This window comes from Oncorhynchus tshawytscha, linkage group LG28, assembly GCF_018296145.1.
Source record: "Oncorhynchus tshawytscha isolate Ot180627B linkage group LG28, Otsh_v2.0, whole genome shotgun sequence".
Lineage (NCBI taxonomy): Eukaryota > Metazoa > Chordata > Actinopteri > Salmoniformes > Salmonidae > Oncorhynchus > Oncorhynchus tshawytscha.
This window is the reverse complement of record NC_056456.1, coordinates 16,373,775-16,445,416: the sequence shown is the minus strand read 5'-3', so window position 1 is coordinate 16,445,416 and position 71,642 is coordinate 16,373,775. Positions and strand designations below refer to the sequence as shown.

At 42.8% G+C, this 71,642-nt stretch overlaps 3 protein-coding genes, 1 long non-coding RNA gene and 1 pseudogene across 5 annotated transcripts; 1 reads left to right on the top strand and 4 right to left on the bottom strand.

Annotated features, from left to right (window-relative positions):
• Positions 1-14,545: 14,545 nt before the first annotated feature.
• LOC112226829 lies at positions 14,546-17,100 on the bottom strand. Its single transcript, XR_002949787.2, has 2 exons — positions 16,751-17,100; positions 14,546-14,968 (listed from the first exon to the last, which is right to left on the bottom strand). It is a non-coding gene; the product is annotated as an uncharacterized LOC112226829 (long non-coding RNA).
• An 11-nt stretch (positions 17,101-17,111) lies between these two features.
• LOC112226828 (ranBP-type and C3HC4-type zinc finger-containing protein 1) lies at positions 17,112-21,572 on the top strand. The gene is made up of 9 exons (XM_024391422.2): positions 17,112-17,567; positions 18,005-18,179; positions 18,314-18,409; positions 18,518-18,659; positions 18,743-18,833; positions 18,936-19,221; positions 19,303-19,421; positions 19,605-19,715; positions 19,817-21,572. The coding sequence occupies exons 1-9, from the start codon at positions 17,310-17,312 to the stop codon at positions 19,859-19,861; spliced, it is 1,323 nt and encodes a 440-aa protein (XP_024247190.1). The 5' UTR covers positions 17,112-17,309; the 3' UTR covers positions 19,862-21,572.
• A 2,569-nt stretch (positions 21,573-24,141) lies between these two features.
• LOC112227365 lies at positions 24,142-27,533 on the bottom strand (annotated as a pseudogene).
• Positions 27,534-27,871: 338 nt separating this feature from the next.
• On the bottom strand, positions 27,872-29,531 carry exosc4 (exosome component 4). The gene is made up of 3 exons (XM_024391421.2): positions 29,299-29,531; positions 28,632-28,838; positions 27,872-28,378 (listed from the first exon to the last, which is right to left on the bottom strand). Exons 1-3 carry the CDS (start codon positions 29,467-29,469, stop codon positions 28,019-28,021), a joined length of 738 nt encoding a protein of 245 aa, XP_024247189.1. The 5' UTR covers positions 29,470-29,531; the 3' UTR covers positions 27,872-28,018.
• Positions 29,532-32,484: 2,953 nt separating this feature from the next.
• LOC112227364 (cAMP-dependent protein kinase catalytic subunit beta-like) lies at positions 32,485-46,058 on the bottom strand. Of its 2 annotated transcripts, XM_042307772.1 has the most exons (11): positions 45,582-46,058; positions 41,205-41,213; positions 40,395-40,456; positions 39,994-40,122; positions 38,132-38,230; positions 37,789-37,871; positions 36,888-37,014; positions 35,542-35,637; positions 35,235-35,357; positions 34,806-34,970; positions 32,485-34,077 (listed from the first exon to the last, which is right to left on the bottom strand). In XM_042307772.1, the coding sequence occupies exons 1-11, from the start codon at positions 45,625-45,627 to the stop codon at positions 33,952-33,954; spliced, it is 1,065 nt and encodes a 354-aa protein (XP_042163706.1). In that variant the 5' UTR covers positions 45,628-46,058; the 3' UTR covers positions 32,485-33,951. The 2 variants fall into 2 exon arrangements, with proteins under 2 accessions (XP_042163706.1, XP_042163707.1); XM_042307773.1 differs by lacking the exon at positions 41,205-41,213 and having other exon boundaries at positions 45,582-46,044.
• Positions 46,059-71,642: the final 25,584 nt, after the last annotated feature.

Below are 71,642 nucleotides of genomic sequence, written 5' to 3'. Positions count from 1 at the left end.
GGTCTCCAGGGGTGTTTTGACTGTACTGTGTGGGAGGTATTTGGTCTCCAGGGGTGTGTTGACTGTACTGTGGGAGGTATTTGGTCTCCAAGGGTGTCAAATCAAATCAAATTTTATTTGTCACATACACATGGTTAGCAGATGTTAATGCGAGTGTAGCGAAATGCTTGTGCTTCTAGTTCCGACAATGCAGTAATAACCAACAAGTAATCTAACTAACAATTCCAAAACTACTGTCTTACACACGGTGTAAGGGGATAAAGAATATGTACATAAGGATCTATGAATGAGTCATGGTACAGAGCAGCATAGGCAAGATACAGTAGCTGATATCGAGTACAGTATATACATATGAGATGAGTATGTAAACAAAGTGGCATAGTTAAAGTGGCTAGTGATACATGTATTACATAAGGATGCAGTCGATGATATAGAGTACAGTATATATGTATGCATATGAGATGAATAATGTAGGGTATGTAAACATTATATAAGGTAGCATTGTTTAAGGTGGCTAGTGATATATTTACATCATTTCCCATCAATTCCCATTATTAAAGTGGCTGGTGTTGAGTCAGTGTCAGTGTCAGTGTGTTGGCAGCAGCCACTCAATGTTAGTGGTGGCTGTTTAACAGTCTGATGGCCTTGAGATAGAAGCTGTTTTTCAGTCTCTCGGCCCCAGCTTTGATGCACCTGTACTGACCTCGCCTTCTGGATGATAGCGGGGTGAACAGGCAGTGGCTCGGGTGGTTGATGTCCTTGATGATCTTTATGGCCTTCCTGTAACATCGGGTGGTGTAGGTGTCCTGGAGGGCAGGTAGTTTGCCCCCGGTGATGCGTTGTGCAGACCTCACTACCCTCTGGAGAGCCTTACGGTTGAGGGCGGAGCAGTTGCCGTACCAGGCGGTGATACAGCCCGCCAGGATGCTCTCGATTGTGCATCTGTAGAAGTTTGTGAGTGCTTTTGGTGACAAGCCGAATTTCTTCAGCCTCCTGAGGTTGAAGAGGCGCTGCTGCGCCTTCTTCACGATGCTGTCTGTGTGAGTGGACCAATTCAGTTTGTCTGTGATGTGTATGCCGAGGAACTTAAAACTTGCTACCCTCTCCACTACTGTTCCATCGATGTGGATAGGGGGTGTTCCCTCTGCTGTTTCCTGAAGTCCACAATCATCTCCTTAGTTTTGTTGACGTTGAGTGTGAGGTTATTTTCCTGACACCACACTCCGAGGGCCCTCACCTCCTCCCTGTAGGCTGTCTCGTCGTTGTTGGTAATCAAGCCTACCACTGTTGTGTCGTCCGCAAACTTGATGATTGAGTTGGAGGCGTGCGTGGCCACGCAGTCGTGGGTGAACAGGGAGTACAGGAGAGGGCTCAGAACGCACCCTTGTGGGGCCCCAGTGTTGAGGATCAGCGGGGAGGAGATGTTGTTGCCTACCCTCACCACCTGGGGGCAGCCCGTCAGGAAGTCCAGTACCCAGTTGCACAGGGTGGGGTCGAGACCCAGGGTCTCGAGCTTGATGACGAGCTTGGAGGGTACTATGGTGTTGAATGCCGAGCTGTAGTCGATGAACAGCATTCTCACATAGGTATTCCTCTTGTCCAGATGGGTTAGGGCAGTGTGGTTGAGATTGCATCGTCTGTGGACCTATTTGGGCGGTAAGCAAATTGGAGTGGGTCTAGGGTGTCAGGTAGGGTGGAGGTGATATGATCCTTGACTAGTCTCTCAAAGCACTTCATGATGACGGATGTGAGTGCTACGGTGCGGTAGTCGTTTAGCTCAGTTACCTTAGCTTTCTTGGGACCAGGAACAATGGTGGCCCTCTTGAAGCATGTGGGAACAGCAGACTGGTATAGGGATTGATTGAATATGTCCGTAAACACACCGGCCAGCTGGTCTGCGCATGCTCTGAGGGCGCGGCTGGGGATGCCGTCTGGGCCTGCAGCCTTGCGAGGGTTAACACGTTTAAATGTCTTACTCACCTCGGCTGCAGTGAAGGAGAGACCGCATGTTTTCATTGCAGGCCGTGTCAGTGGCACTGTATTGTCCTCAAAGCGGGCAAAAAGTTATTTAGTCTGCCTGGGAGCAAGACATCCTGGTCCGTGACTGGGCTGGATTTCTTCCTGTAGTCCGTGATTGACTGTAGACCCTGCCACATGCCTCTTGTGTCTGAGCCGTTGAATTGAGATTCTACTTTGTCTCTGTACTGACGCTTAGCTTGTTTAATAGCCTTGCGGAGGGAATTGCTGCATTGTTTGTATTCAGTCATGTCACCAGACACCTTGCCCTGATTAAAAGCAGTGGTTCGCGCTTTCAGTTTCACACGAATGCTGCCATCAATCCACGGTTTCTGGTTAGGGAATGTTTTAATCGTTGCAATGGGAACGACATCTTCAACGCACGTCCTAATGAACTCGCACACCGAATCAGCGTATTCGTCAACGTTGTTGTCTGACGCAATACGAAACATCTCCCAGTCCACGTGATGGAAGCAGTCTTGGAGTGTGGAGTCAGCTTGGTCAGACCAGCGTTGAACAGACCTCAGCGTGGGAGCTTCTTGTTTTAGTTTCTGTCTGTAGGCAGGGATCAACAAAATGGAGTCGTGGTCAGCTTTTCCGAAAGGGGGGCGGGGCAGGGCCTTATATGCGTCGCGGAAGTTAGAGTAACAATGATCCAAGGTCTTTCCACCCCTGGTTGCGCAATCGATATGCTGATAAAATTTAGGGAGTCTTGTTTTCAGATTAGCCTTGTTAAAATCCCCTGCTACAATGAATGCAGCCTCCAGATAAATCGTTTCCAGTTTGCAGAGAGTTAAATAAAGTTTGTTCAGAGCCATCGATGTGTCTGCTTGGGGGGATATATACGGCTGTGATTATAATCGAAGAGAATTCTCTTGGTAGATAATGCGGTCTACATTTGATTGTGAGGAATTCTAAATCAGGTGAACAGAAGGATTTGAGTTCCTGTATGTTTCTTTCATCACACCATGTCACGTTAGTCATAAGGCATACGCCCCCGCCCCTCTTCTTACCAGAAAGATGTTTGTTTCTGTCGGCGCGATGCGTGGAGAAACCCGTTGGCTGCACCACCTCGGATAGCGTCTCTCCAGTGAGCCATGTTTCCGTGAAGCATAGAACGTTACAGTCTCTGATGTCCCTCTGGAATGCTACCCTTGCTCGGATTTCATCAACTTTGTTGTCAAGAGACTGGACATTGGCAAGAAGAATGCTAGGGAGTGGTGCACGGTGTGCCCATCTCCGGAGTCTGACCAGAAGACTGCCTCGTTTCCCTCTTTTTCGGAGTCGTTTTTTTGGGTCGCTGCATGGAATCCACTCCGTTGTCCTGTTTGTAAGGCAGAACACAGGATCCGCGTCGCGAAAAACATATTCTTGGTCGTACTGATGGTGAGTTGACGCTGATCTTATATTCAGTAGTTCTTCTCGACTGTATGTAATGAAACCTAAGATGACCTGGGGTACTAATGTAAGAAATAACACGTAAAAAAACTAAAAACTGCATAGTTTCCTAGGAACGCGAAGCGAGGTGGCCATCTCTGTCGGCGCCGGAAGTTCTGTGTGTTGACTGTACTGTGTGGGAGGTATTTTGTCTCCAGGGGTGTGTTGACTGTACTGTGGGAGGTATTTGGTCTCCAGGGGTGTGTTGACTGTACTATGTGGGAGGTATTTGGTCTCCAAGGGTGTGTTGACTGTACTGTGTGGGAGGTATTTTGTCTCCAGGGCTGTTTTGACTGTACTATGTGGGAGGTATTTGAGGACAGCAGCTCTGATCTTGATGAACTCACAGATGTTGTTTCAGACTATATAAACTGTGTTGAGTCTGTGTTGAGTCAGTTGTGCCTACTAAAACCTGTAAAATTTTCCCTAACAATAATCTTCCCTAACAATGGGTATCAAAACATCTAAAATCACTACTTGATAGGAAGAAGGCAGTTTATGCTGAGGGTGATAGACAGGCTTTAAAAGATGTACAATGTGAGATCAAAAGACAGATACTAGAGGACAAGGAGGCACACAAGCAAAGGGTGGAGAGGAGCCTCTCCTCAGGAAACGCAAGGGTGGCCTGGCAAGGGATTAAATCCATGGCTAGTGCCCCCCACATAGGCAAGGGGAAAAACAGTGCTGACCTTGGGAGATATGAGGGCCAGAACATGGCTAATGAACTGAATGTATTCTTCTCAAGATTTGAATCAGACAACTTTGTGTCTGAGGTAAAACAACTGGAAGCATCATTAAAAATGTTTGAGAGAGTTGTTGTTTAACAGTCTGATGATGTTTTAAAGTTGTTCAGGGGATGTAACACACAAAAGCCCGGGACCAGACAAAATAAGTGGACATGTGTTAAAGCACTGTGCTGAACAATTGGCTGGTGTTTTTACAGTCGTTTGCCAATCATCACTCAACCAGCAACACATGCCAGTATTGTGGAAAAACTCAATAATTATACCAATTCCTAAAGCATCTAATCCCTCTGTGCTGAATGACAACCGCCCTGTCGCCTTGACATCCTTAGTAATGAAATGCCTTGAGAAACTTGTGAAAAGTCATATTCTCAGCATCACCCAGAAGCTCCTCGACCCATTTCAGTTTGCCTATCAGCCTAGCAGAGGAGTTGATGACGCCATTTGTTTTTTATGTATTATTACTTACATTGTTAGCCCAGAATATCTCAAGTGATATTACATACAGTCTGAAAGAGCTATTGGATATAAAAGTGATGTCAACTTACCATCATTACGACCAGGAATACGTCTTTCCCGTTCGGAAATCACACTGCACACTGCCCTATCCCATCTGGACAAGAGGAATACCAATGTAAGAATGTTGTTCATTGACTACAGCTCAGCATTTAACACCATAGTGCCCTCCAAACTCTTCATTAAGCTCGAGACCCTGGGTCTCAAACCCGCCCTGTGCAACTGGGTCCTGGACTTTCTGACGGGCCGCCCCCAGGTGTTGAAGGTAGGAAACAACATCCCCAGCTGATCCTCAACACTGGGGCCCCACAAGGATGCGTTCTCAGCCATCTCCTGTACTTCCTGTTCACACATGACTGTGTGGACATGCATGCTTGCAACTCAATCACTAAGTCTACGACACTACAGTGGTAGTTCTGATTACCAACAACAACGAGACAGCCTACAGGGAGGAGGTGAGGGCCCTCGGAGTGTGGTGTCAGGAGTATAACCTCTCACTCAACGTCAACAAAACAAAGGAGATGATCGTGGACTTCAGGAAACATCCAGAAGGCGAAGTCAGTACAGGTGCATCAAAGCTGGGACCGAGAGACTGAAAAACAGCTTCTATCTCAAGGCCATCAGACTGTTAAAAAGCCATCACTAACACAGAGAGGCTGCTGTCAACATAGACTCAAATCTCTGGCCACTTAAATAAATGGACTTAATAAAGGTATCACAAGTCACTTTAAATATCACCACTATAATAATGTTTACATAGAGGTATCACTGATAACAGCACTTTAAAATAATGTTTACGTATCCTACATTACTCATATGTATATGCTCTATTCTACACAATCTACTGCAACTTGCCTATGCCGCACGCCATCGCTCATCCATATATTTATATGTACATATTCTTATTGTCACGTTCGTCGTATGAGTGAGACCAAGGCGCAGCGTGAATAGAGTTCCACATATTTTTTATGAACTGAAACTCAACAAAAGAACCAATCAACCAAACGAACCGTGAAGCTACTAGTGTGCACACAGGCACCTGACTGTAGACAAGATCCCATAACAGAAAGTGGGAAAAAGGGCTGCCTAAATATGATCCCCAATCGAAGACAACGATAAACAGCTGTCTCTGATTGGGAACCATATCAGGCCAACATAGACGTACAAAACCCCTAGACATACAAAAACTTAGAGTACCCACCCTAGTCACACCCTGACCTAAACCAAAATATATAGAAAACAGAGATTTCTAAGGTCAGGGCGTGACACTTCATCCCTTTACATTTGTGTGTATACGGTTGTTGTTTTGAATTTGTTAGATTACTTGTTAGATATTACTGTATAGTCAGAACTAGAAGCACAAGCATTTCGCTACACTCGGATTAACATCTGCTAGCCATGTGTATATATATTTGACAAAACTGTTTTATTCTGTTTTTGTTGGGAGTTAAGTAACAGGCTTCTGTTCAAGATTTTAACTTGTGTTTGAGCTTTATCAAGCCAGGTATTGGGTTATTCTCTCAAGCAGAAACACTCAAGGAGAGATTTTCATTGTCTATCATATTCTTCCTCTTGTGTCACAGATGCAACCCAATCTATGAAGTTGGCTGACTGGTAAACCAATTTTTAGGGGGAGAGGTTGATAAAAATACCAAACTGGTTTTCTGTCAACTGTAGTACTTAGAGATTGTCCCTTCTTTGTAACAAGCACATTTTAGAAATGTATAGAGTTAATGTTCTTTTCCGTAGTGAAGGAAATTGAAATTGATGTGTTTAATTTAATTTCGGAAAACAATTGCAATTGCAAAAGCAATTGTCTATATAGTGGGTCCAATATTTAACATGATCTTTATAAGGATTATTTTCATAAATAAAATTCTAATTTCCCCATGACGAGATTTGCATAGTTCGGAGCTAATGGGTTTCCCATTGCTTTTCCAAAGGTCTTGTAAATTTAAAATGCTAACCTGCCGCCTCATTCTCACTCACTCTCATTTCACCTTTGTTCATTTTTCCTGCTACCTGTCATCACAAACATCATCAATCTTTATTCCCACCATCTTCTTTCCAGACACAAATAAATAATACAAAAAAGGCTTTTAAAATGCACGGGAATTAAGCAAGAAAGCAATATTGCAGTAGTGAATGGAGACCAACACAACCATTTCAGGTCTATAAATAAGTCAAACAGTATAAGGTCAGTTACTGCAGGAAATTTGAGACAGTGGCATCCTGCCCTAAGGGCACAGTCTGGTGGAAAAGTCCAGGTTTATGTATTTTTGTTTCTTTCTTTGCTGGATCTGTAGTGAAGTCATAGCCCAAAGGGCGCCAGATGGCAATAGAGATTGCATCATCTGTGGATCTGTTTGGGCAGTATGCAAATTAGAGTGGGTCTTGAGTTTCTGGGATAATGGTGTTGATGTGAGCCATTACCAGTCTTTCGAAGCACTTCATGGCTACGGATGTGAGTGCTACGGGTCTGTAGTCATTTAGGCAGGTTGCCTTCGTGTTTTTGGGCACAGGGACTATGGTGGTTTGCTTGAAACATGTTGGTATTAGTCTCAATCAGGGACATGAAATGTCAGTGAAGACACCTGCCAGTTGGTCAGCACATACCCGGAGCACACGTCCTGGTAATCCATCTGGCCCCGTGGCCTTGTGAATGTTGACCTGTTTAAAGGTCTTACTCACGTCAGCTATGGAGAGCGTGATCACACAGTCGTCCTGAACTGCTGATGCTCTCATGCATGCCTCAGTGTTGCTTGCCTCGAAGCGAGCATAGCTTGTCTGGTTGGCTCGTGTCACTGGGCAGCTCGCATCTGTGCTTCCCTTTGTAGTCTGTAATAGTTTGAAAGCCCTGCCACATAAGACGAGCGTCGGAGCCAGTGTAATACGATTCAATCTTAGCCCTGTATTGATGCTTTGCCTGTTTGATGGTTTGTCGAAGGGCATAGCAGGATTTCTTATAAGTTTCCAGGTTAGAGTCCCGCACCTTGAAGGCGGCAGCTCTACCCTTTAGCTCAGTGCGAATGTTGCCTGTAATCCATGGCTTCTGGTTGGTGTATGTATGTACAGTCACTGTGGAGATGACGTCCTCAATGCACTCATTGATAAAGCCAGTGACTGATGTGGTGTACTCCTCAATTCCATCGGAAGAATCCCGGAACATGTTCCAGTCTGTGATAGCAAAAAAATCCTATAGTTTAGCATCTGCTTCATCTGACCACTTTTTTATAGAGTGGGTCACTGGTGCTTCCTGCTTTAATTTGTGCTTGTAGGCAGGAATCAGGAGGATAGAATTGTGGTCAGATATCCGAAATGGAGGGCGAGGTGATCTCAATGAACAGGAATGATGAAGTACGCATCCTTCAGGTTGAGCATGGTGAACCATTGGCCGCTTGAGATTGCTTGCAACACCCATGTTGGCGAGAGCATCTTCAACTTGACCTCCTTTAAACATTTGTTGAGGCCTCACAGGTCCAGGATCGGCCAGAAGCTGCAATCCTTTTTCGGAACTATGAAATACGTAGAGTAGAACCTACTTAGCCATTCTACCTTCCTGATTATGTCCTTATTCAGCCGGAGCACCTCCTTCCTCACCTCATCTGCCACGAGGTGACCCAGATGCCCAATTAGGGTGGTGGTCAGCATCGGAAGTGGAATTTGTATCCCCCCAGGAGTGTGTCCAGTACCCAGGGAGAATCCACCTGCCTCTGCCAGTTTGTCCTTTGGGCCTGGGAGAGATGGCCAAAAATGACCGCCAGCACCGCAGGAGGACATCCTTCTAAGCCACGTGCTGCTGCTTGTAAGGGTGGTCACGATGCCTGTACTTGGGCTGTCAGGTGTAAAATGCTGGTTCCCATTTCCCTTCCCCTGCTGTCTTGGCAGGGGAGGAGGGGCACCAATATGTTGCTGGAGCGCCCTCGAGACATTCTGCCCTGTTTTCCAGTTCCTCTGAGGAGCGGCGGTAAGGCGCAAAGTTGCTGGGAACTCCTGCAAAGTCTCCCTGTCTTTGCGCAGTTTTGTAGTCTGCTGTATGATGTTGTCAACCCCTGGCCAAAAGGTGGAATCTGGTGTGAAGGGGAGCACCAAGAATATTTTCTGAACCGGCGGTGGCAGTTTAGACTGTGTCAGCCAGAGATGGTGGCGTGAAGTCCCCACTGAAGCCAAAGCCTTTGGCTTTGGTCTGGAGCATAGTGAGCAGCCTTGAGACCTCTGTAGCCCCTTTAAGAAGCTTTCCACCAGCCCCTGGGAGGCAAGTGATCAGCAGGGCCGAGTCAGGATTGCAGCATTAAAGCCGCATTTACGAGGCTCACCATAATGGAGAGGGTCCCGAAAGTACTTTGCAGCCATTTATCGCTTACTCTTTCAGGTCCTGGTTTGAGTCGAGGCACCTTGCAAACGATCTTCTTGTCAGGGAGGATAATGGCAGCCACCATGTCATCCATTACTGGATAGTGATCTAGCCCCAAGGTATCTGCATCCATTAGGAGAGTCCATGGCCTGGTCTGGTCTATAGTATACACTGTGCAATACTGTAATAGTTCAAATACTACCGACCGACAGTACCAGCCTTAGTCTCATACAATATCTGAAGGAAAGGAGACATGAATGGGGTGTGAACTGTCAGACCATGGGGGAGGGGCAGAGGACACAAACTCACACACGTTTACCACAATCCTAGCTTATACGTGTGGGTCGGCTGTAACTCATGCCACGTTTGTAGCTTATTCTACTATACGTGGGGGTGTTGGCAGGATGTAAGGAGTGTGCTTAGTCCTGCAGTGGTCTACTCTCGTTAAACTAGCTACTGCATAGCTCGTTCACCGTGGAACACGCAAGAGTCTAAGTAAGATGGCTGCGTCCTGTGTGAGATAAGAGTGGCACTCCTAACGACATGTGAATCACTCTCCGGGGAGACCTGCAAGCCCACCAGAGTAAAACATACACAGACTCCCAATCTTGCGAAGGTCGGCGCGGCCCCTGAACCCGAAGGCTAATTGGGAGGGTTCTGGTAGATAAACAAGACATAGACAACTAGGACAAACCCTCAGTGCCGCAATACTGGTCTACCAAACCAAGTATCGCCCAGGTTGGAATACGAGATGGCACAAGCCAAACCAAGTGGGGCGACAGCAGAGCAGCCAGATGGAGAGGCTCGCTAGCTGCTCCAGGCTATTGAATAGCTGTGCTTATAAACTCTAACATAGAGCTCTTACCAAGCGAATCCTCTCTGGAATGAGCCAAGAAAAATAAGAGGTGGGAGTGGTACGGCGGCAGCTTTTTAACGGAGGTTGGCCGCAGCACTACCCGGTACACGAGACGAATCTGAAATTCTTACTCGGTACGTATCCTGCCGAGTGGAAGGATACCATATTGGAGTGATCCAATATAGTGCAACATAACCCTGATCACACTTGTAGGCGATGTCATGGCTACGCTGGCAAGCTAAGCTCATTGGGTCTAACAGTCGTCTCGCTTAGAACTGTGCATGTGTAGGCCATCAAATCAAAGGCACTACTTCCAAATAAAGGCCCCGCAGGAGGCCTTTTGCCTTTTCATAGGCCATTGTTGTAAATAGGATTTTTTTATTAACTGAGTTGCCTAGTTAAATAAAGGTTAAGTAAAATAAATACAGTTGAAGTCAGAAGTTTACATACAGTTAGGTTGGAGTCATTAAAACTCGTTTTTCAACCACTCCACAAATTTCTTGATAACAAACTATAGTTTTGGCAAGTCTGTTAGGACATCTACTTTGTGCATGACACAAGTCATTTTTACAACAATTGTTTACAGACAGATTATTTCACTCATAGTTCCCTGTATCACAATTCCAGTGGGTCAGAAGTGTACATACACTAAGTTTACTGTGCCTTTAAACAGCTTGGAAAATTCCAGAAATTATGTCATGGCTTTAAAAGCTTCTGATAGGATAATTGACATTATTTTAGTCAATTGGAAGTGTACATGTGGATGTATTTCAAGGACTACCTTCAAACTCAGTGCCGCTTTGCTTGAAATCATGGTAAAATCAAAAGAAATCAGCCAAGACCTCAGAAAAAAATTGTAGACCTCCACAAGTCTGGTTCATCCTTGGAAGCAATTTCCAAACGCCTGAAGGAACCACGTTCATCTGTACAAACAATGGGGCTCAAGTATAAACACCATGGGACCACGCAGCTGTCATACCGCTCAGGAAGGCGACGCGTTCTGTCTCCTAGAGATGAACACACTTTGGTGTGAAAAGTGCAAATCAAACCCAGAACAACAGCAATGGACCTTGTGAAGACGCTGGAGGAAACAGGTACAAAAGTATATCCACGCTAAAATGAGCCCTATATCGACATAACATGAAAGGTCGCTCAGCAAGGAAGGAAGCCACTGCTCAAAAAACGCCATAAAAAAGACAGACTACGGTTTGCAACTGCACATTGGGGTCAAAGATCGTACTTTTTGGAGAAATGTCCTCTGGTCTGATGAAACAAAAATTGAACTGTTTGTCCATAATGACCATCGTTATGTTTGGAGGAAAAAGGGGGAGGCTTCCAAGCCGAAGAACACCATCCCAACCGTGAAGCACGGGGGTGGCAGCATCATGTTGTGGGGGTGCTTTGCTGCAGGAGGGACTGGTGCACTTCACAAAATAAATGACATCATGAGCAAGGAAAAGTATGTGGATATATTGAAGCAACATCTCAAGACATCAGATAGGAACTTAAAGCTTGGTCGCAATTAGGTCTTCAAAATGGACAATGACCCCAAGCATACTTCCAAAGTTGTGGCAAAATGGCTTAATAAGGACAACAAAGTCAAGGTATTGGAGTGGCCATCACAAAGCCCTGACCTCAATCCTATAGAAAAGTTGTGGGCAGAACTGATAAAGCATGTGCGAGCAAGGTGGCCTACAAACCTGACCCAATCACATCAGCCCTGTCAGGAGGAATTGGCCAAAATTCACCCAACTTATTGTGGGAAGCGTGTGGAAGGCTACCTGAAACATTTGACCCAAGTTAAACAATTGAAAGGCAATGCTACCAAATACTAATTGAGTGTATGTAAATTTATGACCCACTGGGATTGTGATGAAAGAAATAATTCTCTCTACTATTATTCTGACATTTCACATTCTTAAAATAAAGTGGTGATCCAAACTGACCTAAGAATGGGTATTTTTACTATGATTAAATGTTGGTAATTATGAAAAACTGAGTTTAAATGTATTTGGCTATGGTGTATGTTAACTTCCGACATTTTAGGAATGTAGTGAAGTAAAAAAAAAAAAACCTTTGTTTTATTATTTATTTCTCTACATTCCTAAAAAAAAAATGTACTTCTTACTCCACACACTTTCCTTGACACCCAAAAGTACTCGTTACATTTTGAATGCTTAGCAGGACAGGAAATGGTCCAATTTACGCACCTATCAAGAAAACATCCCAGGTCTACCCTATTGCTTCTGATCTGATGGACACACTAAACACAAATGCTTCATTTGTAAGTTATGTCTGCGTGTTGGAGTGTGCCCATGGCTATCTATAAATAAATACAAAATAAGAACTGTGCCATCTGGTTTGCTTAATATAAGACATTTTAAATTATTTATACTTTTACTTTTATACTTAAGTATATTTAAAATCTTTTTTTACTCAAGTAGTATTTTCCTGGGTGACTTTCACTTTTACTTGAGTCATTTTCTATCAAAGTATCTTTACTTTTACTCAAGTATGACAATTGGGTACTTTTTCCACCACTGCCAAACATATTAAATAACACATATTGTATATCTAGTAAGCTAGATTTACTAGCAAACAGTGAGGATTAACAATAATACAACCATTTATCATTTTAAATCTCTAAAACTGAAGTTGGTTTTCCTATAAAAAATATTTGCCTTAGCGTGCCTGATAGACATGTCTGTAGGTAGAATACTGTCTGCCTACCTATGCACCTAGGCAGACATGTTCTGGTCACTGTGCAAAAGTTGAAGGTTATGCCATATTTATTTCTATTAAGGCGAAATATTGTTGTAAATGTAGTCTCTATGACTTTTGATGTTATGTTGGCACAGTTCAACTGTTGTTCAAACTACAATAGAGTCATTTATTTAATTTGTTTGTCTTCGACAATACCGTGGTGCCTGGCTTCTTCCTGGGGTGGATTCTAGACACAAACAGAATGACTTTGCCTGTGTCTCATTGCAGCAGAACCGTAACCCGTGAACTGAATCCCACTCGAGGGATGAGACTTTATGCTGGACTTCAAGCAGATGACTCATGAGGAGCTGAATGGCAGTTTGATCATAACAACACTCCTCCCACAGCTTTAGACGTATTCCCTGATCATACTGTATGTTTCTTTGTGAATAGTAATTTCATTCATGACCATCAGCTCTCTTAGCTACAGATTGTTACACCAGAGAATGTGATTTAACCAAACATGTTGGTATCCCATTCCTCGAAATTACAGGATAAATACTGTTTGCTGTAGCACAGAGAATTTTCTACCAACCTTAGCGATGCCGTCTTCGTCCTCGATTCGGGGAAACAGGAGTCTCGTAAAATGTCCGTGTCAAGTTGCAGGGGGTCAGTTTGAATTTGGAAAATGCTCCATTACTCTTTTTGCTCCACTTAATAAAAAAAAATTGAAAGGTTTTATTTAACTGCTCCATTTAAGTAATCCAACAATGTGTACAATGTCATCTTGTTATTTCAAGTCTTCTCTCATTGTTCGAGACAGGTATGTCATCAGTGGCGCAGCAGTCTGAGGCACTGCATCTCAGCGCTAGAGGTGCCATTACAGACCCCAGTTCGATTCCAGGCTGTATCACAACCAGCTGTGAGTGGGAGTCCCTTAGGGCGGCACAAAATTGGCCCAGTGTTGTCTGGGGTAGGCTGTCATTGTAAATAAGAATTTGTTCTTACCAGGACCTACCAGGACTACCTGACATGATGACTCCTTGCTGTCCCCAGTCCACCTGGCCATGCTGCTGTTCCAGTTTCAACTGACCTGAGCCCTAGGACCATGCCCCAGGACTACCTGACATGATGACTCCTTGCTGTCCCCAGTCCACCTGGCCATGCTGCTGCTCCAGTTTCAACTTCCACCTGACTGTGCTGCTGCTCCAGTTTCAACTGTTCTGCCTTATTATTATTCGACCATGCTGGTCATTTATGAACATTTGAACATCTTGGCCATGTTCTGTTATAATCTCCACCCGGCACAGCCAGAAGAGGACTGGGTTTCTTCCTAGGTTTTGGCCTTTCTAGGGAGTTTTTCCTAGCCACCGTGCTTCTACACCTGCATTGCTTGCTGTTTGGGGTTTTAGGCTGGGTTTCTGTACAGCACTTTGAGATATCAGCTGATGTACAAAGGGCTATATAAATAAATTTGATTTGATTTGATTTGATTCTTAACTGACTTGCCTAGAAATAAAATTTAAATCGTGACACAGCACTTTGGGGTGGACACCCACCGGTCTCGATCAATGAGAGAAGACTTGAAATAGACAAGATATTGGTAAATGACATTATCTGTTGTAACAATCTGTAGCTACAGTTCTCTGCACTTGTGTGTCTCTATACATGAGACACAGTGAAGTGTATTACACTGTTCATACAACAAATGTATGTTTCATTTACCATATAACATTGTTGTTAAATACCCAGTTCTCTAGAGTTAGCATTAAATAGTGTACACTCCCCTGTATTTTAGATTTGGACAAATAAACATTCTTCAGATATCATAATGTCTAACATTTGTTTGATACTCCAGAGCCCTGTACAGGTTAAAGAAATATATTCTGTGAATCCATAAAGACAGACAAATTTCGAAGATTGATAGAAAAGATCCATATTTATTTGATGGTGGTTCTACACGGTCTTATGCTGAGCAATACTGGCTTTGTTTACACAGGCAGCCCAATTCTGATCTTTTTCCCACTAATTGGTCTTAATCACATCAGATATTTTTTCAGAACCGATCTAATTGGTCAAAATACCAATTAGTCAAAAAAACTATCAGAATTTGGCTGCTTGTGTAAACTCAGCGATAGTCCTTTATCCGGCTTCGGTACACTGGCAATGATGTTTGGCATGGTGGGCTGGGGAAGCTGAGACTCTTTGTGCTTATGGCGAATGGTCTTGTCCTGTCTGCGGTGAACGGCCAGCTGGATAAGACTCTACCGAATGCGGTGTAGGTCTTCTTAACCACCAACTTTTTGGACCTCTTGCAGAAGATTTGCTGGTACTGCATGTCTCCTGGAAAGAAATGGTTGTGGTGTTAGTATTTTACACATTTTGTGGAAGGGACGTAGGGCAACACATCTTTGTTGGTAAAGCTATCAACCAAATGGGACTAGCTAGCATATTGTTTAGGGACAAGGACAATGGGAGTGGCTTTTGAGAGGAAAGATCAGTCAACAAAGTGAATGGGCTGGGTGGCTGAAGGTGTGAAAAGTCTTAGGAGTGCAGTTCTTACACAGTATGAATTGTCGTGTATGTTAGATTGAGGATAAAGGGCACCTCAATCGCTCTCATATACAACAACACATTTACTGTCTAAGCCAACATTTACTGTCTAACCCAGCGTTTCTCAAACTCAGTCCTGGGGACCCCAAGGGGTCCACATTTTGGTTTTATGCCCTAGCTGATTCAAATAATCAAAGCTTGATGAAGAGTTCATTATTTGAATCAGCTGTGTAGTGCTAGGGCAAAAACCAAAACGTGCACCCCTTGTGGTACCCAAGTTTGGGAAATGCTGGTCTAAGCACAACCCCAAAAAACTTGCCTCAGTTAAAAGTACTGTCTTTAAACCTCCCCCAGCCCATTGACTTAGAACTTAGACAGATCATTCATGTCAATAGTAGCCCTTTGCAGGGGCTTTTTGTAGACATGTCTTTTTATTGTGTTTTGAGAATCTGCAGAGAGAAGAATGAGGTGGTGCTGTCATTACTGTTGGAGTCTTGATTTTATACCTTTCGGTGTCCCTTGCTGGTTTCTATCCCACAATCTTGTGCTCCATATTTGCAATGTGTGCCCGCTCCCTCATGCTTTTGTACCCAAAATGCCGCCGCTTTGGGGTATTTTTCAGCAGGTTGTGTGGAATGACTCCAGATAACCTGAGTATTAAATTGATTACATGGTCTGAAAGGTGCTCTGTGGTCCTACAGAAGTTCTGAGATTGCTGGATGTTGTTCGTTTGAAGTACACAATGCCATCGTCCAGGTTTGTGAGCATGCCCCCTCTACCTCAGTGGGCAGTATCTGTATTTGCTATTAATGCCGGACTTTGTGGTTCATTATATACAGGAAGTCAAAACTTCACGATTCTACCAGTGAAATGAAAATGTGCTAGTTCTAGCTTGCGGTTTGGATAATGTTTAAGATAAAAATGTAATGTTTTTAATATAGTAATGACTATATGCCATGGCAGAGCAAGGGTGAAATTCCCCTTTAAGCTTGAAAAGCTGGTGAATGGCAAGTTGAACGGTTGCTTCCTGGGCTTAAGGAGAATCGCCATATTCCATGTGTCCTGTAAAGCCATATTCTGGTTCAGATTGTAGTCAGATATGACTGTATTGCGCAGCAGAGCATGAGCAAATGGCTCAGCTTCAAAATGTTAGTGATCAATTTAGTGATACCCGAGCCCTGCCGGTACCTTAGTTATGGATTAAAAACAGGCCTTACCCACCCCTAACATGAAGTTTAATGTCGGGTAGCAGAACTCTACTTTGCAGCATGAATGGAGATTATTTTATGTACAAACCAGTCCATGGGGGATATGAGCACAGATAGAACAATGAGACAGCTATTTCACAGGATGTATAAATGTGAAGCATCCACTTGGCGTTTCCACTGTCTACCAAATATGGTTGTGAGAGGAAGCCCACTGGCCAGCAGTGGGAGAAGATGGAACGAGATGGATTTTGGCCGACATTCCCCAAATTTTGTCATCGATGAAACATTTGATCTCAATACAGTTTTCTGTTCTCAAAACTAGAATATGTTATGAACAGAGTGGACTACGTTTTGTAGACTTTACCCTTTGCAAAACTTTTTTTAAATGCCATTGTTTGTTCTGCCCACTGTGGTCCATCTTGTGTACAGCCAGTTGCATAGATTCCATTTGGACGGTAAGATGAAACGACTCAATATCGCTAGTGAACGCGTTATTATTGTATTAGACTCACTTTAAGTATAATTGATTGTTTTCCTCCTCATTATCAATAATATACTTATTTGTCATTGAATATATTATTATAATACCGAATACAGCATTCATTAACGTTGCATTAATTAACACGGTGTGCAAAAGCTGTTGTTTTTTTCCATCTCGATCTCGGACCATGTTTATTAAGACCAGTTTCCATCGGAGGTAAATAAAGAACGAACCAAGCTACTTCCTGTTTTGATATTTTTTTTGGAGGGGCTGTTTCGTTTCGCTATCGTAGCTAGGAGAGATACAAGCCAGATATCTGCAATGAAACGCTATCACTTTACTAACATGTAGGCTGTTAAAAAACAAGACTGATACAACTAGTGATACCGACATAACTACCGTTGTGCTTTGGAGGTTCCAACTGTTTTTGTGCTTGTGGGATATGGCACTGAGTTCTGGCGGTTGGGGTAAACCGCCTGTGCCAGCCCCGTCCCAGTCTGTACATGGCGGGCCCGCGCTGGCTAACTGCAATACCGTTTTGATGTCGGTACGGGTGTCGGTTTGCCATTCGGGTATTCGACCGCTTTGCCTCCCTGGAGCTGGCGATGAGGCTCTCCGTCTTCAACTTAGCATGGACCCCAGCAAAGCTGGAGAGTTTCGGCTAGCACTGAGGGACATTAGCGGAAGCGGCCGTAGTGTGGTAAGATACACTGCTCTGTAACGTCTAGATCTACTGTATCTCGACCCCTGATATAATGCCATGCAATACATTTCATGCGTTGACATGAGAATTTGCACGCGTTTGTTTGTTTGTTGTAGCAATATTTGTTTACAGAAAATACAGTAGTCACTGAATTGGAATCTTGTTTAATCAAATACTACAGTAATCCCATTGGTGGGAACCGATGTCTTGTGGTGATTACAGTTTACTTATCTGTCCTTGTGTTTGTCTGTACAAGGGAAGACAACATTTTCTTTATGGAAGATTATTCCAGCATGTAAACAAGTAAACATCAAAGTTAGCACATTGCCACTGGGGTTACAGTTTGGCCCTCTAAGGTGAAGTAGGTCCATATCCACAAAGTCCACAAAGATTAAAGATCTAAGCAAATTATTCTCTTTATTTCTTTCTCCCAGTTCATTGCAGAGTTTGACCTGCGCTCTGTGCAGTATGAGATCAAGTCCCCATGCCTTCACGAGATGCGCTTGGCCACGCCCCCTCATGACTGTATCCGCTTCAACTTCCGCTGTGACCTGGAGGCTGAGCAGTGGGCCACTGTGGTGATGTCATCACTAAGAGAGGCACACAGAGGTCAGAGGGCATGGCAGTCTTTTTCCTTTTGTCTGCTTGCTTAGATGCATTCATGTCATTGTGTATTAGAAGAGTGTCTTCCTAGTATACCATACTATGGCTAACACAATTGACCACTCTCTCCCTCACTGTAGTTGCTGTAAATAGTTCCCCACATCCTATGGATGACCGACAGCAGCACGCAGCAGCAGCTCTAGAACAGCGCAGCACAGCCTCCTTACCACTCACTGGTGAGTACCATCACCACACGATTCCCCCACTCTCTCTATCTACCACATTTGCAAGACTACACAGGGTACATTTTTCTGTATGCGAGTGAACATGTTCTCTCTCTGAAGAGGAGCTGTGCTTGGAGCTTGCCCGGGCGATCGAGGCAGGTGACAGCCAGGGTGCTGCTCAGCACGCGTCTGCTCTAGCTCGTCAGAAGGCAGTGCTCACTATCCAACTGTCTGAGAAGAGTTACGCCGAAGGAGAGATAAGGTGAGAAATGACAGGCAGTAGCTTGGGAGTAGTCCGAAAGAACATGGCTAATTTGTGCTAATGAAGTTTCATGTCTCTTGCAGTTTGTCTGTGGCAGTGGAAGACATCTCCTCTTCCTGTTGCGTCACAGTGAAAGTCTTTCCCCACATGACTGTCGCAGCACTCAAGCAGCAGGTCAGATACATTTCTGTATCTGTTTGCAAGAATACTCGGGCTACATTCGGCAAATGAAACTGTCCACAAATCTTTCTCTCCTCTGTCATTTCTCTCTTTCAGGTGTTTTTGGAGTATGGCTTTCACCCTCGTGTGCAGCGCTGGGTGATTGGACAATGCCTGTGCACAGAGCCTAGGTCCCTGGCCTCGTATGGGGTCCAGAGGGATGGGGATACGGCCTACCTTTACTTAGTCTCAGCCCGCCATGCCCGCCTCACCCGCCAGCTATTCCAGCAGGACCAGGAGGGTGCCCACCTCACCCCACCTCCGCCTACCAGCAACGGGCCTCTTTCCCAGGACTGGAGGGGCTACAGCACCCTGCCCTCCAGGCTTAGCCACAACACCCAAGGTAAGTTTACCTCTTGGCATGCACTTGCGCACATGCTCACGCATGACTGAACTCCTTTTTCATTGTTGTGATTGGCTGTAGGGAGCACCGGAAGTGGGGCCGAGAGGTTGGGTACGAGCGAGATCCGAGACGCCCTCAACCTGGAGACGCTGCATCTTAAAGATAAACCTGATAAGCCCAGCAAAGCCAGTAAAACACAGGTCAACCCCGATGTTTCAATTTGTGATTGACAGTTTTTACGCAAGATGATCAAGTTGAGCGCCTACTCTTCCTTTACTTGATAGTTCCATGTAGCTGGTATACCACTGAACATCACTGGTTGTGATACACTAATAGAAAGTTCCTACTCTCACACACATCCTCTCTGTCCTTCTGATCTGCAGACCGAATGGGCGTGTCCCTCCTGCACCTTCATCAACAAGCCTACCCGACCAGGCTGTGAGATCTGCAGTACAGCCAGACCTGACTCACGCAAGCACAGCCGCATACAACAGGTACTGTATCTATGGCATGCCTACAGACAGATGGCACACATCACCGTTTATTCTCCCTTTAGTAAACTACAGTATTTTCTTTTCTCATCTGTGTGATAAAGGAGAAAGGAAGAAGAGAGGAGCAGATCAGTGCATTGAGCAGTTAACTGCCTCAACCGTAACCTATACAATAATCTGGAAGACTGATCACTCACACACCAACTTAGAGCTACAAACCCACCACCACTACTGACATACTATGATGACAAACCTCTGGACGCTGCAGCACAGACATGGAACTCCACTTGCTGAGGCTCACAAAAGGAACTACCTGTATAGTCAATGAGCTGGCTTTTGACTCTGTGGACATGAGTCAGCATCCTTTGCCTTGTGGCAGACTTTACCATTTATTTATTTTACATAGGGATGGGGGGGACTAGTCCAATATTTATTTTAGAGGGGTGGGTGGTGCTTCTCTCATCCCTCTACCTGATATATCTCAGATGAGATAATATTATATATATTTGAAGTTGGCCAACTGTGAAAGTTGATACTTTGAAAGCTGAAAAAAGCTGTTTTTAAAACCAGGGCCTGTATTTAAACAGTCTCAGAGTAGGAGTGCTGGCTGTCCCAACCCCCCAAAAAATATTGGTCGACCGAAAGTAGTCTGTTCTTTCGACCAATCGATTGGTAAAAAAAGAAGAAAAAAAAATCCATATATAGACACACCCTATGTGTTTTAATAAAATCAACTATTTTCACTGAGCTTGTCTGCTGCTTTTAATGGCGCTGCCAGGTAGCCTTGGTTGACTTCTATGCGTAATCAGGTGCATGTCTTTGGAATGAAATAAACCTAAACTAGTTTCTCACAAGTGGTTGTGCGCTCTGCAAACAGTGTCCACTTTGACAACGAGAACAGTAAAAGACTAATAATAATGAATGCATTCACAGAAACTACCGTAAATAAATTAACGGTAAATGTACTACTGGTGATACGGGTGTGCCATCCTCGCGGCCTCCAATGGATCTGTACATTGAGACAGGCGTGAATCAGACAGGTCTTGTGTGCCATAAAAAATACATTTGACTGCTCGACTAAAATCTTGGTCGCCCAAACAATCGACCAGTTGACTAAATGGGGTGAGCCCTATTAGGATCAGATTAGATCATAATTAAATCAACATGGGGGACCTGATCCTAGATCAGCACTCCTACTCTGAGACAATGAGGGGATTTAATAAATGCCCCCGGTGAACCGGGTAAGAGTTAATTGCGTTCGTGTTGGAACCGAGCGTGAGCCAGGTGCCCTGCTTTTGACGGTGAAGTCAGCTCAAAGCAACCATGATGTAGGTTAAGCAGGTGGGGTAATGAGTAGGCTTCTGTGTTTTCACATGCAAACATGATTGCGTGGATAAAAAACACTGACAATGAAAACTAGTTAAATTCAAACTGGTATTTTATGTAAAAGATGTTTCTGAACGATGCCTTGTTGACAACATGACCGAGCGGCGCAGATTGCTGTTTGATTTGAGATTGGCGCTTCTCACCGCTTTTGCCTGTTCATGGTTCAGCTTAATCAGGCACCCTCAGTGTGAATACAGGCCCAGGTCTTGTCTGTCATTGGTTGGTGTCATATTGTTTTATAGGAGAGGAATTGCTTGCTAGGAGGCTGTGGAAGTGACAGGGTTTTAAAGTGCTTTTATTTTTATAACATTGTATTTAGTGTTTAACAAAATGTTTGGCAATGTTAATGTTGACGTGTAATGCGTTTCACCTACTTTCCAATAAGTTTCTGTCTGGACTGATAGTGAATGTTTTGTTTTGTCAGAAACATGACTGTATAAAATGGTGTTAACTGAATAAACGTAAGTTAATCAAGTTTGAATTAAGCTTTTATTTGAGCATTTATAAATGAGTTAAAATACTTTTTTTTCTAAACATTTGAAAGTAAAGACAATTCTTAGTTCATACAGTAGATGCAATTATGGATGTTTTCTGGAGGGCTTTATTTACCATGAGGTTGGCAGTAGGATGGTGCTGCCTCAACATTATTTTTTGTCCCTTCCAATGTCAGTGGTACTGTAGTTCAGTTTGATCAACTAGCAGAATATTCACTAACATAACCAAGAAACATCCAAAACAGTTGCAGGTATGTATTTGGGTATGATAAACCAAAACAATCCCATGCACACAAACCTGAACCCAATACAACCTTATAGTTGTAATTCTGCCACACAAGCCCAACCTAATGCACTTAACCACTCCCTGGCATGTCAATCCTTGGTGAAAGGTCAGACCTGAGCACACCTCAGTTCATTCCATAAATGCAGGTCTAGAACTCATTTCATACTTCAGGATAGGTGGAGTTCCCATAAAGACAGGTCTGGGACCAGTTACCTGTTACTTCCAGAAGAGGATGTTCCAGAGCAAGAGCCAGCAGGGGTAGATCGGCAGAGCCAGGAGCGGATAGACCAATGAGTCGTAGAGGGCGTGGTCCAGAATGCCCTATGAGATGACGGACAGAAAGAGCATCCAACCGTCTTGCAGGGAGACGCAGTAGAGTAGAGGACAGCCGGGCTCAGCAGCACCATGATGGCTGCAGACGGAGAGAGGGTAAAGACAATACTACAGAACTCTGGTAGGGAAGCTTAACAGTGGAGCACCATGACTGTAGACAGCACTCCGTCAGTGAAGGGGGGAGTGAAACATTACATGTACACAATATCCTCGCACTCAAGGAACAGTGGAACTAACACTGCATTGTTCCCTTAGGGCTCGATTCAATCCGTAGCACAGAAGACCTGCACTACAGCGCAATATAAATGTAAAGGCAATGTTCGCGAGACTGAGTTCACGGTAAACACTGCATATGTCGGCCCAATCGGAAAATAACCTTTCAATTTCAATAGCGCTACAACGCTGATCTACAGAGCTACGGATTGAATAAAGCCCTTAGACATTAAACTAGAGTGCAACATCAATGAGAAGACACATACTGAGAAGTATTACTTCTATAAGAAGCACAGGGAGAAACTTGTGGGTGAGAGTATTACTTGGGTGTGATGAAAATTGTGATGGGCACCAGGGACAGAGCCACGATGAAGCCCAGGGAGAAGTTGATTAGGGCAGTGCAGCCCAGTAAAACGGCCAGGTATAGTAGAGCTACCAGCTTCAGCATCCTCCAGCCCTGCTCTGTGACCTGTCCTTGGCTAGAGGGAGAGAGTAGACAAAAGCCCTGTTTATACTTGGTGCTAACATTATCAATAAAGTGTAAACCGATCTGGATGGTCAAACCATTGAAATAATCATTATACCGGCCACTAAAATCATTGACAGATAGCACAATACTGACTTATGGCATCAGTAACTGTCTTAAGATAAAGAAATGTATTTTTATTTTTAAACAATATATGTAAAATGTGCATACAGGGAGGCACCAGCTATTCTGATGAAAATGCAGACACAATGGAGGGATAAGGGATCCATTTTAATACCATGTGTAGAAGAGTGAAATGAAAATGTAAGTGTTATCGTCGAACCACAACGCAATTTGGAACATATTTCACCCATTTTTCATGCGGCTGACACGTGGTAATGTTAAATAACGGTATTGTTTTTTTGGCATTGTGTTAATTAGTAATACTCTCAACTTTTACTGGTATGGCGTACCCCCACTATTTATTTTGCCGGATCGGTTTAGGCAGAGATTAGTGGCCGATAACGAGACGTGACCAGACAGCAGTGGACGCATAAATTCAGACTACATGTGATTAGGTTACACATCTAGTTGTTTAGTAACCGCTGCGCCACTCAGAATGCCCTTCTATATTTCATTCTATGATTACACCTAGGCTATTAAAAAATGCGTGCACACAGGGAGTCCCGTACCAGTAAGAAATTAAATCTACTTTCACCCCTGGACGCAACAAACCTTGATCAGATAGTGATTAGATCATATCACAATACTCATGTTAGAGCAAGGTGTCACTGAGGCTGGAGTTACAAAAAGGGACATGGTGAAAGGAAATAATTTACAGCAGCCACAGTATCTTCAAGGTGTGTGTGATAATTGGGGAAAACCTGGCATAGATGCATATTTTTAGTGTGTGAGATAAGATAGCTATGCAGGTTGTGCAGTTTTTTTCAACAAGCACATTGAGTAGCCAGACATAGAAAGAGTAGCCAGCCACACAGCGAAATTATTGAATACTTTGAGTATACCTTCCAGATTGGAAAAAATTGAAAATGTATGCATTCAGTGTATTGTTTGTTTTTGGGGATATTGTCTAGGCCTATATGATCAGGAGTATTTTCTAAGTAAGAGAACATTAAACATTTTTTAACATTTAACCTGTCTTCACTTGAGATGAAAGTATATTTCTGCAAGATATGTTGCCACAATGTTTGTTCTTCAAATTAAAACAGAAATGGAAGTAAATAGCCCAAATAGTTTATTTATTTATTAAAGGTTACATTTAAAATCAAACAAATTGTGTGATGAGCACTTTTACAAATGGAAAAATTGGTCTCTCAAATAAATAGAATAGATGCACAATTAAGATCTGGGTCCATACATGTTAAGAGAAGAGAAAACGACAAATTTGTGTTAATTCGTGTTTGCAACTCTGTGAATTGCAGTATGTCATTTATTCAAACAAAGAAATACTTTAACATCTGACCCACAGATTAATTTAAGAATCTTGTAAGAGTCTGCTGACTTCAACAGGCTTCAAACTTCCTTTTAAAGAGGCATTTTCTCAGCTATCTGCACTACAGGTATGATTGAAGAATGAAGGAAGTATTAATCATGGGCTTTGATACACAGAAAGCAGCAGTTGACTACTCCATTGTCAACACGTTGATTAAATCAGTAGACCTGTATCAATATCTTTGAAAATACCATAGAAGAATCATTTAGCTTTTTCAATCCGTTTTCTTGTATCATATTTTGGACCAGTGTGAGAGTGTCGCTCCACTAGCCTACCTATTGTTCCTGCAGATAATAGCCAAAAAGTCTACCAGTGTGCAACTGATCAGTCAATCACTTTAACATCACTGTCTGGCAAGTCCTGATGGACTTCATATCAAAAATACAAATGAGAAATTTAGTTTACTTGTCCCAGTGTGATATCATAGACATAACTACATTGTATGATTTATGAATGTAAAGGATATGAGATCGCCTTTATTCAGTCAGTTCCACACCATTTATAAACCAGTCAAGCTTGCTGTTCCTCAATCAAATCAGAGTAAGCCTATGCGCCAGCACTTCGTGGCTGTATGCGAATTGCAAAGGAAAATAAATGAATGTGCCAGAAAACAATAGGCTGTGTAGATGACAATAGCAGTGAGGACCACAGTTTCAGTCTCGGACACAGGGAAGTGTTGCACAGCCATCTGCTGAGAGAGGATGGGGAGGGTGTACAGAGCTACGCCTGTCATATGACTGATCACTACTGGAGTCAGTATAGACAGGATCCCTGGGCTGGAGGACAGAGGAGAAAGTATTCCAACCCATCCTCCCCTCTTGGCCAATTCCAACCATCCTCCCCTCTTGTCCAGGTCTCCCTTTGGAAAAAGGTAATCTGACATCAATTGGACTACCTCGTTAAATAATGGTTCAATAAAACTAGAATCCCCAAGGTCCCAGAGGTCGATAGACACACGCAGCAGCATGATGACAGCCAGCTGGCCGAAGGCGGGCATGTAATAACCACTGGAGGCAAAGCGAGAGAGTGAGGGCATGAGAAGTAGGACTGGTGCAGATGCTCCAGGAGGTTGTTCAGCTTCCGGTATATCCCCTCCAGGAGCCTGAGGATGAGGGGGACACACAGGTTTATTTGCATGGAATTTTAAGAGCGAAAATGTCACCATAGAAATTACAAAAATGTTAAAGGTTTTCTGATCATCTGAATTGAAGCTTGGACATCAGTAGCTGACCTGCCGATGGTGGTGGTGTCGGTCTTGTACTGTCTGAAGGTGTTGATGCCCCTGACGGTAGCAGTCTCTATATGGTATCTAAGGAATGGGCCGTGGTTCCCCCAGGGCCGCCCGCTGGCCTGCTTCAACACCATCATGATCTGGGCCGCGTGGATGTAGCCCCACGTACTGTCCCAGTCATTCCTCTGTAGCTGGACAGTCGGATAATTAAACGTGTTACTACTGGCTCGTCCTTACCTGACACAAATACAGAGGAAGGGACAAGCTGAAATGTTTGTGATGTGCTATTATTAGACTTTTAAAAAAAAATCAAAGTACCTCTGCAAGTATATCAAAAAATTACTCACTGAAGTAACTGCTGGCATTTGGACTTCCTCCTTACCTTGCCCTGGATGGTACACAGGTACACTATCTTCTGGCAGAAGGCTTAGAAGAGGTTGGCCAGGTCCAGGTTTGGCAGCTGGCCATTGAGCCCCTCCAGAACCAGGTGCAGACTGGTGATGATGTCACTGCTCTGCTCCATAGACAATGCTGCCTGGATGGAGCCACCTCTCCCCTGCAGCAGAGACCAGTCACCACCTGGGGGACCCAGAGTGAGGCACAGTGGTGGCAGGTTTGGGGTTGATGGTACAGAGACATTTAGAATACATACAGAGTCCATAATGGTGTCTCTACGACTGGTGCATTACAGGGTTACATCATTACAGAGATGCAGGTACTGACCATTGGTGTTGGTGTGGTAGTATCCCACGAGCCAGGCCTGCATGCCGATCAGGTCATGTTCATTCATCAGAAAGGTATCCTTAGCCCAGTGGATCTGACCTGAGAAGAGACCGAATCATTGACTGATTAATTAAAGAAAGGAGGTAGGAGTGTATGCTTGTGTAGTGCTTCTCCAATGGTCTGTGTAAGTAGTATGCTTACTCCTGAAGTACTGGGCAAGGCCCAGCCTGGTTGTCGTTGTTTCCCTCACCACAGGGGGCGCCCAGCACCAGGGCATCAGTATGAGGGGCTCTGGGGGCCCGCAGGATCCCATAAATGTTAGTGCCATGCACCATCTGACCGAGACTGGCAGACAAACAGAGAAAAGGATGAGTGAGAGAAAGAGAAGAAATGAAAGCCTGAGAGGAAAGAATGCGTCAGCCAATACACTGGCATCCCACTACAGAGAAGAGAGGAGAGAAATGCAGAGGGAATATTATGGGAGAGGACAAGGGGATTATATCATTCTTACAGCTGGAATTGTGATAGGTAAATTAAGCACTGAATGTCAAAATTGGGGTTAGTGATAGGAAGGGCAGATCATTTTTCCTGACACTAGTGATATGCTATAGGAAGAAGGCTTATCAGGCTGACTCACCCTACTTTTATAGGGGAACAATTTAAATTATACCCTACAACGTGGATTGGGTACATCAAGAGGATGCACAGTTCCATTCAATTCCCCAACGGATTCTCCCTCAGGATTCTACAAGGACTCACCAAATTGGTGCATTGAAACAGGTGAGAAGGTCGGTCAGGGCTCGCCTTTGGTTTGGGTCAGACAGCAGTCCCATATTGTTGCCTTGTACCACTCACAGCTGGCTCAGCTGGACCCTAGGAAACTAAGACTCACACAATAATATTCAATAATGTTGCGTTAGCTTTAGCGCTCAACATCGTTAACCTAGCTAGTTAACGTACCTGCTAACCCAATATTGATTGGCAAGATGTGTTAGCTGGCGTCATAAAACCAGCTACGTTGAACGCGCAAATACCGAAACGGTGTTTATTTTCAACCAAACAATGAGTCTTAATACCTTTACAAATGTGTAGTTGTAAGCCAGAGCCTACCTCTCGGGCACAGTAAGGGTAACACCCAAGATGACAGGTGCAGCTAGGGCATACTGCTCAACATGTTTTTCCTAGTTTCTTACCGGACTATTGTGTGACGGACCAACTCAACTCTCGCTTTGGCAAAAAACACACTTTACATGTTACGTTTATATTTTGGTCAGTATACATAAATATAGATCACAGTATTGCCATTTATGACTGGCTCTCCCTGATGTTTGGAAGATGACCTTAACAAAGTTTCACAGAAATCGATTTCAAAAACACAGGTTCAGGTGATGCTACAAATCATTAGTTTTATTTTTGCTGATTGATTTATCTGATGTAGACCCTTATCTATGGCTCTCTGTCAACCAATCACCTCAGTCAAGTTTATGGATCATTCAAAACACAGAACACATCAATGGGTATAGATTTCATTTTTTAATAAAGCATTTCATACAAAAGCATAACACGATTGTACAATCAAAAATAAAAAGGTTTACTCCATCTGCTCCTCTACCTCACCCTGCCTTTCACACAGACCAATCTACCCCAAAGTCCAAGCTACATCACTCTCCAGTCAGCGCAGACACCTCCTGTAGATGCTGCCTCACCACCTCGTCCAACACTTTGCTGACGCCCTTACAGGCCGTCATTGCCGCCTCCATCAGTGTCTCTAGGTGGTCCTGGTGGAGTCGGGCGTCCATCTGTAGCAGGGCAATGTGCCCGCCACGAGGCAACAATGCCAGGGCCAGTGATGTGCCCCCTCCACTCTCTTCAGCATGGCACAGGTCTGCCAATGGGGTCTCATCCACAAAGCCTGCAGTGCAGGCACACACATAGTCACGCATGGGGATGCCCGCATCGACTACTGCCAGAGTAGCGGCGTTCACACACGCGCTGTAGTTCCCTCCATCTGACTGCAAGATCTGAGAGGGAAGAGGGAGTGTGAAATGTTTCAATTCAAGTTGGGTTGTTTTTTTAAACCCCATGTTTCAGGGTTCAAATTGAGGAAGAAATCTCTATACCCAAGAACATGAAACTAACCAAACAAAACTTAAAATTGGTTCCAAATCCCAAAGACAGGATATACAACCACTTTAATGTCACCATTTTATGAATAGCATCATACTCCACCACAACCCATTTTATAGTTCATTCATATCTGAAATAGTGTGGTACCTTGACATAAATGTCTATTTGAGAGCGTGGGTACAGATTAGTCAACACTGCTGCCTCGAAAGTCTGCTTGAGGTGAAGGCTCATCTCTGTGGACTTGCGGTCCCCGTGGGGTCTTCTCTTCCTCTCAGCTGTACTGAAGGTAGCCATGCTGTATTGGCAGTTGATGACAGCACGGTCATGGAGGGTCTTGCTGCGGGAGCCTCGCACCTGGAGAACAGAGTACATTTGATTTTAAATGCGCTCCTCTCGAACCCCCTAACTGCAGTCTCACTGATTCTTCAGGTATTGCGCCAACTGTTCCTTCTCAATCACTGCATTGGTGGCAGCAGTAATACACCCTCACGTTACCTTGGGCCATAGGTGGGAAAGTGTAGTCTCCCTGTGTATGCTACCACATCTACTAAGAGGTCTGGACCCGAGGCACAGGTGGAAGTGTGCAGGGTGGCTAGTTTAGCTCTCTAGACTAGAACCAGGGGGCTGAACACATTAACGTTAGCTATGTTGGAAAAATTACAAGTTGGATAAACAAACTGATCTGAAATGCTAGCCGAGCTGAAGCAATTTCCATAGCTAATTAATCTCAGTTGTATGTTAGCTAGCGTGTTATCTATGTAACGTTAGCTAACAAGGTATCTTTGCTAACACGCTATTTTAGCAAGAAACTTACTTCATGAGGACCATACACAACTGCCAGCGCTTTGGTATTTCCCTGTTCTATGTACGCAGATCCGTCAGCTTGGGCAAATACACCCATACGAGCTTGTACTTTCCGCAGTTCAGCAGCTTTTCTTCCATCAAGACGATATCCTTGATCTGACAATAACTCCAGGCCTGCCATATTTCAACGTTTGAACTGGCGATTTTTTTAAAAACTACGCACGTGTGTTATACACTACATTACCCACACGCCCACTGGAGTAGATACGGTGGCTTTAGGCAACCGAAATAGTGATGTACAGTTCGCGAACGAATCTTTTCACTGACTCGATTTTTCGTTTTTCTGAGTGACTCATTCATTTCAGTCGTTCGTTTGACCTACTAGTGGTGGTTGTAATGAGACAAACAGCAGGATTAATACACGCTCCTACTGCTCTGCGGCCCCAGAGATATGCTCCAACCACTAACTGTCTGTCATATGAGCGCAGTAAAATAGATCACACGAAATAAGCATAGAGAAGAACAATACATGTTTAGAACGGATAATTATTCACATGATCAAATCAAATCAAAATCAAATCAAATTTTATTTGTCACATACACATGGTTAGCAGATGTTAATGCGAGTGTAGCGAAATGCTTGTGATGCAAGAATGAGTGCAATTAATTGATTATTGAATGTTATGGACACAGCTTTGTACAACCAAAACATGCACAGCCTCTGCTCAAATTACTCGAACTCGAGAACGATTCGTTTGGGACTGTGCTTATCACCCTCACAACAAGCAATGCATTCCGCCAAGAGTTGTTCACAATATAGTTTTGTTGCGCCACAACTAGACCTCGTTTCAAATGTATCAATAAATAATATTATTTGTATACCTAGCAATCAACGCATGTACATTGTTTAAAGCACACGTTTACAAGTCTTGTCACAAATGATAGCTCCAATATACCCCCTATGGTCATCGACTCGAGTTTTCAGTTCATCTTTCGCTGATAGGGGGGGTCCTGCGTGCTCTGAGTATTACTGAATCAAATGAACGAAATGAGTCGAATGATTCGTTCTTCTTACTGAACGAGTCGAACAGATCCAAGTCAGTAATAAGAGCCGAACTTCCCATCACTAACCTATAACTAAACCAAATACCGTGTGGCGACCTATCCAAATACATTTAAAGTAGTGATTAACTTTTTATTAACCAAATCTCTGTTTGATGTAAATTGCATGGAAATATAACCATTTTCCATTCACTCTTTTACGAGCATGCGCGTGCTTTCTCATTTGTCGTATCACCACAAGCTCGTACTCATAAATATCGCGTCCAACAAAATGGAATAAGGTTGTGGATAAAGTAATACACCATTTCATGTGTACAACATCTATAGACCTGCATCACTGTACAGAGAGCATTGCTATATACAAAATGACATTTTTTTGTGTGTCTTTGTGTTTATCCATGGCCCTCTAGCCGAATATGTACTTGTAGCTATTTCCTGCAGTCAAAATACCCAGTGTCCTCATGGGTGTAATGTTATTTTTCATAATTAATAAACATCATGTACAACTTTTTTTTTTTACAGAAAATTGTGTTTGTTATAATTCGTATGTGCTGTATATAAAGTGTCATATTTGGATGCAAAGTCAAATTGGAATACGTTTGAACTCTGTATCTATGGTATCAGTCTCCTGTTTTAAGCCCATAATCATGTGTGTGACGTAAATAGTTTTGTTTCAAAGTAGATTTGTTTAAGACCAAGAAACACTGTGACCCTGATTTAGCCCGCCGCAGTAAAAGCTTTTAAGGAGCCTAAAGTTACCGTACGTTAATACGTTAAGGTTCAATGACCTTATTTTCAGAGGTAGACTGGCTATGGCAGCCAAAACAGCCAAATACTCATACAAACCTGAGTAGATCCTCAATTGCAATGCGGTTCTAGAAACGTAAAGCCTTTTACTTTCATATCACATAAAAACAATTTGACAAACGCTAAATATACAGTTTTACCCTGCTTTATCACAGTTGCAGCAGTGTTTTTCCTCAGTGACAATACGTTTCTGGCGGCCTTCCGTTACGTACAGGTGTTCGAAAACATGCTAGATAGCTGATTAGCACAGGTGGTCCCTCTGTCATCCGTAAACACGCGCTGTAACATGGATGTGTATCAATTATTTCCCCCCCCCCTCGCTGATATGAAAGATAAGTATTATGCTAACAAAAAATGTACCGCAAGCGATGCGTGTTAATGTTCAGACTGAGCGTTAATTAAACTCCCCCGTACAGAAGACGCCTTTGTTCAATAAATTGACTAATGTAATATAACTGAGTCATGGTGGAGGGCTAGTGGCTCCCATACTGAAGCAGAAGGGGCAATGAGGAAGTCTATTGCTGGTGCGGTAAGTTTCACAAAAGCAAGTGAAACCCAAAGGAAAAAAATGTCTGGACACTTATAACATTACATTGACATAAAAACATAGATTTGGTACAAAATAAAAGTGAACCACCCATTTAAGACTTTTGACATAATGATTTTGGAATGACAGTCACAGGGAAGAGGGTTTAAGGTCCGTTCAGGGTAACTCCTAATTAAACTACATTGGTGTCAGGAGTAGGATATCACATCCCTGACGAGTTTTAGGCACATTTCATTTTGGAGGCAAACTGCCATTTTTTTTCATATATAGCAGTCTACTAGTAAATCAGACCTATTCTTACTATATTGAACCGCTTCAGCTTCATAAGAGCTTGGATTCCACATTTAACACATCTCCCACTGCCATAGAAATATTTTAAGACAGCTAAGAAAAACACATTTTCTTCAGGAAATGTAATCATTTGTGAATCGTAAACAGTCAAATATTGATGGAATTTCCTGAATGACTTCATTTATAGCCAAACTCATTGAAATGATTGCTGTTGTAATGCCAAAGCCATCTCATTTGACTGGGAAATTATGAAATGATTTAACTGAGAGAAGTGGACATGCCAAACAAAACCTATGACATGTGCGAAAATGATCCATTTTTTTTGAACAATTACATGAATATTTCAGTCATGATGTGTGATGAAGCCTGGTCTCTCTCTTGGATGTTATCCTGCTTTATATAGTTTGACAAATAAGGCCCACACATGAACACTCCTAGAGCTGTATGCCGTTATTTACAAGATTACAAAAAAAACTTTCCAAACGTTGACACTTTAAAAAATAAAATGTATTAGCATCTCTAATGTGTATAAATAAAAACATATGAAACAATGCATATACTTATAATGTAATGAGCTGAACAATGACTGGATTATATGTGATTACAAAGGTCAAGGAGCAGTCTTGTTTGTTTTTTTGCCAGTGTATGTCTGTGAGAAAAAAACTAATGTACCTTAATCAAGCATTTCAAACTATGCATACCTATAAGTTGCAACACTACATTCTGTCATAAGAATGAAACAAACAAGGAAAGGAGGGAAGTCAAGAACAGCAATAGGGAAAAACATGGGGGAAAAAATTGTGTTTTGCAATCCCTTTTGAGGAGTTTGCAAGACTGCTTAGCATCAATATATTGTTATGAAGTGTGTACTGGTTTTACTAACAATGTTGAGGCAAAAGCCACAACACAATACACACTGAACTGATCAATTTAAAGAGCGCACCTCAAAAGGACTTGATTTCACTTTAACGCATCAGGAGCTCCGCAGCTCCACAAATTCATTTAAAAGTGTCCTTTTTTTATTAGCGGACCTGAAATCTTAGGGAACAAAAAACCTTCAGTTTTAATCCATGTATTTAAAATGTTAAATAAAAAGGAGAATACAAATTCAACATATTCTAGAATTTCTCTGACCACTGTTTTGTTATTTTCTGTTCGTAGTTGGGTTCGCCATTCCCTGCAATGACTTCCCCGTTACTGGGCTAGAATACCAATGGGCCAGAGAATGGACGCTTTGTGGGGCCGTTGGAATTGGTCTAAAGAGTTCTACAGACAAAGGCAAAGAAAGGGACTACTCTTCCTCTGTCAACCAATTAGTTGTATTTTGGTCATGCTCTTAGCACTCAATGGTGTTTAATGCGTCTTAGTGACAAAATATACAAAAAGGACAAATACTATTTCTGAAAGCTGGCCAAAACATTGTTCTAGTAGAAGGTGAGAATAATTTTCTATTGAAAAGCATCAGATTTGTAACAGACCATAAAATCGAAACTGTTGACGACTGGAGGCACTGCCCTACAAAACCACACAACCATGTGTGATACTGCCACAGACAAGTCGGTTTGAAGTTACACTGTGTGGACTTATATGAAATTGGCCTCTCTCGTATAGTTACCCTCTCTGGTTTTCCTCCTAAATCGAAAAATATCACATCTGTAAAGGGGAGCACAACATCCAAGACAACAACTGCTTCAAAGTTCAAAAACAGAGTGGGTAGAGGGGATAAAAAAAAAAAGGTGTTGTGTCTGCTTTAATACGCAGGTATGTGTGACAGTAAAGGTGTTATCATTGGCACCCAAGGATCATGGCGACCTCATTCAGCCTTGTGGAATGAAGGAACTACGTAGTAATAGTTGAACAATGGTCTCTGCTCCAACCCCAAGTCTTTAGAAGAGTGCAAAGATCCCCTTATTTTTCATGTGTGTTTTAGCCCTGATATATCCACGTGTGCACGTCCTAAAACTCGGAAAACTCCTTTGCGCATTTTTCCGTTACGGAAACGCGGATCTCCTCCTCCTCGTAGTCGTCGAAGTTGCTCGTGTCGCCAGCGCCTCGACACTTTGGTATGAATGGGGCTTCCACCTAACACAGAGAGCAGGATAACCAGGAGCGGAGTTAGAGTGTGCCTTAAGAGGAGACCAAGCTAGTACTTCAATGAGATTCTAATACGGCAAGAATTTCCAGATGCCTAGGTAATACGTCCTGTCAGCAAAATGCATTATGAAATCATTCTAGTAAGTCAAATAGAAAACGTTATGACACCATATAAAGACTGTTGTTGTAAGATGATAATACTCCGGAAAAGCACTTACTGGACACTAATAAAATACAGAGGCCTTGTCTGAATACCTGTACTTGTGTTAGGATTTTTGGCGATGCAAAAATATAAAGTTTTATAGAATGTGACATTTTAAAAATGTAGTATACTTTAAATCCCAGGATGTCATACTCATTTCGGCGTTTCATTTAGAATTCACTGCACACTATTGAGGAAGAGAGTAAGTCTTTTCAGACACACGTCTGTTTGAGAACAGCTAATAATCAGAATAGGGGACATGCTCTGCAGAAATGTACGAATGGCGTGGAACAAGAGAGATTGTGCATGTAGATTACACCTTCTCAGTATGGCTGAGTAGTAATGTTGATATTTGTTGCTGAAATAGTATGTAGTATGATTAATACACAGTATGTCGTGTTAGTAATTAGTAGGTAAGAATTTGGCCAATGTGTTTCATAAAAGTTAGGTGCTATAAAGAGCAATTCAACTTCGCATTGATTGTCCTCATCCTCCGACACAGCCTTGTATGTACCTTCCTCTCGTAGATGGCAATCCAGTCCGTTGTAGCGAACCACTTGTGTCCTTTGATGTCGTTGACGCCATTCTTCAGGTTGCCATAGCGTTTGGTCAGGTCCACCTGCAGCAGGTTCCTCAGCAGGTCCTTCAGGTCAGAGCTGAAGTGGGATGGGAAGCGGACCTACGGGGGGGGAAACACACACAGAGATTTGTCTAAATGGTCATGTATTGAGAAATGTTTATTTGCTCCTAGTTGGAACTGGATAGTAAGTGATTAAAGACAGAGGCTAAGCCAAAAGCAAGCCAAGGATTCATTGGGCAGTTAAAACCCACTGAGTTACTTACTCCATGAGAACATGACAGGTGTTCAAAATGTGTTAAAACTAGAGGTTAAATAGGTAGGCCATTTCAGACATGCTTAATGTAAAAATGGACTTGTCCATACCTTTCCAGACACAATCTTCTCATAGATCTGAATAGGCTGGTCAGCGAAGAAGGGAGGGTATCCAGCAGCCATCTCATATATAAGGACCCCCAGGGCCCACCAGTCCACTGCTTTGTTGTAGCCCTACACACAGCACAATGACACATGTAGTTCACATACACATATGTAATCTAAATTCATGGCAACAAACTAATGTTCCATGTCTTCAAATGTAGTAATTTAATGCACTGTGTGTGTGTGTGTGTGTGTGTGTGTGTGTGTGTGTGTGTGTGTGTGTGAGAGAGAGAGAGACAAACAGGACTCTCACCTTGCTGAGGATGATCTCGGGTGCCAGGTACTCTGGAGTTCCACACAACGTCCAGGTTCTGCCTTTTACCCTCTTGGCAAATCCAAAGTCTGTCACCTGACCACCAAGAACACGTACAGTCGGTAAAGCAACATAGCAGAGAAAACATAACCCATCATTTCTGCACAGCACTTTGAGATATCAGCTGATGTAAGAAGGGCTTTAGAAATACATTTGATTGGACATTGCAGTATATGCCATAGGCAGTGATGTGTCACGCACAGTGCTCCAGTTGGGCCGGTGCTCACCGGTACACAGTACTGGCACCTCAAATGTTCTACTGCTTGAGAACAAGGATGCAAACTGGCGAGGGCCCAAAATGGTAACACAAAAATTCACTTGGATACATGAAAAATCTGTGTGAGGAGCAAGAAAATTGGCTTATTTTCAGATAATAACAAGTCATAAATACACATTTGAATAATCGCAACACTCCTAACTTTACAAACCACAATAGACAGAGAAAATTGTGTCCTGGGGTAGGGGGGAGTTGGGCTCTTTGGTCTGGTTTAAGGTTGATCATGACAGGTAATGATAATCTGCCTCCCCAGATAGCTATCTAAAATCTATTTTACTTGCCAAATTCTGCTCTTGGTTTAGCTTTTCCAGGTTTCAGAATTCTCTCTCAAAATCACCCTTTTATTAATAGAACATTACATTTAGTTGGTTTTCTAAGTCCACAACAATGCTTAAAAACACAGCAGGAGACCACATTTGAGGTCAAAAAATGTATTAATCTATGTGGGAGAGTGTAGTTGCCCTTTAATTCAATTGTGCACCAGCAAGAGCCTATTGTGTTTGGCTAGTAGCAGTGTTTCTGTAGCGGTGTTTCATGTGAACCTGATTGGTACAAAGTTATCATATCATTCTGCCAGCCAGGTTAGCCTACTTTGCAGACAACATTTAATTGGGAAGTTTTTTGGGGGGGGGAAACCTTTAGAAATGTTTCAGCATACTAACTGGCTACACAACACACACAGAAGTTTTACCACTTCAGGACGTTGCAGGAAATACATATCACTGATGCATTATTTTCAGGGATTATGAGTTCAATACCTTTAACTTCCTGTGCTCAGTCAATGATTTCAATATGAGACACAGACCCCTTCCCCTTTTTCTCTTCGGATCTACACGATTCACTTGGATGGCCTATTTTGAGATCAAAACGGTGATAATCGCCGAAAAGAGACAGGTTTGCATCCCTGTCAGTAGGCCTACCGGCATCCCCTATGCCACATTGGCTCTAAAATAAGAACCCTGGTGCTGTAGAATGAAAATGATCCACTTGAAGCACTGGTCACGCATACCTGGATGTAGCCATGCTGATCGATTAGAAGGTTCTCAGGCTTCAGATCTCTGTAGATAAGGTCTAGTGAATGGAGGTACTCAAATGTCAGCACTATCTGGGCCGCGTAAAACCGTGCGTGGGGTTCACTGTGAAGGAAAAGTAGGAGAATCTGTTTAACTGATCACGTAGTAAGCGCAAAAATGTAATTGGAGTTGTAATTAACTACCAGCTATATGAGCACTGAATTTAAAATAAACACAGACCTCCCTCTGTATTTATTTGGACAGTGAAGCGAAAACATTTAATGCACTGTATCTAGTATCTAATAGAATATGTTTCTGAACACTTCTACAATACTGTGGATGCTACCATGATTACGGATAATCATTGCGTTACAGCCTTATTTAAAATAAACGTAACTCCAAAATAACACGTTATTTATAATTCATTTCTGTTGGGCACAAAATAATCTGAAACACAACCAAAACAAACTGAAAACGCATCCAACAACATTGTTGATTCACGTGATGTAGTCATTGCGTGTTGGGAATATGGGACCAAATACTCAACTTTTAAACCTGAATTTTCTAAATACTTCCAACAACCTTCAAAATGGAGAGACTAGATACATAAAGTGCATTCAAGTCTAAATTGGGAAAACACATGTATGAAAATACCCTCAAATAAAAGGGGACATTCTGTACTGTCACCTCAGAACTTTTGATCTGAAATCTAATTCTGGAGAACAAAGCCAAATTAAAATGTTGTAAATTCACTGTCCAAAAAAAAATACATAGATGAATGTAGGTCTAAAAAAAAAGGTTCCCAAAACAATTTTCAATCAACAAATGGAAAATCTATAAACAACTTATAATCAACCAGATATTGTATTGACGAGCAGAACGTTCACAGACACTCACCTGAACCTTCCGATTCGTCTTAGATGTGAAAACATCTCTCCTCCTGGAACATACTCCATCACCATGTACAAATTGGAGTTGTCCTGTGGAGGGACACAGACCGACATAAACAAATCCAGTCAGATACGGAGGAAACTGAATAATAAAAAGGCCATATGTATGAAGCGTCTCATAGTGCTGGGATCAGCCCCCCCGCCCCCATTTAAATCAAATTCATTATGATCAAAAGGAAAAACGAGCCCTAAATCAGCACTCCTAGTTTGAGACGCTTGATTCATAGCCTCTGATCTCAATGGCCAGATTAAAAACACTGTATGCAGAAGGGGAAAAAAATGAACTGTACCTTGAAGGCATAATCAAGTCTGACGAGGAAGGGAAAAGACACGGCCTGCAATATTCTCTTCTCATTTAACGTGTGTTCTATTTGCTTGAGTTTCACCACCTACCAGACAAAGAAGTGATCATCAGACAACAGTCTTGACCGACAGTTCAATTGCAGTTTAATGATGGCATGACAAAGTTGTAGAGGGGTTTTTCTTTGGGGGGGCAGGACAGCTTTGGTCTCGTAATTACCACCAGACTGAGGTAGCAGACCATTTGTTAGCTCGCGAGATCAGGAGGCTTGTGTGGCTAGGACAGCTTTTAGATTGCATTCCAGTAATCACATTTTTGTCACTCACGCCAAATACAACAGCTGTAGAAATGCTTACTTACAAGCCCGTAACCAATAGGGCAGTTTAAAAAAAAAAAGAGTAATGAAAATATTTGCTAAATAAAAAAATATGTTACAATAACGAGGCTATATACAGGGGGTACCGGTAGCGAGTCAATGTGTGGGGGTACAGGTTAGTCGAGGTAATTTGTACATAGGGGTAAAGTGACTATGCATAACAGCGAGCAGCAGCAGTGTAAAAAAAAAAGGGGGGAGGGGGGCCTGATAATTTTTTGTCCCTTCCTCTGACACCGCCTAGTATATAGGTCCTGGGTGGCAGGAAGCTTGGCCCTAGCGATGTACTGGGCCATACGCAATACCCTCTGTAACGCCTTGCGGTCGGATGCCAACCAGTTGCCATACCAGGCGGTGATGCAACTGGTCAGGATGCCCTCGATGGTGCAGCCGTAGAACTTTGATGATCTGGGGACCCATGCCAAATCTTTTCAGTCTCCTGAGGGGGAAAAGGTGTTGTCATGCCCTCTTCACGACTGTCTTGGTATGTTTGGACCAGGATAGTTTGTGGGTGATGTGGACACCAAGGAGCTTGAAACTCTCGCCCCCGCTCCACTACAGCCCCGTCAATGTTCAGCCCTCATTTACCTGTAGTCCACGATCAGCTCCTTTGTCTTGCTCACATTGAGGGAGAGGGTGGAAAGAGACTATGGTATTATAATCCAGACACTAACAGGTCCGATCATATCCGTGCATGTGATGGGAGGAACCACTGGCAGACATTACTGCCGGCCGGCCGGTACTAACATTACACAATCGCACTTATGTTATGCCACCAGATAACATCTACAGCAGTGGTATTCAAAGTTGGGGTCGCAACCTTGCAGTGGCGTTGCACAATTACAAATATTTGAGTACATGTTATTGTATGGAACAAGTCACAACATACATTTGAGAAAGATAATTAAAATAAATACATTTACTCAATAAAAATTGTATTTGTTTTCTTTTAGTTTTGATAAGAGATGAAAATGTAATGAATTAAAAAGGTATTTGTTGATGTAAAAATCGAAATGTACCGATTTTCAAGGTCGTGTCATTAGATTTGGGTAGGGGTCGCGAGAACTTCTGGGGGAATGGGTTCCCCAGAACTTCAGGCGGAAAAAAATGGGTCCCACTGGAAAAGTTTGAATACAACTGATCTACAGTGTTATTTAATTCTTGCCCCATTTTTTGTTAGATATTATTTTATTGGAGTGGAATTGCACATTATCCTTACTGTATTTTTGATGTTTTATTTAGACGGGTACAAACAGCTGGGATGAGAGTAAGGAGTTAGACAGGGTTGAACCCAGGTCTTCGGTGGGGAGGCATGCATGTGCTTGCTGCCTGGAGCGATACCCACTCGACCAAGGCTTTGCACTTGTTGCCCCGTTTGATGCCCTAAAATAGCATCTCTTCATCCTCTTCCCATAGCAAGGCGATACATTGCCTTGTCAGCTCATACATGGGTTACCCGTCCTTGAAAAGGCACCAACCTTTTGCTTGTCCAGTATTTTCATGGCGAAGAACTGCTCTGTTCCTTTATGTTTGACCAGCATGACTCTTCCAAACGAGCCTGTACCCAGGGTCTTTAGCCTGTCAAAGTCATCTAGGCCCGTCGTGCTCTAGAATGGAGTCACACAAAACACAGGGTGTGGATTACCTAATGGATATACCACAGCAGCAGTCCCAGGTTTTACTCAGTTCAACTTAGATATTCCCCACATCCACGTCTCCTTTTCTATACACATTGGTGAAGGACTTTGGACCTTCTCCCCAATTCGGTTGGGAAGAAGGCAAAGAGATAGGATGTGAGGAATCACAGAAAGAATAAATGAGAGAGTCCCCAAACCCTGGATTTGTAGCTCCAACCTTAAGAGCATTGAAAACATCTCACCTGTGGTGGACATTCCCATTTCCGTAAGAAGTCTTCTTTGGCTTTGGCTAGGAACTCTTTCACTGTATGGAAGAAAGATATACACAGGCACAATTAGCTAACAGGAAGGAATTGTCTGTCAACGCATGATGCATTCCTATTTATTGACCTGGGATTTGATTTGCATGGAGTGGGCAACAAAGTACAAAGGAAATCTGATGTGGAAATTCTTGAACAGTGACCGGGTATCAATTGTAACAAAATCAGTATGAAATGGAATTCAATTGAGACAAAGACAGGTAAGGTCTAACTAACCAAACTCCTATCTGGGGGCGACAACATACAACAACAAAAACCACACCAACCAAGACGGGCAGTCTAAGTAAGAAGTGATGCCAAGAGCTCCATTTGTATTTTTATAAATAGATAGGGGGATGTACGAATTCACTAAGACAGGTGAAGAGGCTGGGCTCTCTCGAAGCATGCAGAACTCTTGTGCATCACTTTCTTTCTGCACCGACTGTGCATTAGGGCCCAATACTGTTCACGGGAAGGCTTTAACACTCAAGAGTATTATATACAGAATTGTTTTTGACGAACAAGGACAAACCAAAACACATGGAAGAACACAGCAGACAGGAGATATCCAGAATGACAGAATGCAGATGACAAAAACACAGAGGTTTAGGTAATGGTTTTGGCAGAACCTAGATGGAAGCATATACTGAACCACTACTACAAGCCAAGCTTGGGTTCATTTACAATCGAATCAACGCGTGCAAGGTTTTGGACTTCTGTCATTTTGGGAATCTAGTGGAAGAATGGGCATACCAAATGTCTCTATAGATCACCCAAGGATTTGCAGGAACAATGTGGAAGGGATGATGTGGAAGAAAGAGAGAGAGAGAGAGAGAGAGAGCATAAATCTAACAAGTATACCAGATCAACAAACATGGACCACATGCAGTGAAGAACAATAGAAGATGACAACGAAGGAAAGAAAAAGACAGTATTAGAGACAGAGAGAAAGAGTTGTCATTCTTCTTCTGGAATTCAGTTTGGCAAAGAAAAACACAAGATGACTAATTACAATGTTTGTTAATGACCCCTGTGGGTAAGGAAGTTTAAACAGACATGACTAGGATGGCAAATTATGTACAAATACAAAGATGTAGCAAACAGAAAAAGGCTTCAATAATCGTGCAGTTCTTTTTATATAGGCTACAGTGTGTTGAACCACTAAAAATCCCACATTACCCTGGCCTGACAAGTAGACTATGCTGTATATGATAAAATATATATTTAAAAAATTAACACATTTACATAAGTATTCAGACCCTTTACTCAGTACATTGTTGAAGCACCTTTGGCAACGGTTACAGCCTCGAGTCTTCTTGGCACACCTGTACCCGGGGAGTTTCCCCCCCGTTCTTCTCTGCAGTTCCTCTCAAGCTCCGTCAGATTGGATGGGGAGCGTTGCTGCACAGCTATTTTCAGGTCTCTCCAGAGACTTGTCCCAAAGCCACTCCTGAGTTGTCTTGGCTGTGTGCTCAGGGTCTTTGTCCTGTTGGAAGGTGAACCTTTGCCACCCCAGTCGGAGGTCCCGAGCGCTCTGGAGCAGGTTTTCATCAAGGACCTCTCTGTACATCATTCCCTCGATCCTGACTTGTCTCCCAGTCACTTCCGCTGAAAAACTTTTGGTACCCTTCCCCAGATCTGTGGCTCGACATAATCCTGTCTCTGGGCTCTACGGACAATTCCTTCGACCTCATGGCTTGGTTTTTGCTCTGACATTTTGCACTGTCAACTGTGGAACCCTATATAGACAGGTGTGCGCTTTTCCAAATAATGTCCAATCAATTGAATTTTCCACAGGTGGACTCCAATCAAGTTGTAGAAACATCTCAAGGATGACCAATGGAAACTGGATGCACCTGAGCTCAATTTCAAGTCTCGTAGCAATGGGTCTGAATACTTGTGTAAATAAGGTATGTTTTTTTTATTTTTAATATATTTGAAAAATTCTACAAAACCTGTTTTCACTTTGTCATTATGAGGTGTTTGAATTGAGGATTTTTTATTTATTTAATACATTTTAGAATTAGGCTGTAACGTAACAAAATGTGGAAAAAGTCAAGGGGTCTCAATACTTTCCGAATGCACTGCATGACCACCTAGCTAATGTAAATGTTTACATAATCAGAGCTGGTTATGGTTAACTGTACTGAATGTGATCACTTTTAAAGACATAAGCTAGGTGTCCATTGTACAGTAGAACAATGTTCACCTCAGTACAGTTTTTAGAGATGAGCACCACTAAGTTCATATTTTTAGAACATGGTTAGCTAATGCAAGATTTTCCTTTCTTTTTAAATGTGCCTAACATGTTTAACAACATGGAAGGTTGATATGGAAACAGTGAAAAGGCTCAGAATTCAGTGTCAGAATTAGCCTACCTCCCTACCTCCTTCCCAACTCCTTCCCTCCCTCCCTACCTCCTTCCCTCCCTCCCTCCCTCCCTCCCTACCTCCCTCCCTACCTCCCTTCCTTCCCTCCCTCCATCCCTACCTCCCTCCTTCCCTCCCTACCTCCCTCCCTCCTTCCCTCCCTACCCCCTCCCTCCCTTCCTTCCCTACCTCCTTCCCTCCCTCCCTCCCTTCCCTCCCTCCCTACCTCCTTCCCTCCTTCCCTACCTCCTTCCCTCCTTCCCTACCCTTCCCTCCCTCCCTCCCTCCTTCCCTCCCTCCCTACCTCCTTCCCTCCCTACCTCCTTCCCTCCCTACCTCCTTCCCTCCCTAACTACCTCCCTTCCCTCCTCCCGACCTCCTTCCCTCCCTACCCCTCCTTCCCTCCCTAACTACCTCCCTACCTACCTCCTTCCCTCCCTAACTAACTACCTTCCCTCCTCCTTCCCTCCCTAACCCTCCCTACCTCCTTCCCTCCTTCCTCCCTACCTCCTTCCTCCCTAACTACTCCCTACCTCCTTCCCTCCCTAACTACCTCCCTACCTCCTTCCCTCCCTAACTACCTCCCTACCTCCTTCCCTCCCTAACTACCTCCCTACCTCCTTCCCTCCCTAACTACCTCCCTACCTCCTTCCCTCCCTAACTACCTCCCTACCTCCTTCCCTCCCTAACTACCTCCCTACCTCCTTCCCTCCCTAACTACCTCCTTCCCTCCCCACCTCCCCTCCCCTCCCTAACCCTCCTCCCTCCCCCTAACTCCCTACCCCTCCCTCCCTCCCTACCTTCCTACCTCCCTCCCTACGTCCCTCCCTACCTCCCTCCCTACGTCCCTCCCTCCTTACCTCCTTCCTCCCTACCTCCTTCCCTCCCTCCTTACCTCCTTCCCTCCCTCCTTACCTCCTTCCTACCTCCTTCCCTCCCTCCCTACCTCCTTCCCTCCTCCCTACCTCCTTCCCTACCTCCTTCCTTCCCTCCCTCCCTACCTTACCTCCCTCCCTACCTCCTTACCTCCCTCCCTACCTCCTTACCTCCTTACCTCCCTGTCAAACTGAGAGCCAAACAAAGAGCTATTATCAGGAACCAGGTTGCCAGACCTGTAAACAGCAACAGGGCAGACAAATCTGTAGCAGCAGCAGTTGAGTGCACTGTGGCTTAGACAGGTTTAACACCAGAAGGTTGAGAGACTGGGGCTCATGTTATGTCAAAACAGACAGGAAAACAAACAGCACAGCACAGGCTTTTGGTTGCACTGATCAGATCAAAGAAAACCGCTTGCTTCCTGAAACTGGAAAGATACCTGTGGCTGACCAGGTTCCTGTGCCTCTGCCTGGTCTCTTCCAACACGTCAGTAAATGTCATATGAACAGATTAACAGCATTGTAAAGTGACAAAGCTTTTAAATGACCTAGATACATTACTACCTACCATAAATGTTCAAATTTGTCCGTACATTTGATCAAAAGTGAAGTAGATGGAACAGCATATATGCACACTCACAATCCAGTGGCATTTCCCAGACTAACTTGCGTAAGATTAGTTTGCAAGCAGTTCACACACATTCAGATCTGGACACAAACCAATGCATCAATATTCCTGACTGTATAGGACTTCATGAGGAAACATTTCAAAATGTATCAAGTCATGCAGTGCATTGATTATCAGCATACATATGTCAGTGTACCACTGCAAATTAATACAGTCCCAGGGCTAGTTGCGTCAAAGCTTGTAATTCCCCTTATCCTCTTACGAAGGTCTGGTGACAAGCTGTCCCAGTCAATGACAAACTGTGCTGTATGTGTGTGCATGTAGAACTGCACATCACTAAGATTAAACAGACTCTAAACCAAAATGACTTGTGAGATAAATCACTTGGGAAGGTTGCATTACGGGCCGGGTTTTATGAATGGCAAGTGGGCATTTGTCATTTCTTCACCATATTTGGTCACTGTTTAGAGAAGCGCTAGAGAGTAGAGGGAAAGCTGTGTGATATATATATATATATATATATATACAGCGCCTCAAGACTGATGTGGAGGCAGTCTGATAATTGAAACCCCATACTTATTAAACGACTTATCCTTAGGTGTGATTAATCTTACATGACAATTGTAAATAGTTGGAGTGGTGTGAACTTCTGGTTGCTAACGATCTATCACACTTGTAAGATTACAAATTAGCTAGCTAAAACAACTCGAATCTACAAACGCAATGTCAAAACAACAGGCCTCATAGGCTATGAGACCAACACACGTCAGATAGTCTAGACTTTGCTATGCTACAGTACCGTAGCTGGCATTGAACATTACTCTGGCTTGGTGATGTCTCACGGGCCTGGCGGTGGCTCACTAACGCTGATATACAGCTAGCTCTCACTGCCGTTAGCTAGGTAGACAACATCATAGCGAAAGTGCTAAAACAACCCGCTAGCTAGCTAATGTTAATGGCTAGCTAGGCCTCTGGACCAGGTTGTAACTATTTAGTTACGCATCCCTTGTACTGGTGATCTAGCTGGGATTAATGCACAAACCAATTACTATAAATGATCGTCGATAGCAAAATATAGGGGCGAGGGTGTAATTCATGTAAATGTTTACAACATCAGGGATACATTTGCTTGTGCGCCCTCCCGATGTTGTCCATTTAAAAATAAAAAAAAGTAAAACGTGACAATGTTCGCATACTAACTGGGTAGTTAGCTAACTTTAGCTAGTATAGATAATGCTACACGACCGCCCCAACTCACCGCTCTCCAGCTCGTTGCCTTTCTTGGCGGTAGCAGCGTTTCCCATCTTATGGAAGACACGGCGATCGCTCAGACTGCGGGAGATGGCGGTAGCTAGCTACAGCTGTTGTTGAGTGGCGTTCCCCTTGTAGGCAAAATCGTTAATTTGGAACAATATAGAGAAATTCAATTGATAACGTTACAGCCAAATATGAAAGAAGAAGCCCAAATCCCTGTTCACCACCCCCCTTCTTTAGATACTCCCCTTCCTGGCTCTTCTATATCTCGCTGACATGCAGCTAGCGGTCACTGCTCTCACACTCCCCCCCCCCAAGCGTTCACTGTTGATTGCTTGGTCAAAGACTTTCTATATGTGAAGAGATGGGATATCGCACTCAATCTGTTTCCGCCTTTACTAAAGGCTTAAATTAGAGGCTTGTGAGTTGGTCCAGGGGAGAACGACTGCCCCCTCTCACTGAAGCCACAGAAATTCAAGGCCGACGCTCTACTACGGCATCGTTTGCAGGAAACAGGATCCCCCATTATAGTGAATGTAAAAATGGCATTCTCAATCTTCTTGGTCAATCTTCGTGTAAATACAAAAATACACCAGATGTATGTCCGTGAACTGATTATAAAAGAAATCTCACACAGAAGACGTTATAACGATAATTAAGTTGCTAATGGCAGCCTGCAGTACACTTCAACATCACCTTCAACATTGCTCTAATAATAAGGGTTCAACCACCCACTTGGTGGGAATTGTAACTTTTCTAAATTAAAAAAGTATGTGGACACCTACTAGTCAAACATCTCATTCCAAAATCATGGGCAATATTATGGAATTGGTCCCCCCTTTGTTGCTATAACAGCCTCCACTCTTCTGGGAAGGCTTGCCCCTAGATGTTGGAACATTGCTGCGAGGACTTGCTTCCATTCATTCACTACAGTCCCTGGTTCGAATCCAGGCCGTATCAAATCCGGCCGTGATTGGGAGTCCAATAGGGCGGCGCACAATTGGCCTAGCGTCGTCCAGGTTTGGCAAGGATAGGCCGTCATTGTAAATAAGAATTTGTTTTTATCTGACTTGTCTAGTTAAATAAAGGTTAAAAAAAATGCCTTAGTGAGGTCGCCCACTGATGTTGGGCAATTAGGCCTGGCTCACAGTCAGCATTCCAATTCATCCCAAAGGTGTTCGGTGGGGTTGAGGTCAGGGCTCTGTGCAGGCCAGCCAAATTCTTCCACACCAATCTCAACAAACCATTTCTGTATGGACCTTGCTTGGTGCACAGGGGCATTGTCATGCTAAAACAGGAAAGGGCCTTCCCCAAACTGTTGCCACAAAGTTGGAAGCACAGCATTGCCTAAAATGTCATTGTATGCTATAGCGTTAAGATATCCCTTCACTGGAACTAAAGGGCCTAGCCCGAACCATGAAAAACAGCCGCCAGACCATTATTCCTCATCCACCAAACTTTACAGTTGGCACTATGCATTGGGGCAGGTAGCGAACTCTTGGCATCTACCAAACCCAGATCCTTCTGTCGGATTGCCAGATGGTGAAGCGTGATTCATCACTCCAGAGAATGCATTTTCACTGCTACAGATTCCAATGGAGACAAGCTTTACATCACTTCAGCCAATGCTTCAGCCCGGCTGCTCGGGCCATGGAAACCCATTTCATGAAGCTCCCAATGAACAGTTCTTGTGCTGACGTTGCTTCCAGAGGCAGCTTAGAACTCGGTAGTGAGTGTTGCAACCGAGGACAGACACATTTTTTTGGGGCGGTCCCGTTCTGTGTGCTTGTGTGGCCTGCCATTTTGCGGGTGAGCCGTTGTGGCTCCTAATTATTGTCACTTCAAAATAACAGCACTTACAGTTGACAGGGCAGCTCTAGCAGGGCAGAAATTTGACGAACTGACCAGTTGGAAAGGTGGCATCCGATGACGGTGCCACTTTGAAAGTCACTGAGCTCTTCAGTAAGGTCATTTTTGCATATACAGAAAATATTCACTGTATTGGCAAGACATTCTATATAACAAAAAATATTAAGATCTGAACATGATAAAGATCTGAGAAAGAGTACAAATGTTGCAAAATAACTCACTCTTCAGTCTCCATTGACTTGCAATGGATTTGATTATACTGCATATACTCTATGGGAGTGTGTGAGAGAGAGTGCGTGGATTTCTTTAGATATTGTCTATATATAAATTGGTCTGCATACCAACAAATATTAAGATCTGATCATTTGAACATGTATTCAAATGTGTAAATGCACCCAAAGACTAAATATAGTACCATACAGAAAGGGATGTATTTCACAAACAACATTGAGTTGATCATATAGGTAACAATACTATACATTTTAAACAGTTTAATTCTGGAAAAAAAAAAAAGAAACCTGCACACCGCTCTTGATAGTATCACTGCTCTTTAATAAGCTTTATTTCAAAACAGGTATGGTACCAGTCAAAGGTTTGTACACACATACTCATTCAAGGGTTTTTCTTTATGTGAACTATTTTTCTACATTTTAGAATAATAGTGAATATATTAGACCAGTGGAAATCTGTCCTTTGGTCTGATGAGTCCAAATTTGAGATTTTTGGTCTTTGTGAGACGCAGAGTAGGTGAACGGATCATCTCTGCATGTGTAGTTCCCACCGTGAAGCATGGAGGAGGAGGTGTAATGGTGTGGGGGTGCTTTGCTGGTGACACTGTTGGTAATTTATTTAGAATTCAAGGCAGCGTTTCCCATCTTATGGAAGACACGGCGATCGCTCAGACTGCGGGAGATGGCGGTAGCTAGCTACAGCTGTTGTTGAGTGGCGTTCCCCTTGTAGGCAAAATCGTTAATTTGGAACAATATAGAGAAATTCAATTGATAACGTTACAGCCAAATATGAAAGAACTTAACCAGCAGGGATACCACAGCATTCTGCAGCGATACGCCATACCATCTCGTTTGCGCTTAGTGGGACTATCATTTGTTTTTCAACAGGACAATGACCCAACACAGTTCCAGGCTTTGTAAGGCTTATTTGACCAAGAAGGAGAGTGATGGAGTGCTGCATCAGATGACCTAGCCTCCACAATCACCCGACCTCAACTCAATTGAGATGTTTTGGGATGAGTTGGACCGCAGAGTGAAGGAAATTCAGCCAACAAGTGCTCAGCATATGTGAAGCATTCCAGGTGAAGCTGGTTGAGAGAATACCAAAAGTGTGTCATCAAGGCAAAGGGTGGCTATATTTTGATTTGTTTAACACTTTTTGGGTTACTAGATATGATTCCATATGTGTTATAGCATAGTTTTGATGTCTTCACTATTATTCTACAATGTAGAAAATAGTAAATAATTAAGAAAAACCCTTGAATGAATAGGTCTGTCCAAACTTTTGACTGGTACTGGATGGTGAAGTAATTTTAATGATTCTTTCAAATGTTCTCAAAATCCCAACTTTGATTGACACTGTAAGTATGATAGATCATTGCAATCTTAATATTTCAATTTGTCCTGTTTAGACACTTGAACGATGTTGACACCAAATTTTATGCATTTACACAAAACAGAATTTGTGCTGTGGCGCATTTTGATATTGTACTATACATACAGCGGGGCAAAAAAGTATTTAGTCAGCCACCAATTGTGCAAGTTCTCTTACTTAAAAAGAAGAGAGAGGCTTGTAATTTTCATCATAGGTACACTTCAACTATGACAGACAAAATGAGAAAAAAAATCCAGAAAATCACATTGTAGGATTTTTTATGAATTTATTTGCAAATTATGGTGGAAAATAAGTATTTGGTCAAGAACAAAAGTTTATCTCAATACTTTGTTATATACCCTTTGTTGGCAATGACAGAGGTCAAACGTTTTCTGTAAGTCTTCACAAGGTTTTCACACACTGTTGCTGGTATTTTGGCCCATTCCTCCATGCAGATCTCCTCTAGAGCAGTGATGTTTTGGGGCAGTTGCTGGGCAACATGGACTTTCAACTCCCTCCAAAGATTTTCTATGGGGTTCTTACGAAGCCACTCCTTTGTTGCCCGGGCGGTGTGTTTGGGATCATTGTCATGCTGAAAGACCCAGCCACGTTTCATCTTCAATGCCCTTGCTGATGGAAGGAGGTTTTCACTCAAAATCTCACAATACATGGCCCCATTCATTCTTTCCTTTACACGGATCAGTCGTCCTAGGCTTTGCTACTTTGGTCCCAGCTCTCTGCATGTCATTCACTAGGTCCCCCCCGTGTGGTTCTGGGATTTTTGCTCACCGTTCTTGTGATCATTTTGACCCCACGGGGTGAGATCTTGCGTGGAGCCCCAGATCGAGGGAGATTATCAGTGGTCTTGTATGTCATCCATTTCCTAATAATTGCTCCCACAGTTGATTTCTTCAAACCAAGCTGCTTACCTATTGCAGATTCAGTCTTCCCAGCCTGGTGCAGGTCTACAATTTTGTTTGTGGTGTCCTTTGACAGCTCTTTGGTCTTGGCCATAGTGGAGTTTGGAGTGTGACTGTTTGAGGTTGTGGACAGGCGTCTATTATACTGATAACAAGTTCAAACAGGTGCCATTAATACAGGTAACGAGTGGAGGACAGAGGAGCCTCTTAAAGAAGAAGTTACAGGTCTGTGAGAGCCAGAAATCTTGCTTGTTTGTAGGTGACAAAATACTTATTTTCCACCATCATTTGCAAATAAATTCGGACAGAATAACAGACAGAACACAGAGCATAAAGTGATCCATTTGAACATTCTAGAGCAGTCAAATGTGTAATGTCATAATGGGCCATGTTTTCAAATGAGGAAGTCCTTGAATTCAAGTTGTTATTTGTCACTCATATATCACTTTTTGTGATCCGCTGTCACCTCATATTTCAATATTCCAAGCTCCTTCCACAATTTGATTTGAACATAAACATTGAAAAAGCTTAAGTTATGAGCAATTCATCAGCCCATCTCTGACTGTCATTGAGTGATTCTATCCCTTTGGTCATAAATGTAGTAGTAGCAATAGTAGTAGTAGCTGTAGTAGGTTTTATTGGTTTCTCGCAGTTATAGACTGAATTGTACACCAATTTACAGTTATGACATTGATCACATATAATTATCAAATGGTAAAATCCTAAACCAATAAAACACTTAATATAATGTTAAAACATGCAATATATAGAAAACAACATTATTACAACGACAAGGTTTGTGTGGCAGCTTTAGAAAATACATCTTTAGAGTCCTTGGGGTGGCATTTCTAAGGCTTCTGGGCTATATGGAGCTAGCATTGATCAGTTTAGTGTGGAATGGGATGGGAGAGTTCTGATAACAGCCTGTGCGTGTCATGGGAGTGTTACGTTTTTGGCTGTTGCAGGATGCCCGTCCAGCTCTCCAAGGACATGATTACGAGGGTTTCGAGGGTTTCCTGGTAGCAGGTGTATAACCTGTCCAGAATTATTCTGCAGGCTCTCTTCTGGACACGTTCCAGCTGAGCAGTCAGGGTTTGAGGCCAGGCAGGGACAGCACACTCCAGAACTGGTCTTATGTAGCCCACGTAGATGAACAGTAGGCTTGCTGTAGCTACAGAGAAACGTTTAATGTGCTTGAGGAGGAACAGCTTCCTGCTCTTAAAATATATTTATATATATTTAAGTAAGACTAGGCCTCCATCTAGTGGAAATGTGTGACATACTGTAGATTTAATTCACCGCAATGGTTTCAAATACAATAGCCATATAGCTCTTTCAACAATTGCATTGATATTTATTTTGTATATAATGTTCATATCTGATTCCTTACACATATTTTTTATTAATTCTAACAGTCAAACTTCATGTGATGAAATTAATAAATAAACAATTAATTTCCCATTCTGTAATAATGTAAACATTGACTATATCTCACTGTTTATAAGTCCAAAGTATTTGAGGCTGGTTAAAGGGTCTTCAAAGTACAGACACCCTGATCTTTTCCTATTGAGATAACATGGACTTTTTCCCCTAGATTTTCTCAAGCACATACCATATATGGTTTCAAATTGACCTAACAGTACATACAACATCCAGCAGGGAGAAGCATTACCCTGTGAAGTAAATTGTTGATTCAACTTTGGAAAATGAAGCCTTATATAGTATACTAACTTGTAAGCATTGAGCCTTTGCTTGAGGACCACTTTTAGCAGCCTCAAATTTGCAGGAAACGATTTAAGTGAGTTTGACTAGCTTGATCTAGTAAGAAGTAGATTGTCATTCTTGCACCAAATGCATGTACAGCTAGATCATTCTAATCCAAAGAGAATGCATTTTAAAGTCAGACTGTGTGCAATAATGTGAAGAAACATGGATATTAAATGTGAAAGTGAGGCTGTTTTCACTCTTTCATTCCCTCTATTTTCCCATTCCTCTCACCAACAAACAGCATGTCATGTTCATCCCAAAGAACCAGCTGCTCTCCATATTGCCGTCCTTGCTTTCCGTTTTATGTTCTTTGCAAAGCAGGGTCAAAGGGAATGCAGATTGATGTTCTCAAATGATTGAATGAGAGGCCACATATTTTCCCATCACTGTTATGACTAATGTACAGTAACCCTGTCACATAGTTTTAGTTTTGCATTATTTATCTTGTACATGTTCACTGACCTCCAAAAAGGAATTGAATTGGAGAGACTCCCCTTGCATGGGATGTCCATTCCCTACCTGCCTTTCATTTCATTGTGGTGGTGGTACGCCGACAGGTCATGTACTGTAGTCTATGGCCAAACACCTGTGTTTGTGCTTTGCCAATGTGTAGTGAGTGGGGTCACCACATGTTGAACATAACATCCTCCTGTGTTTTTTATCATGGGAAAGTTATCACTGTTCTGTGAGGTGGTTAGAGTGAGACTAATTTAGAAGTTATGAGACGGTCATAGGGATAGGAGAAGAGAGAGGGAGGACTGAGGACACACAGAGAGGGAGAGAGAGACCGAGAGAGATGATCTGGCAATCTCTTTATTATCAATCACTAGCTCCTATTAGGATGTTGCATGTGGTTCCAGGACATTACCCATTTCCTCCCCTGTATATCAGAGCCTGCATCCCCCCTCCATCCTAATTCACTCCAGATGAGCACAAGGGGACATTTGATTTAGTGTGCAAAGACACATGTATACAGCTGTGTCTGCCTGTCTCAAACAGCTGGTGCCGGGCCCGAAATACAACAGCAGGCAAGCCCCAATCACACATTTGTTTATGTAATTAAAACAGAGAAAATCTGAGCCTAAGAAAGATCTTTTTCTCTTTCTGTTCTCATCAGCTGAGGACTGATCTGGTATTTCATTGGGATATAGTTCTTGGCTTTGTTTGCCACTCATGTAGTGAGTGCTGAAAAGTACAGTTCATGGTCTAATGATGTGCAGGTGATATAAGCCATGTGCTGCCGTCAGAAGACATTCCAATAGCATGTCAACAGTGTAGTCTTGAGCACTGACCCCTTCGTTCCACTGGCGATGTACTTTTGGCACTGACAAGCTCAAACAACGTGTTGTATACGTGGAGCGAGTGTATTATGTACAGTGCCTTGCTGATGATTTGCATTTGTTTCATCCATTTTAGAGTAAGGCAAAATGTGGGGGTCTGGATTCTTTCCGAAGGCAGTGTATGTTTTTGATACAGTCTATTGCAAAGATGCAGCCTTCTTGCAGACCTTTGATGCAGCCATCTCTTTTCCAAGAGCAGAGCATTAATTATTTTGTTAGAAAATGTATTATACACCAAAGCAAATACTTCCTGACTCCTTGAGTCATTGAGTTCTGAGCTCAACACAACATAGATTGGCTATACAGTAGAGGCAACTGACAAGCAGCCTTCATGTCTTAGTTATACCAGGTTTTTTCCAGCTCTACCAGGTTTTCTCCAGCTCTACCAGGTTTTCCCCAGCTCTACCAGTTTTTCTCCAGCTCTACCAGGTTTTCTTCAGCTCTACCAGGTTTTTTCCAGCTCTACCAGTTTTTTTCCAGCTCTACCAGTTTTTTTCCAGCTCTACCAGGTTTTCCCCAGCTCTACCAGGTTTTCCCCAGCTCTACCAGTTTATTTTCCCAGCGCCACACAGTTGTACCTTTGTAACTCACTCCTCTCCTGAGTGTCAAGGATTTGATCCAGGAGATTTACCGTTTAGTGCCCCCTCTGCCACCTCTCGACTGGTCGGGTCTGGGCACTCTGTCCCAGAACAGCGGGGTGCCCTTAGTCTGTATTTGTCTGGGAATGTTGATTTGAAAACCATAAGGTGTAGTAGGGTTCGTGTCTATTTTGTTTCACTCACTGTACCAGATCTCTTTGTCCCATTGTGGGTTATGGCTGTCTGGCTGCAGAGAGAAAGCTTGTGTGCTGCTGTTTTATGCTTCTATACAATGAACCCTGCATGGCTGGACTGTCTAGTGTCTGCAACATAAATGGTTGTAATTTCCCCTACACAGACTATTATGAGAGAGATAGAGCTAATTTACTTTTCAGAACAGAGGATGGCTCCAGAGTGCTCAGACAGTTGAACAAGCAACTAATTTGAGATAGATGGCCAATCTGCCTTTGAAGTGCTGCTTCAGAGTTATACAGCTCAGAATCTTCCCTGGTACTTACAGAACATGAAAAGGATACTACAGTCCTTTTTTTGTGACACCACTGACTGTCCTCAAGTCACCAAAGCATTACATTTGTGTTGGTATGTGCAGTGTTGTTAAGTAGCCTAATGAACGAAAGAAGGAAAAGATGATGATACTTGTGATGTTGTTTCAAATCAAATCCAAATTTTATTGGTCATATACACATGTTTCGCAGATGTTATTGCGGGTGTAGCGAAATGCTTGCTTTCTCTAGTGCGTTTTGTTTATTTTACCCAGAGAGGAGAATATATCTTGAAATTGGTAAGAAATGAAATCATATTCTCCTCTGAACAACCAACTCCAAATAGTTACAGTATACAGGAGGACATTCAAGCTTGACATTAGCGGCAGTGCAAAGATGTAGAGAGACCCAGTCTCAGCTACGCAGTCTTACTGCCACATTTTGGAGACGGAGCAAAGATTATGGGAGGATAGCACTGCATACAACATGGCCGTCTGAGCCAGATCAAAGCAGAGACAATGAAAGCCAGAGTGAGTGCTCCAGCCCCAGTAAGCTCCTTTTTTAAATGTCTGCCTCCAATACCCCACCCACACTGACTGTTACATCACTCTCTTCAACTGTTTCCATACCCAAATGATCAACTTCTCGGAGAGAGGCTCACATACTCTTGGAGGCCCCTTTTGCATGAAGACTGGACATTGCACAGTAAGTGGCTCAGACATAAATCCTTCAAAAGGAATGCAAACACCCCGGTAAATGCTCCGCTGAATGGCCATGTCGTGAAGCCTATGTAATGCTAATATAGATATGACATGACACAGGTCCTAACCATTTATGATGGGATATATGTGATGACAAATGGCTTGTCATTACTCATGCAGGGGGTTGAGATAGAAACTAAGCAAGATGTTGTCTCACAGGGCGGCTCTGACAGGAAGTTCAGCTAGAGAAGTGTTACCCTGCCTGAGAACTCCACGTGGAATCTCAACAGAATTTCAATAGCCTATCGGGAGCTGTCAAATGACTCTCCTCCTGTTGTCCATTGAGTCATCCATAATTCTATTCTTGAGTTCCATATTGCCTCTGTTATTAGGTAAAGGGGTGTCAATCTCATTTTGCTGAAGGGGCCATCTGAATCCAAGTGAAGGCAAATCTCTTAGACACCTGTGTAGATACATGCTCATAGTGTAGCAATTGATTTCCCTAAACAGCATTAAGTTTACATGATCTGTTATGTGAATCATTTCCCTCCAATCATTTTCTTTCCTACTAATCTGAGGCTAGTGTTGGGATGTCTTGTGTGGGGGAGATTGGATCAGATTGTGGGCCTGAGGCCATTATGACTAACAGGCCACATGTTCGACACCCCTGTCTCAGGCCTTTGATTTCACCTCATTGACCATAGTGAGAAGGGCAGGTACAGTGGTATAACTAGTCTCTAGGTGTGGTCACCACTTCCTCCTCCTTCCTGAGAAGACCAGATAAAAACAGACACAGACACAGAGCTGCCTTCACTGCCTGGACTTCTGGACGGTCATACTGCGGCAGAACAAACCTGTGTGATAATGATTGAGATCAACCCCCCCGTGACCCGACAACGCTTGTCACTTCCTACAGACAGCAGCTCTCCGAGCACTTATGATGTCTGTGGAGATAGTGAGGATGAACCTCCTCAGGGGACGAATCCTCACTTTGATGATGCTACATTTCATCAAGCCTTTTGAAGCTTTTCTCTCTCTCCCCCCTTTCTCTTTCGCAGTGGGCTAGTGCTTGGTTTGTATGAGTCATAGCAGTTACATTATGTCCTCAGTAGTCCCTTTGGAAAATTATACACATGAATATAGAACAGCACCTCGTTATGAAAAATATGTATTGTCCTCTCTTTCTATGCTGTTGGATTAGAAGGTGTTTGGTTTGCTGCTGGTTTTAGAATAGTGCAAGAATGTGTGAAGCTGGTATGGATACGGTGGTATTCATAAATGCCACATACAGTAAACGCTTCACAAAGTACAAGTCATACTTATACTACTGTACTAAGGCAAGTGGAAATGGCAGATAGGATACGCTGTCCTTGAGCATCGTAGGCTTACCTTTCTTTAACCACTGTTGATGTTAATTGGTTGGAATACTTCTGATGGCTTTTTAGAACTGTTTCATATGCACACAAAGGTACAGGGTTTTCTATTGAAAAAAAACCCCCCACCACACTTGAGTTCATAGATCCATTCAGTTCTGTCTTTCTCTCTTTCTCTTTTTTCTTTTTATTTCTCTCTCTCTCTCTCTCTCTTTTTCTCTTTCTCTCTCTCTTTTCTCTCTCTTTCTCTCTCTCTCTCTCTCTCTTTTTCTCTTTCTCTCTCTCTTTTCTCTCTCTTTCTCTCTCTCTCTCTCTCTCTCTCTCTCTCTGAGTTATTGCTTCCTTCTTTCTGTCAATGTCATTTGTCCAATCATGGTAACCTAATGTCACCTGTAGTTAGCTATTTCATACACGGAAAAACAAGTTATCCTTAGCTCTTAAGGTTCCTTGGAGAACTTTTGCCCAATAAAAAAACCTTTGAGTTAAGTTAAGAGTTCTTGACGTAGCATCTACGGTTCTTTTAGAATTCTTAATGGTTCTTGAAACATATGGAAGCCTGCAGATGTGTCTCGTTCATAGCAAATGGCAAAATGGCCAGTGTTAACTAGTGTTTAATTTCAGTGTAACATTTCTAGTGGTGATTCAGGAGTTAAATGAGCACTAATTGTTGTAAAAAAAAAAAAAAAGTGTTGATAATATCCAGAGTTGAACCAAAACCAAGCCCATCATTATCATATTTTCAAATATGCTCTGTTGCAGGTAGATTTTTTAAAAATGGTTATTTTCAATGTTTTTGCTTAAAACATGAATTGATTAATTTATCTTATGCTGCTCAAATATAAATACAAATTTTCTTAACTATTCCAATCTGTTATTTGAAATTAATGCACCTATTAATGAAATGGTTGTTCCAGTTTAGATGTTTTAGTCTCCTACACTATACGGTGCCTTCGGAAAGGATTCAGGCCCCATGACTTTTTCCACAATTTGTTAGTTTACAGCCTTATTCTAAATTGTATAAAATCGTTTTCCCCCTCATGAATCTACACACAATACCCTAAAATGACAAAGCAAAAACAGGTTTATAGAAATGTTTGCTAATCTAAAAATAAAAAACAAAAATGGCCCATTAACATAAGTATTCAGACCTTTTACACAGCACATTTTCGAAGCAGCTTTGGCAGCAATTACAGCATTGAATCTTCTTGGGTATGACGCTACAAGCTTGGCACACATGTACTTGGGGAGTTTCTCCCATTCTTCTTTGCAGATCCTCTCAAGCTCTGTCAGGTTGGATGGGGTGCGTTGCTGCACAACTATTTTCAGGTCTCTCCAGAGATGTTCGATCGGGTTTAAGTCCGGACTCTGGCTGGGGCACTCAAGGACATTCAGAGACTTGTCCCGATGCCACTCTTGCGTTGTCTTGGCAGTGTGCTTAAGGTTGTTGTCCTGTTGGAAGGTGAACCGTCGCCCCAGTCTGAGGTCCTGAGTGCTCTGGAGCAGGTTTTCATGAAGGTTCTCTCTACTCTGCTCCATTCATCTTTCCCTCACCCTGACTAGTGTCCCAGTCCCTGCCGCTGAAAAACATCCCCACAGCATGATGCTGTCACCACCATGCTTCACCGTAGAAAATGTTTCCAGGTTTCCTCCAGATGTGACGCTTGACATTCAGGCCAAAGAGTTGAATCTTGGTTTCATCAGACCAGAGAATCTTGTCTCTCATGGTCTGAGAGTTTTTAGTTGCCTTTTGGCAAACTCCAAGAGGGCTGTCATGTGCCTTTTACTGAGGAGTGGCTTCTGTCCGGCCACTCTACCATAAAGGCCTGATTGGTGGAGTGCTGCAGAGATGGTTTTCCTTCTGGAAGATTTTTCCATCTCCACAGAACTCTAGGGCCATGCAATTTCCATAGACAAGCATTGGCAGTAGAATGGTCATACTGAAGATCGCATTGACTTTCAGTGTTGCACCTTCATAGGATGCCACCTTTTCAACAAGTCAGTTTGTCAAATTTCAGCCCTGCATGAGCTGTCCAGGTAAAATGCAAGTGCTGTTATTGTGAAGCGTCTAGGCGCAACAACATTTCAGCCGCGAAGTGCTGAAGCACGTAGTGCATAAAAATGGTCTGTCCTCAGTTGGAACACTCACTACCAAACTGCCTCTGGAAGCAACTCAGCACAAGAACTGTTCGTCAGAATCTTCAAGAATATGGGTTTCACTGGCCAGGCAGCTGCACACAAGCCTAAGTTCAGCATGCACAATGCCAAGCGTCGGCTGGAGTGGTGTAAAGCTTGGACTCTGGAGCAGTGGAAACGTGTTCTCTGGAGTGATGAATCACGCTTCTGGCAGACCGACGGACGAATCTGGGTTTAGCGGATGCCAGGAGAACGCTACCTGCCCCAATGCATAGTGCCAACCTTAAAGTTTGGTGGAGTAGGAATAATGGTCTTGGGCTGGTTTTCATGGTTCTGGCCCCTTAGTTCCAGTGAAGGGAAATCATACAGCATACAATGACTTTCTAGATGATTCTGTGCTTCCAACTTTGTGGCAACAGTTTGGGGAAGGCCCTTTCCTGTTTCATCATGACAATGCCGCAGCGCACAAAGCGAGGTCCACACAGAAATTGTTTGTCGAAATCGGTGTGGAAAAACTTGATTTGTCTGCACAGAGCCCTGACCTCAACCTCATCGAACACCTTTGGGAAGAATTGGAATGCCGACTGCAAGCCAGGCCTAATGGCATAACATCCGTGCCCGACCTCACTAAAGCTCTTATGGCTGAATGGAAGCAAGTCCCTGTAGCAATGTTCCAACATCTAGTGAAAAGCCTTCCCAGAAGAGTGGAGGCTGTTAGAGCAGCAAAATGGGTACCAACTCCATTTTAATGCCTATGATTTTGGAATGAGTCATTCGACAAGCAGGTGTCTACATACTTTTGGTCATGTAGTGTATCTTAGTCTTCTCAACCCTAGTAGTCATTCTGAATCAGGTTGTGGATATCCCCACTGGCTGGATTCCAATTGGAATTACACATTCCTTTGCAAGCCAACATAATGTGACTTGCATGCCTGGTGTGGCATGTTTCAGGCCAATGTATTAGTGTAAAACTAGGCCCTCAAAATAAGCAACATGAATTGAATGGTTTTAAATAATGTAATTTTAATGACAACATATTCACTTAGGATCTAATGGTGACGACCACAGGGCTAAAAGTGAATGAATGCAACAGCCATGTCTCTGTCACTAGCAAGCACAGTCATGGGGTGTACTGTAACTCTAAAATTCACTCTAAAGTCATCCTGGGAAATATGCAAATAAGGCTTAAAATCCTACAGCAGGGCTATTCAATTCCGGTCCTGGAGGGCCGACTAGGTTTCTGGTTTGGGATTTTTGTATGGTTCTTCAAAGAACCATCCCATTTATGGTTCTTCAGAGGCCATAAAATGGTTCCCCTATGTCGTTGTTCTCAAGAACCTTATTTGGTTCCAACTTGCACCTTTATTTGTAAGATTGTAGTCTTTGACAGCTGTAATTACTGTTTGAATATAATGCTTTTCCACTGTTTGTGTCTCCTAGTTCTCAGCACATCCAGATCTCAGCATACTCTAGGAGAATCCCTCAGTGGTGTCAGTGCGGCAGAGTGTGGTGGCGGACTCCAAGCAAGTAAAACGACCACTGCCTCAGCTTCTCCTCTCAATATCTGGCCATTGTGATCTGGCATTCCCCTGCATAACCTGCATAACGTTTCACTAAACAAGATGTGACTATGGACTGACCTTTCACAAACACCACTCAGATTATCCAAGTTTTAAATGGTAAGAATGTTGTAAGTGTTTTTTTGTGTTTTTTTTTTTATACCTTTCTCTTTTTTGTCATTTGAGATGAGAGGCCAAAAGTGTGTTAGTGCTGCTGTGTTTGACAGAGAAAACACTGGTAACATTATAGAGTGCAGGCAAAAGGCTACAATATGGCTGACTGGCTGTCTCTCATTATTTTAGTCTCAGCACATTGCAGAAGTGTTTTCAACCCCTCTCTTTCTCTCTGAAAAGTCTTATAGTCTGTCTCCAATGGACACCAGACAGACCATGACAGTAGGTGTCTACTGTCTCTGGCTTTTCGTTTTATTGCAGCTCTGCCTCCTGTGCCTAATGTCTTTTTTTTCCCCAAGTCCACACTGCTCTGCCTTTACCCATTGTAATTAAAAGAAAGTATTCAGAGACAGGAATCAGATGAAAGACCCCGAACGAAGGCACCGCTGAGACCAGCCAATGCAGAGCTCAGTTACACCCTTAATTTATATTCCTTTTGTTCCCTTTCAGGCACATAGAGGGGTTTTAAGCAGCCCCGAGGAGTGATGGGCCTAATGATAACTGAACAGGTATATATATTTTTTTTAGCAATTTCCATTGTTACCAAATGATTCAAAGACCCCAACCCAGGGTTTTATGTGAAATGAAACCGATGTCATACTATAGAGGGTATATTATATCTCCTCATGTTCCGATTGTGCCTTAAACAAGTAACGCTTGGTGTCAGTAGTGCCTTGGGTTATGAAGGACAGAAGAGAACAGCATCCCACTGCTCGCTATATATCCTCCCCATTAGCTTGGCCCACAGAACCACCCGTGGATATTATACTGTAACGTATTAAAGAATAATGTTCATGCCATTTGTGCAAAACCTTCAAATCTACTGTAGGTACTGATAATAATGGAAGCTCATTTTAATGGGAATACTGCATATACAGGATATTGAGCTGTTGGTATTTTCCCATCCTTCCTTTGTGCTAGGGCCCTGGAGTTGGATTGGTAACCCATGCAATGACAGTTGTATGAAAGAGTATGTTGCCCCTTTCTTCTCTCACTCAGGCTGTGTTGAGTGGGTCTTTTTAGCAGTCTTGTTAGAAGTAGCTGTAATTCCGGAACAAACCATGTTGTGGCGCTCTGTACACTCTCGCTGTGACACATTACCCTTTGCGCTCTAGATGCCCTATCGCTTGCTACCTCATTAAAATGAGTGATGATAATAAGTCCCAAAGATCCCATGATCGTGCAGTGAAGTCGTCTCGAGTCACAGATACACACGCATCGGCTGAATATACATCCTATCAATCCTAGCCCTTATCTCTCCTCTGAATTGACTGCACTCCACATAGTTACTTATTCCTCACGCACACACGCACACACACACGCACGCACACACACACACACACACACACACGCACGCACAGACACACACACACGCACGAACGCACGCACACACACACAGACGTACAGTCACATGTGCAAACACACACACACACACACATACACACACACACACACACACACACACACACACACACACACACCACATTCATCAGAACTGACATATCAATCTTTTCTAAGAAGCCACATTTTACTGTTCTTTTTATACCTCTCATTTCCATTTCATTTCTTCATAGGTGTGTGAAATGTGTTTATTTATTACTGGTTTCAAATCATTTGAAATTGTTTAGAGTCATTTCTAAACCTTGGGCTGGATTCAGTCCGTATCGCAGAAGTATCGCTGAAATTCTGCGTTATAGCTCGATTGTCTTTAAATGTCAATGTTCCCGCATTCACGGAGACTGTATTCACGGTTAACTCTGCATATGTCGGCTCAATCGGAAATTACCTTTGAATTTTAATGTGAATCTTCTGCGATACAGATTGAATCCAGGCCAAGGTTTTGAAATGACTTGAATCCAGCCCCTTGTTTTTACAGTCCAGCACCCTTGTAGGTGCTCAGTAGATACACAATGTAGACCACACGCACTCACGGCATGGCTTTGACCAGAAATGCAGACATGCGTGCTTCGTCCTGATCTTGCCGTTTACACTGATCTAAGTAAAAATCTGTTCAGAATGCGTCCTTTAATCGTCTACACCTGTCAAAAAATGTGGGCACAATCAGAATGTGGACAAGTTCAGGACTAAGGATGCATGTTAGAACTACGTATAAACAGAGCTAAGAAAACACATGTTTAATCAACAAAGGTTAGGGCATTGAAATAGATGGGTTACAGAGCGTTGCCTTGCTATGCTGTTCGAGGAGGTTTAACGAGAAAGACACACATCTGTATTCTCCTCAGATGGTTTGTGTTAGTAGGATCATGCAGATTTGAGGCTTTTTCCTCTCAGAATTAAAACCCAGATGTCATGCTAACGGACACACGTCTCCTCACAGCTATAAAATATTATTTATGACTCCGCAGTCAACATGACTAATGCTTCACACGCAGTACTGTACTCACTCACTTTGAAAAATTATTTTTGATTTTGGAATTTAATGGCAGTAATCAATTCCACCCCATATACCAAACTAACTCCGTACCACAAGCCCCCACCTACAGTGTTCTGCATGTACAGACTTATTGCCCTAGGCCCCATCTTGTTGAACTCATGTTTTGTATCTGGGAGGCCAGCGATGTGTACTAAAATATGCATTGTGCTAATTATTTTAATTTCTGTAGTCGAATGTAACGATAATAATATTATTGTCTAATAAAAACCACCCATGCCAAGACTTGCTGCACAACAGACAAATAGGTTTATGTAATGTTGCCAACCTCAGAATTCCTCTAGGGTCGCTGTTGATAAGTTTTCAGAACTCTATTGGAGGGATGCGACACCATTCTTCCACAAGTAAGTCAATAGTTTGGTGTTTCGTTGATGGTGGTGGAAAACGCAGTCTCAGGCTCCGCTCCAGAATCTCCCATAAGTTTTCATTTGGGTTGAGATCTGGTGACTGAGAAAGCATATGGTTTATATCATTTTCATGCTTTTCAAACCATTCAGTGACCACTCGTGCCCTGTGGTTGGGAGCATTGTCATCCCATGGGAGCATAGTCATGGTAGCCAATATAATAGGCAACTAGGCCTGCCCAACATTTTTATAGATGACCCTAAGCACGATGGGATGTTAATTGCTTAATTAGCTCAGGAAACACACCTGTGTGGAAGCACCTGCTTTCAATATACTTTGTATCTCTCATCTACTCAAATGTTATTAACCACAAATTAAAGATGAAATAATAATTGATACCTAACTTAAACACAATATGTAAATAGAATGAAATAAACATGACATTACTATTTAATCCCACTACGAAACATGTTTTTGCATTGCACTTTATCAAGATAAAGTTAGAAAATAAAAAACTTGTAATATTTACATACATGTATATTTGTTGATGAATTGGACAATATGACATCTATCTCCATGCATTGTGTCGGCTGGTGGCATATTTCCTTGTATCCATCCTGAAGTGCCAATTAACAGAGTTGGATATGAAACGGCTGTGGAGAGGAACATTGCCCTGTTTAACATAGAGAACAAAAGCTTTTGATGTCCCCAATGAATTATGCCGCAAAATGACAGTGCCTCAACAGATGTGGTAACATCTACACATGGAGAGCATGAACAATACATAACAGCGATATGACAGTTGTATTTCAAACATAAATGTTTGATTATGCTAATAAGACAAACGAAGAAGAAGGTCTGTAAAGGGAGGCAGGATGCCACAGTAAAGCACAGTCAATGTCTTTGTGGTGTGGCACGGTTTTTCCGGAGACAAAGGATTGGTAACAATGAAAACATGGCAACAGAAATATAATTTACACTCTTGAAGAAGGTGATGAAATTGGAAAGCTGTGCTTACAGAGGCTGGTGATAATGTCAACAAATATAAAACCTGGGTTCAAATAGTATTTTTTCTCTTTTGGAATACTTGATGTGTGCAATTGAACCAATGGAATAGTCCCAAATGTTAAAACCCGAGCCCATCTGGCACTGAATGTAGGCTCAATCTAATGCCCAAAGTGTTTAGGAAAATTATAATATTTGAACCAATAGGTCTGACAAATACTGATAACATTTTAACTGGAACTTATGTAGGTTGAAGAAGTGGGAGAATTGTATAGCCGATCCTCACAGGCTACAGGATAAGAAGGCGTGACCCAGTTGTAGCCTCCAGCACATGGATGCCCTTGTTGACAGTGCTTGTCATGGCACCGTTTATGAGCCAAAAACATACAATGTTTCCAAGAACTAGCTCAGAGAAATCTCCTTATTTTTTCACCTTGCCTTGTTATTACATCCCTGGCACTGTCTGTCATTATAATTACTCACCGCGGAAATGCAATCTGACTCCATGCCAGCCCACTATACATAGAATGGAAGACAGAGTTAAATGGAGACATACCTGAAGTGACAGAAACTTGGCAGGGTTGAAATAGTTTCCAGATAGTTAATTAAACTTAGCGACTGCCACGGCAGTCCAGGCCGGCCCAGTCAGTCGCAATGAGTGCCGGGATAAATACTAGCATTCATGATGACATGTCACAGCCCCTACATGTCATCTGTGTACTGGCCCCCTTTGTTTACACTTTGTTTAGAGCTGAACTCACAGGGTATTTTCATCAAGAAAAAAAAAACTATGTACGTGAACTTGGTGAGTTGCCATAATGTTTTGCAAACATACTAAAAGCCATTTGTATAATTAGGCCAAACAAGACTGTATTGTATGACTCAAGATTCCTCAACCATATTTGAGCAGGATGTTCATGATATGCCAAAAATGTCTTGGTGACATGAAATGATTTAATCTATTTGAAAGAGCTACAATGTAGTGCCATGTATTCACTCTTAAACACTAATCTCATTGTTTTATATTCCAAGGTTTTACTAGTGTTGTCTTTTATACTGTAAGTTATTTATAGGGGGTATCAGTTCAGTTATTTGGACGCAGAGATTTGTAGAGACGGAGAAGGCAGAAGTGGGGGAAGAGGAGGAGTTTGGATACACAATACACACAATAACTCATGCTTCCTTTGAACACTAAATCAAGACCCAGGAGGTGGAAAAAGGGCCACCCATGTTGGTCTATTACATTGGCTTGTAATCTGGCTATAGTACAAAACAGTTCCAGTTCTATATAGTTGCAGATGTAGAAGCAGCCATATTGTAGTAGGACTAAAAGGCAAAGACAGTGGCCGCTCTGGTAGCCAGTCTTATGTGGAACGTTCTCCGGGTTCTGAACACCTCTGCATTTCCCCCAACATCACTTTACATTGCTACACTCTGACAACATCTTTAGAAGTTACATCTCAAAATCTCCAAACCAAAACGGCGATGTGAAAGGAGTGAAGATGAAACATCTGGTGGATAACACTTTTCCTGGGAGGGGGGGGGGGGAGTAATCATGCTCAAAAGAAAGAGATTGCATGTGTCATAAAATTGGATATGAGGAATGGTGGAATTGAGCCGGAACTGAAAACAGGGTGGAATGTGACACTTGGAGGAGTGTGATTACACAAATGAATAGAAAACAGGTGAAGTCGTCTTTAACACTGGGAGACTATACATGTCAGCAACATTAGTCCCTTACAGGTATTTTTCGCAGCCATCTTTCAGTACAGCGAAGAGAGTTTCATTTTGGGATTGGCAAAGAAGAGAATCCACCTTAGTTGGAATTTACATTGACCTTCTCAGCCAACAGCCTTCTATACTGGGTTCCCAGCTAGTTGTGGTCCGTGGCAATGGGCCACTGGCCCATGCAAGTCCGACCATAGAACCCATGCTGCGAAGCATTAAAACCTATTCATCAAGTCTACTGGCTAGGCTCCGGTATGTTTGACAGTGAAGAATCGAGGTGGAAAGTTCAACACCACAGCACTGTCCAAATCCATAGATGGAGGTCTGAGAATTTTGAAATTATGTTAACAATTTGTTAGGAAAACGGCTTGGAAAGTTATATTAGCATGACGCTTGATGCCGATCCAATCAAGGCTTGACAGGTTAGTCCCCACCCTCCAGTGGACGTCATCCTCCATGCCCATTGTTCGCCTTGTACCTGACAGAACAGACTCTGGTATTTTGTTTTAACGGTGCTGAGGTGATTTAAGGAACCATAACAGAAAAAGACATGCAGACCATATTCTCATGCCTGTCTTAGTCTAAACACATCCAGATTTTTATAAAAGCGTTGTACAGGGGGGTGATTTGCTGACATTATTTACATGGGGAAAGTTTTGCAGCCTTCCTGTCGGCCAGCAGATCGGGATTTGGGAATTTTTTGGCAGTGACCTCCATCTAGATTTGTGTGCTAGCGGGTGCCCCCCCCCCCTCCTTGAAAGCCCACCATCCTCCTTGAAAGGAGCCCCATACAGAACCAAAGCCTGAAACTCATTCAGAAGCAGCTCTCTTCCTCTGTCAGTAACACCAACACCCCCCAACCCTCAACATTCTATATGTATGCCCTTCGATGTTTCTATCGTGCCTATCTTTGGAGGGGGACTCTGCAGACGCTTCCTGTATCCCCGAAGAGAAGAGTGATGCAACGAAGAACAGCCAGCAGTCCAACAGATTGGGTTCTCTCTTCAGCAGCCATATGGGACCACAGAGAGCCCAGTCTGGTTTTCATCCTCAGTCAAGTCAGTCAGCTGCCCTGCCCTAGCTCTGTACACAATGGATTGGGAGCAGGCCCATGACTTTGACTTTTAACTCACTTTGCAGATTCCTTGCTCTGCCGCCAGTCTGGCCCAATATGCTGCGCAGAACCTCCCTTGATGTGTCAGCCAGAGCAGCTTTGAATCCAATCATAAGGCCATAGGTTCCCCCTGTAATAGTCCATCCCTGTTCCTGGAGAGGGGACACTAGGGAATTGCGTTTATGGTCAGCAATGTGGAAAAAGACAGATTGATTTTTCGCCACAAATCTCAGGTCCCTCAGTGATGTATTTCAGCAGAGAAAAACTGATAAATAGTCCGGTAAATCTATACGGTAGTTAATCTGAGGAGATAACAATTTACTCCTTCGGCTCGCACACTACGGCTGACAGTCGTTTATCACGATCTTTGTGAATTGTTCTTATCAGTTAAAAAGCACTGAATCTAATATGGTGATGGAATAAAGCCACCATCATCTATTCCCACACAATTCCTGCCGAGTATATATCTTTCAGTCAAACACTCAAACTCATGGTAAAAACTCATAGGAAAGAAGGGGGTCCAGTTTGTGCATTTTCTAGTTAAAATGCACTAAATCTAAAATGGTGATTGAATATTTTTTTGCTATACAATACAGTCAAGTGTCTTCTGTACATCTTCCAGAATGCACCGTCAAACTCATGCTACTACTCACGCTACTTCCCAGACAGATCTAGGGAATCAAGAGAGTCCATGTGCATTTTCTTATCAGTAAAAAAGCAATGAATCTAACATAATGATCGGAATAATGCCATACATGTAGGCAGGCTATTTCTATAGTGCCAAACATATTCCAGAATCAAACTCATGTTACTACTCAAGCTACTGAACAGACTGTTATAACTAAGAAATCCAGAGAGTGGATTTTGCACTCGTTTGGAATATGATTGAACGAGTTAATGAAATAAATCTGGACTGAATTGAATGAGTCAGTCTGTCTGCCTGTCAAGCAGGTTATCAGTCTGTCAAGATTTTCAAACACCATTTAGCAGGCTGAGCGTCTCAGTGGTCTGTTTTGAGTGGTTTCCCCCGGCCTTCGTATCCGTCACACAAACAGAGGCAGCCCCCAGGTCTAGTCTATCCCTCATCCTTCTCTCCCATATTGGACTCGGAGCGAAGTAGAGAGAGGGCTTTCAGGCTATAATTAAATTCCAATCCCAGCTCTCAGTTCTCCACTGGCCGTCCCCGGCTCTCTCAGTGGGAGGTTGAGAAGTTGGGATTGCCGCCTGTTGTGGTTTGTTTGAAAGCTCTCTGGAAGAGTTCTCTGGAAACCCCTGCTATAACGATGGAATTCGCACATGTGGTGCAACAGCGGTGGGCCCCTCTATGCTCAGTCAGTACAGGCGGAATCATGGAATCATAGAATAGAATCATGTATGGTTCTCTGTCCTGCCCATTCAACTGGGAGAAGTCAAGAGCCTCACTGCTTGTTGTGTGTGTGACTCACGTCCCCCCGTCTCTCTCAGGGGGAATGGTATTCGTGTATACTGTCACGTCATCTGTCATTGTCGGTTATGAAAAGCCATGATAGCCTGCATATGATATCACGATTATGATAGCTTGCCATCGTACACACATTATGACACATACCTCGAGTGCTGCACCACTCCATTCTCCACTGTCTTCCACTTTTTCTTCCTAGTACTGCACTCCCAGCACACTACCACAGACAACGGCAGATCATTGGCATCGATCCATGGATACAAACTGGAATCAGCTGCAGCAGCGGGGTGTCAGGCATTGCCTCCTGACAGCGATATGAGGGCTGGACTGCACAAGTCCAGTTGGGCAGGCAGGGACTAGCACTGTAGGAGAGACAGGCAGAGTTCTGCATCACTGATCCACGTTGACAGTGATGGACAGGTTCTGAGAGGAGAGCTGATGGCCGGGCTTTTTCGCCGCTCTGGACAGTTCTTTGAAAGGATGGACAAGATGGTCGCAGGGCTTCCAAGGCAGCAGGGCGTTTTGTCTAGTGTGTGTGTGTGTGTGTGTGTGTGTGTGTGTGTGTGTGTGTGTGTGTGTGTGTGTGTGTGTGTGTGTGTGTGTGTGTGTGTGTGTGCGTGTGCATGTGCGTGCGTGTAATGGCAAACAGACAAGCAGAACAATACACGTTAAAGAGTTATTGATTCTGTTGGATTTTTACCACAAATGTCCATACAAGACATACAAGATTCCATTAGCCTATGTAACTCTGATGATTTAGTGACCAAACATTGTTAACATGGTGAATGTATATGGATGTATATGGTCATTTGGGGTATTATCAACAGTAACATACTGTGAAAGAATCATACTGCACTGCAATCATACTGCACTGTAATCATACTGCACTGTAATCATACTGCACTGTAATCATACTGCACTGTAATCATACTGCACTGTAAAAAATATTTGTATTGAGATTCAGTCAAAATTACTCATTTTATGTAGCGAAGTAAACTACATTTGCAAAATTTGTTGAGTTGACAATGATTTTTAAGTTGAGTTGCCTTCAACTCACTCAAAATGTCCAAATGTATTAAATCAAGTCACCAGAAAACAAAGTGTGTATCAAATTAGAAATTCACAACCATAAAGTTTTGCATTGACAAAAACCATCAAGTTTTTATAACCAGAACTTATCAAATTGGCTTAACTTATGAAATCAAGTTGAATCACCTAAGAACTACATGTTTACTCAACTTATACATTCACAACAACAATCTACTGAAGCAACATAACAGCTGTGTTGAGTTAACATGTCAAGTTAAGATGACTTCAACTTGTCTAATTGTCTATTTTTATAATTAAGTTGAATCAACAAAGATCAATGTGTTTACAATTTAGAAATTCACAACCAAAAAGTCAAATCAACTGAAACAACATAACAGCTGTATTGACTAAAAATGTCAAGTTCAGATGAATTATTTTTTTTTTGGGGGGTGGGGGCAGAGCTTATTTGAATAATACCCAGAATGGTTTGCAATCGTTAATTGTTACATTTACATGTTGCTAATTTAGCTGACACTTTTATCCAGAGCGACTTCAATTAGTCAGTGCATAAAATGTTACAAGTAAAACGTTTCTGTAACAGCACTGAGAATGTCATTATAGTTAAAGTGTTATGTTGGTTGGTTGACATCACTGAGTGCACTGCCAGTTTTGAAACTGGTGAAAAAGTTTACACGAGCAAGAGACAGATGGGAGCATAAAGGTCCCTACTGAAATCTTCATTATATCATTGTTACACTATCATTTAAACAAATATTTTTTACAGTAATTTACAGGTAACTAGCTGCCAGTAAGTTACTGTAAAAAAAAACATGATTTTTTTTTTTACAGTTTAGGTTTGTTTAGTGTACAAAACATCAGGAACTTCTTCCTAATATTTAGTTGCATTCCCTTTTGCCCTCAGAACAGCCTCAATTCGTCGGGGCATGGACTCTACAAGGTGTCAAAAGCATTCCACAGGGATGCTGGCCCATGTCGACTTCAATGCCTTCCACAGTTGTGTCAACTGGGTGTTGGAACATTCTTGATACACATGGGAAACTGTTGAATGTGGAAAAAAACAGCAGCGTTGCAGTTCTTGACACACTCAAGCCGATGAGCCTGGCACCTACTACCATACCCCGATCAAAGGCACTAAAATCTTTTGTCTTGCCTATTCACCCTCTGAATGACACACATACACAATCCATGTCTCAATTGTCTCAAGGCTTTAAAATCCTTCTTTAACTTGTCTCCTCCCTTAATCCTAAACTGATTAAGTGGATTTAACAAGTGACATCAATAAGGGATCATATCTTTCACCTGGATTCACCTGGTCAGTCTATGTCATGGAAAGAGCAGGTGTTCCTAATGTTTTGTACACTTGTTGTGTATATAGTCTACTTAACTTGATAGTAAATTATATTAATTGAAAATAAGGAGTAATTTGTAAATGGAGGCTAGATATCTCTACTGAAACCTAAATTGATTAAACTATAAATAGTATATTTGACAGACAAACTGCAAAGTTGACTTAACTTTCTTTGATTAGTCAAAGTGAATTTGGTGTAAGTTACAATAGCTTGAAATGAAAAGTTGATAGAGCTTAAAAAATTCCATGCAACGTTATTTCTGGAAATTCGATAGTATTGTACTGTGTCATTACACAGTACTTGCTTTGATTCTGTAATACGATTACAATAGGTGTACTGCAATAGGAAATACAGTAACTTACTTGCCAATTTGCTGCCTGTAAGTTACTGTCACATTCATGGCAAGTTTGACACTTTGACACATTGACACTTTAAGTTTACATCTGCAGTGCTGACAGTCAGAGACAAGTCCTATCATGCTATGAGCAGGAGTTATGTGTCACAGAAAATGTTCCTCTGCTCCTCCCAGCTAATCCAGTGTTCAGGTTCCCTGCTAACTCATTAATTCAAGATTAAACGTCCCCAAGGGAAGCAATTAATGCTAAACTTATTAGACAATATGCGGGCCCCTTGGGCCGCAGTCTAATCTGGATGGTAGGGCCCCAGGTTGTGTCACTTACCCAGCTGTCAGCTTTGATGACTCACACACATATGAACACAGACGCAATAACACAGACGCACGCACGCGAAAACACAGACAACACACACACAAACACAGAGTCCCAAAAGTGTTTGTGTTGTGTGTGTGTGTTTGTCTATGTTTGTTTGTGTGTGTGTGGGTCATTGCGTGTGTCTGTGTGTGCTGTTTACTGAGTGTGTCTAGGCGAGAGGATCTATAGTGTATAGTATGTACAGTATGTGAGTGTGCAGAAGCCTACGCGTGTGTATGCATGTGAATATTTCTGTGTGTATCTCAAGGACAACTAGGACAACCTTCTCAACAGACACACATTTTACAGACATGCACACATCTGCGGAGAGCAGACTCGTAGAGGAGAG

Bases quoted from the DNA above. Each gene is read 5' to 3' on its own strand.
- LOC112226828 (XM_024391422.2), top strand. From the start codon at position 17,310: ATGGCACTGAGTTCTGGCGGTTGGGGTAAACCGCCTGTGCCAGCCCCG. The intron at 18,660-18,742 runs GTGAGAAATGAC...TGTCTCTTGCAG, and splicing joins TACGCCGAAGGAGAGATAAG to TTTGTCTGTGGCAGTGGAAG. The intron at 19,422-19,604 runs GTCAACCCCGAT...TCTGATCTGCAG, and splicing joins GCAAAGCCAGTAAAACACAG to ACCGAATGGGCGTGTCCCTC.
- exosc4 (XM_024391421.2), bottom strand. From the start codon at position 29,469: ATGGCAGGCCTGGAGTTATTGTCAGATCAAGGATATCGTCTTGATGGA. The intron at 28,839-29,298 runs GTAAGTTTCTTG...TCTGTTCTCCAG, and splicing joins TTGTGTATGGTCCTCATGAA to GTGCGAGGCTCCCGCAGCAA. The intron at 28,379-28,631 runs GTACCACACTAT...CTTCCCTCTCAG, and splicing joins AAATAGACATTTATGTCAAG to ATCTTGCAGTCAGATGGAGG.
- LOC112227364 (XM_042307772.1), bottom strand. From the start codon at position 45,627: ATGGGAAACGCTGCTACCGCCAAGAAAGGCAACGAGCTGGAGAGCG. The intron at 35,358-35,541 runs GTGAGAGTCCTG...TGCTGTGTGTAG, and splicing joins CCGAGATCATCCTCAGCAAG to GGCTACAACAAAGCAGTGGA. The intron at 34,078-34,805 runs GTACATACAAGG...TCTCTGTGTTAG, and splicing joins TTGCCATCTACGAGAGGAAG to GTGGAAGCCCCATTCATACC.